At 39.2% G+C, this 60,948-nt stretch overlaps 3 protein-coding genes across 3 annotated transcripts; 1 reads left to right on the top strand and 2 right to left on the bottom strand.

The window, feature by feature from the left end:
- Positions 1–30,227: 30,227 nt before the first annotated feature.
- LOC135480096 (uncharacterized) lies at positions 30,228–36,938 on the bottom strand. Its single transcript, XM_064759850.1, has 6 exons — positions 36,821–36,938; positions 34,528–34,566; positions 33,568–33,646; positions 32,513–32,653; positions 31,138–31,294; positions 30,228–30,334 (listed from the first exon to the last, which is right to left on the bottom strand). The coding sequence occupies exons 1-6, from the start codon at positions 36,863–36,865 to the stop codon at positions 30,259–30,261; spliced, it is 537 nt and encodes a 178-aa protein (XP_064615920.1). The 5' UTR covers positions 36,866–36,938; the 3' UTR covers positions 30,228–30,258.
- Positions 36,939–44,054: 7,116 nt separating this feature from the next.
- On the top strand, positions 44,055–53,005 carry LOC135480676 (uncharacterized). The gene is made up of 6 exons (XM_064760574.1): positions 44,055–44,193; positions 45,662–45,736; positions 46,103–46,181; positions 49,336–49,494; positions 51,669–51,840; positions 52,859–53,005. The coding sequence occupies exons 1-6, from the start codon at positions 44,152–44,154 to the stop codon at positions 52,953–52,955; spliced, it is 624 nt and encodes a 207-aa protein (XP_064616644.1). The 5' UTR covers positions 44,055–44,151; the 3' UTR covers positions 52,956–53,005.
- Positions 53,006–54,424: 1,419 nt separating this feature from the next.
- On the bottom strand, positions 54,425–60,723 carry LOC135481096 (uncharacterized). Its single transcript, XM_064761031.1, has 4 exons — positions 60,652–60,723; positions 59,772–59,912; positions 56,133–56,286; positions 54,425–54,644 (listed from the first exon to the last, which is right to left on the bottom strand). Exons 2-4 carry the CDS (start codon positions 59,899–59,901, stop codon positions 54,572–54,574), a joined length of 357 nt encoding a protein of 118 aa, XP_064617101.1. The 5' UTR covers positions 59,902–59,912; positions 60,652–60,723; the 3' UTR covers positions 54,425–54,571.
- Between the last annotated feature and the right edge of the window lie 225 nt (positions 60,724–60,948).

Consider the following 60,948-nt stretch of genomic DNA (forward strand, 5'->3'; position numbering starts at 1 on the left):
ACCTGTCAGTTCGATCTTGCTGTGAAGTGTAAAACGAGGGGATAAAACGTTTTCTTTTGCGTTGTGTCCATACCTCCACTTCCAAACTCACACGCCCAAGAACTTTTGTCATTCACTGTATTGGCTGATATACTTAAATATATAGCTTAAAGGAGAAGACCGCACTTATAAGATTGAGCACCATTAGAGAGGTCTCTAAACAATTTGTTTTTGTTTTTAATTGCTTTTTTATCATTTAATGAAATTCAAGCAAATGTTCAAAGTGTGAAGTGGCATTTTATGTAGGCGATACTGACAGCGTTACATCAGTTTTTCGCTTACAGGCGAATGTTTTGGGAACCGTATTGCAGAAATTTTTTCTATAATCGATCGATGATTTCCGCAGTTTATCGTTCGTTGAAGGCGTCTTTGTCTTCTATCAATGTGGTGTGCATAATGTACATCACATGTGGGGAAATTTGTCAGCAAAATTCCCCCCCCTCCCCAGGGGAACTAAATGCCACACTATGAGTGAAACATTCTTGAGTACGGCATCAAACACCAATGAAATAAATTTAAATGAATTGATCTTTTAAATGTTAAGGTTATATTTAGGTGATCTAATTTAGACATTACCACTCGAGTTTTGAACAGATTTTATAGCATGTCTTGGCGTTGCAGCCTCATAACATCTTTTATCATATACCCACCTGATACAGAGCCCCCTGATATAGATGTACGTCGTCATTTTTTTTGTGTCGTCTGCTTCGTGATTTTTGGCGTCAAATTACATTCCGCAACGATGATAGCCGTCGATGTCAAACTATATGACTGTCTGGCAGAGGCGTACAAAGTCTACAAGGACCACAGGCCACCGAAAATGTGAACAGCCGACAATCCATTTTACCTCGGCATCAATTACAAAAGAAAAGCTTGCAGTAATGTATGGTACAAATGCCAACCAATGGGAGAGCACACCCTAAAATCAATTATGAAAACCATGGCAAAACGATCGAACTTACCTGGCCGTTTTACAAACCACAGTGCCCGCAAAACAACATGTAACCGTCTCCTTCATGCTGGCGTAGCTCCCACGGCTATTATGCAACTCACTGGCCACAAAAATGTTGCGAGTATAAATAATTACGCTGTTTTTTTTTCTCATGGTATGCAGGAAAAGATGAGCCACATCATTTCAAATGCACCAGTCACACAGCCTTCCGCTGCGAGCGCAACTCTTCCTCCCCAACCTGGTACATCCACAGAAATTGATGCAGCTGTCCCATCATCTTCTACAGTACAGAATGATCTGTTTGTTTTACAGAATTTCACACACAATGTAAACCATGCCACTAGAACATGTACAACTGCCAGTATTTTCCAGGGTGCATCCTTCTCAAATTGCACTTTCCACCTCAATTTCTGCCACGGATCAGCTGCTCACTAACTTTGTTGACAAACTCTTTCAAGAACTCACAGAGACTTCAGCAAATTTAAAGAACTTTCAGTCATCCACATGCAATTAAATCACTTCTTCACTTCTAAAATTGGTGGTTGACCTGATTTTTTTAGCTCACTTTACAGCTGCTATACTCAATTTCAGAATGTCACTTGTTAAGTTTGAGATGATGTTTACATAAACGTTACAGTTCTTGCATTCAGATAGCATCTGTGTTTTGAAAAGCCAGCTATACTTACTTGATGCTGCATAAATAATATTTCCACGCTTTTTCAAGTCTTTGTTTAATTTTATTTTATGTTTTTATTTATTTATTTATTTTTTAAACCACTGTTTGTATCTTCTGCGAGTGGTCAACTATTTTGAAATATGCTATATTTAGGACGAAATCCATGTGCGCGTAATAGTTTGTGAACGTCATGAAGGCCTGTGCACTGCCAGACACTATACGCTAAGCAAAGTAGTCAAAGTAAGCAAAGAAATATCTGGATTTTATGTCCCCAAAGTATTGTCAATAGAAGGTATATGATAAATAGATTATCAGCCCTGCGGGATCGGTCGATACGGCGACGCAAACGCAGATAACTTCAGCAGATACGACGATGCAGATCAGCACAGTGTGATGATAATCTCTATTTAAATGTACTATAAACCATTGTTCTGAAGTAATGAATGCGCCATAATGAAGAACTATTCATTCACTTGAAATGGTTTATACTGTTGGAGGAAGCCATGCAAAGCCCATACTCAGAGAAGTATGACTAAACGGGTTATCACACTTTACATTGGAAGGCTTCTTCTTTTGTGTGAGTTGTGATATGTGAAGCTAGATTTGTCTTGTGACTTCATCTGTTATCACACTTTACATTGGAACGCTTCTTCTTTTTGTGTGTGTTTTCATGTGTTTAGCTAGATTTGTCTTGTGACTTCATCTGTTGTCACACTTTACATTGGAACGCTTCTTCTTTTTGTGTGTGTTCTCATGTGTTTAGCTAGATTTGTCTTGTGACTACATCTGTTATCACACTTTACATTAAAACGCATCTTCTTTTTGTGTGTGTTTTCATGTGTTTAGCTAGATTTGTCTTGTGACTTCATCTGTTGTCACACTTTACATTGGAACGCTTCTTCTTTTTGTGTGTGTTCTCATGTGTTTAGCTAGATTTGTCTTGTGACTTCATCTGTTATCACACTTTACATTGGAACGCTTCTTCTTTTTGTGTGTGTTTTCATGTGTTTAGCTAGATTTGTCTTGTGACTACATCTGTTATCACACTTTACATTAAAACGCATCTTTTTTTGTGTGTGTTTTCATGTGTTTAGCTAGATTTGTCTTGTGACTACATCTGTTATCACACTTTACATCGAAAAGTTTCTCCTTTTTGTGTGAGTTCCGATGTGTGTGGATAGACTGGCCTTCGCACTACATCTGTTATCACACTTTACATTGGAAAGCTTTTCCTTTTGTGTGAGTTCTGTGGTGTGTAGCTAAATTTGTCTTCAGAATGTATCTTTTGTCACACTTTGTACATCTGAAGGGTTTCTCACCAGTGTGAGTTTTGATATGGAGGGTCAGATAACTCCTCTGAATACACCTATAATCACACCAGGTATATCTGAGTGCTTTCTCACAAGTGTTAGTTAAAATGGCTCTTGTTGCTTCCTCGCTTGGGGCTCAGCACTGAGAGGTTAGAACCAGGAAACGTGATTAGTTGGCCCGGTGTCAGTACGGAATTTGCTTTAATACTTTAACAATTGACAATCTGCAGTGTGAAAACTTCTTTTTGTCATGTGTCACAAAATCTAAATGTCGTTTGACCATGTGTCTGCGTTTCACACCATTGTGGTTTACTTCGAGCTGTGTCTCTATAAAATTGTATGTTGCTGTTAGTTCTAATCCACTCTATGCTGTCTTCCTCTCCGGCTGTACGTGGAAGGTCTACCAGCAACCTGAGGATAGTCTTGGGTTTCCCCCGGGCTCTGTCCGTTTCCTCCCACAATAATGCTGGCCGCCGTCGTAAAAATGAAATTTTCTTGAGTACGGAGTAAAACACCTATGAAATAAATAAATGAAAAAATCTGCCCCGGAACTTAGTTTACTTCAGATAGTGTGCCCATTGACATTGTGTACCGTTTCTACATGTAAAGGCCTAGTCTGTTTTTGGAATGGCTCACACTGTGTGTCTGTATAGTTGCCTGTCTGTCTGCTTTTCCAAACCTCCTATATTCTATTCCGCGGTGTATTTTAATACCGCTTTGAATGCTTACACGAAATCTTACGCATTGTTTGCTGTGGATGTCTACTTTGTCTTACTGAACAAGCTGAATATCACGTCATGTTTCCATGTACACGCAGTACCCCAGGAGCCTCTCACCAATGCGTTCATTGAGAGTTCAAGTCCAGCTCATGCTGGCTTCCTCTCTGGCCGTAAGTGGGATGGTCTGTCAGCAACGTGCGGATGGTCGTGGGTTTCCCTCGTGCTCTGCCTGGTTTCCTCCCACCATAATGATGGCCGCCGTCGAATAACTGAAATATTCCTGAGTACGGCGTAAAACACCAATCAAATCAAATCAAAATTTAGCCAGCTGTCTGTATTCAGCTGTCTGTAAAATCAGTTATACTCGCAGTGACACGTAACAACACAATCTCTACACATCGATATGTATATATCGATATGTGGGAAGTTCATATTCTTGCAAAGAAAATGAAGTTAGAACACTTTCTTAAATTTATAATGTTAAACTCCATAAGCTTTGTTTCGACACCAAGCAGTCCTTGCCTGGCATAATTATACAGATACCAGTGGCATGCTTGATATTGGGCAGAGTTCAATATGTTTTGACAAAGGACGACACCAGTTATCTAAAGTGCTATATTTATTTATTTGATTGGTGTTTTTACGCTGTACTCAAGAATACTTCAGCTATACGACAGCGGCCAGTATTATGGTGGGAGGGAATCGGGCAGAGCGCGGGGGGCTCATGGGTTGCGCTAGCGACCGCTAGACGCTGCGCTAGCTCGCTAACCAACTGGGCGACAGTTGCATGTTATGAAATTCTGTTATAAAACCGAAAACAATGGAGTATATTCACTGAGGCAGGAGTGTAGCTGTGTCATTATGAGTTCTAAATGCATGTTGGTGCAGCTATTGTAAAACAAATTACTGTCCTCGCCCATTGCTCTGCATGTTACTTATTTCTGAATTAGTATGACGTAACCCGAGACAATGAGATCTTGGTGTTGAAACCAGGCTTATGAAGTTAACATAATGCATTACAAAAAGTATTATAACTGCATTTTTGTTGTGTTTTTGTGTGTGGCTTGTGTAGTAACGTGTCACTGAAGAAAGGCAATTTTCGTAGAGAGTGATTTTATAGACAGCTGAATAAAAGCGACTGGCTAAAAAGAGACTACAATAGAATAAATTTTTTTCCTCCACCTCTACGAAAATGTTGGATTTGACGTCATTAAAGATTTTATTTTTATGAGGGTATTGACCTCGATTTTTTGGTATGCAATTGCCCTAAACTGAGGTCACATCAAATGGGCCAACATGACCTACATAGAGCAAGAGTGAGGTCCATATCCACTTGTGTTTTAGCCTGGATTAACCGGATACTTATCACGTCCATTGAAATAAGCATTCCATAAAGTGATCTGTTTACACGAATATCTTGGTACCACAAATGTAGCAATGTTCTTGGTGTATTCTTACATAAATTCCATAACGCCCTGTACTGTTTGTGAGTCTTTATGTTTTTAACGCTGACAAGTGTCGAATGGAACAAAGAAACAGAGACATAAAATGTCAGCTCATTGCACAAACGGGGGGTGGGGGGTGGTGTACTGGGAGTGATGAGGATCGTTCTCCATTTGTTAGAGGGATTCCCCACGGCATGCGACCAACTCGTCACACGCACGTGTGTGTGTATCACAATCAAATGGGAGTTTAACCTACTCACATAACCTCTAATGCTCTGAATGAGCTATATGTTGCCATTACGACGCGCACCTCCCGGACGTTTTACTGGTATAGGTACAACTATAAATGGCATATAATACTGTCCTGGAACACTTTAGGTTCCATTCATCTATTTCATATCCAATTAAATGCCATCTGAATCCAAATACAGTAACATACAAAACATGTATTTCTTTCTGCCCCTTGCATAGCATTTCAGCTCTGTTTTGTTGCTGGTCTTTGGTGTGCACCCTAATGTGTAGTCAACCTTATCCCAAACAGCCTTTGAATACCTAAATTGCAAGTTCGCTACCTATTTCCGGTGTCTGCCTTTATAAATGGCGCATACCGATGAAATTCACATCATTAAGTGATTTACGGTAAACGATTGCTGATCAAGGTAGCATTTAGAAGAACCATGTGCATGGCACTGGCTGTTAGAGGTTAGAGCAAGGAAACGTGACTGGTTGGTCTGGTGTCAGTGTAATTGGGTGGGGTGTAATTGGGTGGGGTGTCATGTCTGAAGTGATGACACTTCAGAGGCGGCAGCACTTTGGCAACATGGACTCGCCCTGCCTCATGAGGACACAGTATATATATACACACACCTAATGATTCCTCGTCGTCATATGACTGAAAAATTGTCAAGTACGATGTTAAACCCCAAGCATGCAAACGTTCATTCAATCTTTCACACGGAATTGGATGTAGCTTGGTGAGTAACCAATGCGGTGGATTTGAATTCAAGTTCAGTTTAAGCCGGTCAGCTCTCCGATCGCATGTACGTGTGAAGGTCTGCCTCCAGTCATTATAATGATGGCCGCCGGGTTAAACAGTATTATTTATTGTGAATGAAATTTTAATCATGACATTAACTCTGTTCGTTTATATCATTTTATTATGGCTACTGAGTTTTTCTATGGACTGCAGTAAGCATTTAAAGGCTACTTTTCCTTGTTTTGAAATCCCCAGTCTTTCTGCATACATTGCTTGTGGCTGCCGTGTTGAATGGAGCAGTTCTCACCTCAGTGATTCGACGTGTGTCCTCCGTGATTGACCCTCGCGCTGAGAGTAAGGTGGCCTACGGGTATGAGGGAAGCAGCGAAGAGAAGCCAATGTTATTGTCACATGATGAACGTTACTCACGTCAGCAGAGATTAATAGACTCTTTTCAAAAAAAATCAGCCGTGCGTGTATTTGCTTATTTATTTGATTTGTATTTTACGACATACTCAAGAATATTTCACTTATACGACGGCTGCCAGCGTTATGGTGGGAAAAACCGGGTAGAAACTGGGGGAAAACCCACGACTATCCACAGGCTGCTGGCAGACCTTCCCATGTACGGCCGGAAAGGAATTCAACATGAGCTGAAAGTGAACTCACCGCGACCACATTTACTGGCCGTGCCTATAAGATGCATTAAATTTTAGTTTATTAGACAAATGTTGAACACATCTTCCACGTCAGCATTGCCCAATTTGCATGTGCAATGTGTATAGAGATTCCTTCCTGTATGGTTACAATATACAGTATGTCACAAACTATTTCATAGGCACTAAACCTTTCTGAGGAATGTAGGTTTTGGTTTATTTATTTACTACCTATAAAATTGCATGCGATACGTTTTTAGATATGGTTAGAGGAAACCGTAATGTCCAGTATAAACCACCGATCTATGGCAAATTACTCTGGAAATGTCCCCATGTGCTACGCAGAGACATGTACACCATATTGGAGGAGTACAAATGGTTTTTAACTACTGCAACATATGAACGTCGTCCAGAGCTTATTGTCAAAAAGGCCAGTGACAGCGAGGGAATCTGAAAATTTCCTGTCCCATCAGGATTTGGACCCTCACTTCTTTTATTCCAGCGTTGTAAAAGCAAGGCATTTCCAATCATCAGGCCACAGCCCCTCTCCCCCCCCCCCCCTGTGGGTTTTGAGTACTGACACTAAGCACTTTTGGAGAACACATGGATGAAAATTTTCTGTACAAACCCATTATGTGGAAGGCACTTGCCCTTTATGAGACAGGAACCGTTTTGCTGTAATTAAGCCCTTTCGGTGTTGTGAAGTGTGATGTAGAAAGGCAAGATAGTTACCCGGGGGTTACTAGAGAAGATGTTCACATTTCCCCTACGCCAAGATCAACTGTCTTGCAGGCAGGTGACGTTGAAAAAAATTAAGGCGTCATCATTGTCTAATTTGCAAGGACATTTTTGCGATACTGGACACTGGTACATTTGGCAATACACGAAGCAAATATGACGTCAATCAGAGGAGCGGGTGCGGGGTAGGACAGACATGCATCAAACAGAGACTCTGCCCCTTTAGAATTCTGCTCTCTCGATGTTTGTGAGGCCTTGGTGAAGATAAGAGGCTAAGTCTAAGTGCGAATGCAGTAAATTACTTATCCCAATAAATTCTAGGCGTTGTGTGCTAACGATACAACGTCTAAATCATTAGGCTATTGATTAGTCTGATTATATGTGTACATGCATAATTTTTAGAAGCCTCAACGTTTTATTGATACCCTCTCTCTTGCCTGATAACCCTTGGCTTTTCCAGAAGACCTACTGCATACAAATAAACTGTTGCCTTCAGGGTGAAAATTTAACTTGAGACACAGTAATTAATTTAAGATTTAAAGTTTTTTTCCAAAGAGTCAGCCACTCATAATAAGAGTATCCATATATACGAGATTTGACAAATTTGTGCTTGACTGTAGTTTTATTCCAACACTTTCACTATTTCCGATACGTATACATGTAATTGCTCTGTAAGACAGTGCTATAGGCTAAAACATACATCCGCAGCATTCACCATTTTCTATATATTAAGTGTTTTATGGAATGTAACCAGTAGGCCAACAGTGAAATCCTGATCTGCATTTAATACACGCATGTGTTCATAACTATTTCCATTTTTTTTCACAAATATTCCTTCTTAATTAAGAAAACACATTTTCCTTGTGAAAAGTAAAACAACATAGTCTATAATTATTAAAATTCCAAAGTTTAGAGAATTTCCCTTTAGTCTAACATCGTCATGGTTGAAATATTTTTCCGAAATAATTAAGATAATATCAAAAATTATGAATTTATTCATCTACTGATCCTTCATGAATTCTTTTTCTTCTGTGATGGTAGACATTTTCCGTTTATAACTAAAATGTACTTAGTATTTCAGTAACACTTCAGCTTCATAAATACATGGGGCGCCTCTTTGGCTCAGTCGGTTAGAGCGCTAGCGCAGCGTAATGACCCAGGAGTCTCTCACCAATGCGGTCGCTGTGAGCTCAAGTCCAGCTCATGCTGGCTTCCTCTCCGGCCGTACGTGGGAAGGTCTGCCAGCATGGTCGTGGGTTTCCCCTGGGCGCCGCCCGGTTTCCTCCTACCATAATGCTGGCCGCCCTCGTATAAGTGAAATATTCTTGAGTGCGGCGTAAAACACTAATGAAATAAATAAATAAATAAATCATAAATACAAACTGAAAACATTTCAATCCTTTGTGATATTCAATAACCTCTCTGATCTGCAACATTGAAATTTCTGTGATTTTTCTACATTTTAAACTTTTTGACCTGACATAATGGTCTGCTGATCAAATGTAATAATTTTACAGTACAATCAAACAGCATAAAGTACATTTGTTAGACGGTTGTATGCAATATCTAGGTCCATCTTTTTCTTAGTTTTGTTGTATTTCTAAATTTGATGACCCGCGTGTAATCTATTATCTTTCTGATTTAAGGGTAATTGCCTGGTGTGTTTATCCAAAATGACGATAAAAATGTCTTTTTTACGGAAGAAGATGACTGATGTCTGACATTTATTTTTTGTCGGTGATGAACAAAAACATTTTATTTATTGTTGTTGTTGGCCTACCTACACCGCTTAAACTGTGACCGACTCACTCCAAGTGGTCAAACAATAAGTAAATGAATAAATCACGCGCCCTATGCTGCACTGAAATATCACTACCAAAGAATATATATATATATATATATATATATATATATATATATATATATATAATATATATATATATATATATATATATATATCGCGGCCAACACGTAAAATGAAATTGTAGAAGTAGTTTACCTTTTTGAGTAGCCCAGTGATATGGCCCACTGAGTGGCGCTCTGCTGTGAGGCCAATTGATGAGCTTCCCGTTTAAGTGTTGATTGGTTTGCTGACAGTCAGTGGTGTTACCAGTCCACATGCTCAAGTGCCCGACTCTAAATGTTAGACAAAGTCACATACAATACAGAACGCTTCCGTAACATTTCTACTGAGATTTTTTCCGAGCACATGAGCAACCAAGTTGTAGCGTCGTGCCTAGAACTTTGTTGAAGGTAGGAATATTTTCGTGGAAGGTTTTTCATATTCAGAACAGTCAAAACGATGTATGTACTCAACAATAAAGGAAGGAAACGGGCAATCCCGATTCGAGCGTAGGTTGGAATGTAAATTATTTGAAACGTTGTTCGAACTGTGCTCTGGTTGCAAGTGTAATTTGGATACATCTTGTTTTCGTAAGTAGGAACTTGATTCAAATTCAGCAAGAGTTAAATAGAGCGTTTTTGCTCGAGACGGTCACTTCTGCCAGAACTTTTTCACTTGCCAAGACTGTAATCAAGGTAGACAACTCTGTCTATGTGTCTGTTTTCTCACGTGTGTTACCTGTATCCTACCGACAGCCAAGGTAAGCCTGTAAGTGGAATAAGCGTTGAACAACAGTAAAATGGATAATTACATTTCTAGTAAGGTGATACGCTCGACAGGTCATATACGAGGTGTGAGGATTGCAAATAGAGCCTTCATGAGGGATTGGGAGCGGGCCCTGATTGCGTGGATAAAGTACTTACCTTTCCATCGATCGGTCACAAAACACGAAGGTTCAATACCATTCGCTGTCAGAGAACTTTTTTTATGTTTTTTTCTACTGTCATTGCTGTCAAGACATTGCAAGAAGTTATATATTTTTTATTTATTTGATCGGTGTTTTACGCCGTACTGAAAGAATGTTTCATTTATACGACGGCGGCCAGCATTATGGTGGGTGGAAACCAGGCAAAGCCCCGGGGGAAACCCACGGCCATTCGCAGGCTGCTGCCAGACCTTCCCACTTACGCCCGGAGAGGAAGCCAGCATGGACTTGAACTCACAGCGACCGCATTGGTGAGTGGCTCCTGGGTCATTACGCTGCGTTAGCGCGCTAACTGATTGAGCCACGGAGGCCCCACATTGCAAGAAGAGTTCGATGGAGCTCTCTTATCTGATCACCGTGGTTCAGTTGGTTATCGCGCCAGCGCAGCGTAATGACCCAGGAGTCTCTCACCAATGCGGTCGCTGTGAATTCAAGTCCAGCTCATGCTGGCTTCCTCTCCGGCTGTACGTGAGAAGGTCTGCCAGCATGGTCGTGGGTTTCCCCTGGGCGCCGCCCGGTTTCCTCCTACCATAATGCTGGCCGCCCTCGTATAAGTGAAATATTCTTGAGTGCGGCGTAAAACACTAATGAAATAAATAAATAAATAAATAAATAAATGTCTGATCACTGGCAACTCCTGAGCTATTGCCAGTATGTGACACGTAAAGTCACACGTATGTGACACGAGGAAAACGCCATTAGTCAGTGACGAGGAAAACACCAGTCACTCCATATATCTTTACCTCACACGTGGGAAAGTTGCTCAGCGACTCGCAGAAAGTCGGTGGTTTCTTTCAGTCATGAATAACGGACCGCCACCGTGTAGTTAACAAATCCCTCATTATGGTGTTTAACACAAACAATAATAGTTGAATTCATTTCACAATTTATTGGGCCTAAATGAGTTCTCATTGAGTCCTCTGTGCTCTGAATTGCACAGAGTATTATCACTAGGGGGGCCTCCGGGGCTCAGTTGGTTAGCGCGCTAGCGCAGCGTAATGACCCAGGAGTCTCTCACCAATGCGGTCGCTGTGAGTTCAAGTCCAGCTCATGCTGGCTTCCTCTCCGGCAGCCTGCTGATGGTCGTGGGTTTCCCCTGGACTCTCTCCGGTTTCCTCCTACCATAATGCTGGCCGCCGTTGAATAAGTGAAATATTCTTGAATACGGCGTAAAACACCAACCAAATAAATACATAAATAAATCTTATCACTAAGCTTGTTTTAAAACGAACGAACCGGTACATATATACAGAAAAACAATTTATCCCAATATGTATGGATATATGTGTGGCGATAAAAATGATATATTCTGATTTTGTTGAAACATTTTAAGCCATGACTAAAATTTATAATTTATAACAGGTGCTCTGGCAGTTACATAGATTTGGTAGAGGTATGTAACTCGTACTTAAAAAACCACACTTGGGTCATCCGTGGCCCAGCGGGTAGCGTGCATGTACAATACACTGAGCAACCAGCCTCTCGCCAATGCAGTAGTTGTGAGTTCATGTTGGATTCCTGGGAACGTCCTTCAGCAACTTCCGAATGGTTATGGATTTCCCCCTGGCTCTGTCCTGATTTCTCCCACCATAATACTTTATAGTACTTAAATTACACGTTTTACTTTCTTTTGTTTGTTTATGTGTTTGATAGAAGCTTGACGCATTTTCATTCCGTAGGTTGTTGCAGAGATCGCCGAACGCGTTGCCCAGAGGAGATTAAATGCCCTGTATCCGAGTGTTAACATGTACGAGGTAAGTTATCTTCATATATAATCAGCATTGTGTTATACTACTACCATTTCTGGAAATACATTTCTGTGCATTTTAGCTCCCTTTTTGCTGCCAGCCGGATCATTTTTTGTGTAGGCCTATACTGGAGTCAAATATTCAGAAGTGTAGTAAAAGTTAATACCGGTTTTAAATGCTAATACACTTTTCAACAGCTGGTCGAAGGTGCATGTTTGGTATGCAAAAATGGTGAGGATTTTGTCAAAAATGGAGAGAATTCTGATGTAATATAGCGAGATGCGTATACAAGTGATATAAGTAACAGTATACAAGTGTATATTGTATCGCCTGCGTATAATTTTCGTGTTGGTGAAGCCATGTCAGCTAAATGATCTCTGGTAAAGTGTTGGTGAAGCCGTGTCAGCTGAATGTTGTCCCACAAAGTGTGGGTAAGGCTGTGTTTCCTCGGTGATGTCTGGTAATGTGTTGATGAAGCTGTGTTAGCTGAAAGTTGTCTAATAAAGTGTTGGTAAAGCCGTGTCAGTTAAATGTTATCCAATAAAGTGATGGTGAATCCGTTTCAGCTGGATATTTTACAATAAAGTGTTGGTAAAACCGGGTCAGCTAGATGTTGTCCAATAAAGTGTTAGTGAAGCCGTGTCAGCTAGATGTTATCTAATGAAGTGTTAGTAAAGCCGTGTAAGCTGGACGTTGTGTAATAAAGTGTTGGTAAAGCCGTGTCAGCTGGATGTTGTCTAATAAAGTGTTAGTGAAGCCGTGTCAGCTAGATGTTATCTAATGAAGTGTTAGTAAAGCCGTGTAAGCTGGACGTTGTGTAATAAAGTGTTGGTAAAGCCGCGTCAGCTGGGATTGTCCAGAAAAGTGTTGGTAAAGCCGTGTCACCTGGATGTTGTCCGGTAAAGTGTTGTGTCAGCTTTACTGTTGTCCAGAAAAGTGAAAATTCTTTAGTATGACGTTGACTAATGATCAAACTAATAAATTAGTAAATCAAGTCACGAAGACGTATGTTGTGTTCTCAGATGACTGACCGTTGGATGTCAGAAGCTAACTCCATGCTGCAAAAATGAGCAAATGCCAATCAGCAGGTCTGCTACGTGAGATTTTAGGCGATTGGTGTGAATTGCGCCAAATCGGAAATCACCACTCTGACCAGTTCCCCCTCCGTGACCCAATTTCAAAGAAGGCTCCAGTGTTCGATTACATCATGGCGTAAAAAAGAAAAATGTAAACCAGAAGATTTTATATCTGGCATTTTTGGGACTTGAAGCTGAAAATGATCAGAGTAAAACATGGTGATAATTATATTACAATTTTCGGGTAATTAGCTCAAAACGCCGTGACATGTAATCCCTGGAATGTGGAACATCGTGACGTCAAAGTGGCTCTGGTTCATTCACCTGTCCATCAATGACGTCATAAAAACTGCTACATGTTTAAAATAGGAATGACGGGCACTCGCAATGGCGTCACGAAGTTTTAAAAACAAACTTAGATAACATAGGGAAATTAAAAACATTCATATTAACAACATGTATCCTCACATTCATTCTCACGATAAAATCTTTGACCGTCCTCGCCAATGAAAGAAAAGGAGTGTTGACAACAATTTTTGTCAAATTTGACAGCATTAAAGTTGACATTTAAGAGAATAATAGTGCTATTATTATACTATACATCTGATTTTATTGATTTATGAATTTTAATACCACGGTTAGTTGTTTCTTGATAAACTTTCACATTTGTGTATTATTTGTTCTACGTATTTATTACTCATCGTATGCAATTTACTGCAGAGTTTTTGTCAACAGATCTTTGACTATGTCTTTTCATTTTATACTTGCTGTTGTTTGTAGTTCTGCTGATGTGATGATTTGATAGTGTCTGTAGTTCCCTATATAAATAATGAAATGGTGATTTGTCATCGTCTCTAGTTTCTTCTAGAAATGACAAAGGGAAGATTTGCAAATGTCTTGTTTGCTCTCAAAATAAAGTGATGATTTACCGGTCACTCTAGTTTCCTCTAGAAATGACGCAACGAAGATTTACCACTGTCTGTTGTTTCCTCTACAAGTGATAAAGTGAGGATTTAGCAAAACCAAAAAACGCCCCAAAATGGTGAAGGATGAATTTTCCTTTAATTTCGGAGCGTCGATTTGTTTTACATTTGTTTCGAAACACGATACGCCTATATTTATTTTTTTAAAGTTTATTATTAAACACAATTAATGAAGTTTGATATTATTAAATATTTTTATAAGTTTTAAATTGTGTATATGTATTATCTTAAATGTGTTATTTTAATTTTTTTTTATTAATTATCAATATTTACATGTATAACTTTATCCAACAGTTCTATCCCCACGTACTGCCGCACTTAGCATAGCCATAGTATGATTGAAGTGGAGCTACTATCTATGTTAATATCTTACCACGTGGTTTAAACTGTCCGTTTTTCATTTTAACCTTTCACGTGACCCTTTTTGTGACTTCATTGTTCCTGACTTACGGCAGTTATAGGTATGGATTTGGTGAAACATAGTCCCTCCATTACTTAATCAGATTTTGAAAAGTTGTGAAATGAAAACTGGAGAAAAAGAAGGCTTAAAGTTCAGATGAAAGATTGCGAAAAGTTAATCGTAAATGTCGTCTTCAATATTTTTTCATTTTTTCTTTCAAGAGAAAAAGACGCTGGAAAATAATTTTTGTGTTGTGTGTATAACTCAGGTGTTGCGCATGTCAGATTAATATGTTTTGCACTAGATTTTGGTCTTTTCATCAAGCAAATACTTTCAACCTGAATTTTCTTCGCATTTATAGTTTTCATATACACATAAATATTATCATAATTCACATTAAATTCATATTTTTTATGTAAACAACAAATTTACATTCAAGTCATTTTTTTTAGACATGCATCACATCTTTATTCAATACGCCTGACTGAGGTAAATTGACAAGAGGCCGTATTTCACCGGTTACCTACGACCATTTGCCAGCTATCACACTCTCGTCGTTGCTTCGGTCTTAAGTTCTGTGTTGTACATCTTACCAAGATGTGATCCCAAATACCCACCATACAAAATATTTTTAAATAACCTTTTCTCTTGAAAGAAAAAATTGAAAAAAAATATTAAAGACTACTTTTTCTGTATAACTTTCCACTCTCAATCATCTCGACTTTATGTCATTTCGATATTTTCTTCTTCTTTATCCTGTGTGAAATGTATTTTTATGTGTTTGTTTATGTTTTCATAAAATGCCAACAACCTGTGGATGGTCGTGGGTTTTTCCCGGGCTCTGCCCGGTTTCCTCCCACCATAATTCTGGTCGTATAAATGAAATATTCTTGAGTACTGCGTGAAACACCAATCAAATAAATAAATAAATTCCCGTTTCAAAATGAGGACCCATAACAGTTGTGGTGTTTTAAAGTTCCTAATCCTGCCTTATAAATAATTCGTGTTTAAATTTTTCGTGAACTGTCTGGTACGAAGTATATTTAGTTGGTAAAAAAGTTTTTGTAAGTATAGTAGTACTTTTGGCAAATGTGGCACGAGTGATCTGTATCTGTGTTTGCAACTTACACCCTTTTTAAACGTGGGCTATGGGCAATATACGCATTCATGTTTTTTTGCATCAACATGAAGCTGTCACATTTGAACAGTTACAATCAAAGCGCACCTGAGATGCCTATATTAATGTTGAAACTCACGGACTACGAGTTTAAAATTGGAATAGGACATTATGTTTAGAATATCGAATATCTTCCCTGCCTCATGGCCGCAACAGCACATGTAGTAAGTGTATAAAAACGTTACACACAGTGTGCTAAACTTGCACACTGACTAAAAACCATCAAAGTAATGCCCCGATTTTCTCTAGAACAAAGCGAGAGGGCCCTGAGTATGGTATCCATGGGAGCCACCCATGCCCACATTGCAAGGACCTTCAGCTGCTCTCGTGTAACTGTGTCAAACTTCATGCAACGTTACAGACAGACAGGGCAGATATCGGACAGGCCAAGAACAGGCAGGCCTAGGGTAACTACGCCCAGAGAAGACGGGTACCTGCGTACCTTACACCTGAGGAACAGCTTCCTGACGGAGGCGTCATCGTCAATCAATGACTTAGGTCACCGGGTCCGTTGGCAGACCGTGATTAGCAACGTGTTGTTTTCACGGATGGAAGTCGCTTCTGCCTGATCCGAACCGATGGCAGACAACGGGTTTACCGTCAATGAGGCGAACGAACGGCTGCATCATGTGTCCGGGTGGCCGTTTGGTGGCGGCAGTGTGGTGATGTGGGGTAGGATTTGTGGATAGGAACGGACACCACTGGTCATTATCTACAGGAACCTAACAGCTCAACGTTACGTGGAATGAAATTCTACGTCCTGTTGTCCCGCCATTCTCTCAATAGCAACCACGTGGTGTTCTGTACCAGCATGACAATGCCAGACCAAATACAGCTTGAGTAGTGCAGAACTTCCTCGGCGTCAACGACGTCAACGTCTTGCCGTGGCCTGCACGTTCCCCAGATATGTCCCCCATAGAACTGGCGTTCGTTGTCCAAGACGAATGGCAACGAATCCCACGTCATCCCATCAGACAACTGACCTTTTCTATGCGTCGGAGAGTTTTTGCATGCATTGAAGCAAGGGGTGGCCACACGCGATATTGATTTGTTCTGATATTGACTGATTTTAAAATTAATCAACTTTTTGTACACTCTGCCCGTTGGTAACCAAGATGGAATGGCTATTTTTCTACCCCTGCTCTGTTTGTTCACTTGTAAAATCATTTGAGGGCTGCTTTGTCGGTTCTTACTCAGACTTTCAATATCTAAAGTCATTGGTCTTTTCAATATATTAAACTTCAATCATCCTGTTTTTTGCTTTGGCAAAAAAGATTGATTTGAACTCTTTGTAAAGTTTCTTTTGGCCGTCAGTTTTACACCATGCGATTGTCAGTTTCGAACGCGCCTGTACGGTCTATAAAAGGAGAGTTTCAAAGTCTCTGGAACTCTTTCAGAGGGTCAGGTTCAAACAATCCTTTCGTATCATGTGATTTGTGAAAAATGTTTGTTGGCAGTAATTTACCGATTGCCTGTCTCAACGTGTTCCAGAGACATAAATGGCACATTTAGGACCTTCTCGTATTCACAAACATTCAGCTCTTCAATTTTCTCCATTGTTCATAAATCTTCTCTAAATTACTTTTTGTGAAACTATTTCAGACACTATCTTTATAGTAAATGCAATTAAAACTTGTTACCTAACATTTTTTACACGTCATATTTTACAGTGGGACTTTTCTTACCTTTAGCGATAAAAGAGTTCGAACTCGGAACTCCCCTATTGTCTTGAGAATGTCTGACGCTTAGAATCACACATACAATGGAGATGGCATTTATAGAGTGCCCTGGGTATTGTCGCCAACCAATCTACAAGAATTTGTTCTCCACGTGTATTAAACTGTCAAGTTTCTCCACACCTTAACCAGACGGAGTATTTGTTAGAAACCTTATTTTCAGCAACTGACCAATCGACGACCACGTCTCCGAATAGACCTAAAACCTAATCACGTCATGGATTGTTTATTGCAAGGCATTCTTGTAAAAAAGTGAGTTCAAGCTTCGTTGCATTGGTATCCATCATTAGCTCTCCAAGTGTCTGTAGAAGAACAGGGACTAAAGAGTTACACCTTCCCGAACTTTCCAAACACCATCATTGTGCAAAAGTGAAATTGTCCTGAGAATGGCCTTTAACAACAGTGAAGATAAATTCAGTTTCATTACAGTCTGAAATTCATTCAGAAATTGAAACAAGGCAGTATTTTCAAAGATGTTTTGATTTCTATACAGTTCATTAAGCACACTGAAAAAGTGTTTATTCTTCCCAGAATATAACCGTCGTTGTATAATTATGACATTATCTCAAGCAATACTCAAGAATTTGTCATATATACTATGGCTGTCAAATCTATCGGTGGAAGAAAACTGACTGATAGACTGACCTTTGGCAACTTCCGAACTTGCGAGGAACACACTTGAATGCTATATTGGTGGACGACAAATTGTCTTTGGCGAATATATAAGGTGTAATCAGCAATAGGAGCGTCGGCGATCGGTTGTTGTCCTCAACAACCTCCGAACACTGAACTGGACAATTCCCTTTTGTAAGGCCAGAATACAGACATTGCCTTGTGTTTCCAACTCGGCAACGATCAGCTCTAGTCGTCGCATAAGTCTTTCACATATTGAGCACCATTCTGCGAAATGTGTGAAACGGCAATCAAATAAATACATAAATAAACTCTATTCACAAAAACAGAAGTGGCTATTATTTTTAACGCGCTGATGTATACAGAAATTCACAGATAAACCCAAAACGTGTCAGTGTGTACCAATCTGATGTGTATATTACAGATGAACTGATACCTTATACCATTTTAATGGTTACTCATTTGAATATATTTTCATATATTTATTTATTAAGAGGATTCCGTGACCAGCCTGCTGGTGAAACGCAAAGATCTTTTTTGCAGAGGTCTTTCAGCAAAGCTGTCGTTGTGAGTTCAAGTTTAGCTCAAGCTGGTCTCTTTTTCGGCTGTACATGGAAAGGCCTGCTAGCCACATCCGGCTGGTCACATGTTTCCACAGGGCTCTGTCAGGTTTCCCCTTCCATAATACCGTCTGCCGTCATATAAGTTAAAATATTCTCTAATAAGGAGGAAAACATCGAATAGATTTATTTATTTATTTGATTGTTGTTGGGAGCAAAATTCAATATTCGATATTTATACGATGGTGGTTAGTTTCATAGGCGGGGGAAACTGGAGTACCTGGTGTAACTGGTCTGACCATTATCCACGGATAAAATCTGATTCTGATGTAGTAAAACATAAACCATAACAACAACGATCTGTCTGATATCTACAGGTAAATCCATAACTTATCAGTGTGTACTCATGGGGCTTGTATTTATAGGCTACCCCAATGACTTATACCACCGTTTCAATGGCTTAATTGTTAAAGCGTCTGCCTCGAACTCGGCAAACCCGGAATCAAAACCGGGTCGGGTCATACTCAAGACTTTGAAAATGACACTTGTTGTTGCCAGGATTGCGCTGAGCACTGAGACATTAGAGCCAGGAAACAGTATTGATGGGCTCAGTGTCAGTTTGGATGTGACTGGATGGCATGTCATATATCATATCTGGAGCCGATTCAACAAAGCTGTTTCTCACTGAAGTCAAAATTCAAAAACTCTTTACGATGGTTAGTTTATGGTACTGGAAGGAAATTACATTTGGATACATTAGTCTTGAGGTAACATTGATGTGTTGGACAAAATTTCCATTTCTAAAGGCCAACAGTAAGCTTTGAGATCAGAATTCGCTTTGTGGTTTCAACCCATAATGTCTTCAGCAAAACTTGGCGAGGAGTGATAATTATTGAACAACTGTATTAACAAAAAAAAAACAAATTTACTTTTACAAAACTCACATAGAAATGCATCACTACACAAACCTATGATAACTATACAACAGTGTGAATAATATGTTGTGTGACACCTTCTGTCTCGTAGATTGTATCACTAATGTGGGTCAAATATTGTTAATTAAAAATCTTTTAACCTGGATTTAAATAAAGATGTGACACTGATTACTTTGAGGTTTGGAGGAAGCCTATTCCACTGCCTGGGGGGTGATGATCTGATGAAATGTGTGAATAGATTTGAAGTTAAAAAAGGTACATGGAGATTGAAAGAATAGGATCTGGTTGGGTAATTGTGAACGTCATATTGTCTTTTGAACAGCTGTTGAAATTTGTGAGGAAGAGAGGGTGATTGGTGAGTGGATTTATGTGCGAGTAGCAAGGATGAGTATCTGTGTATTTGTGCAAGTGGGAGGATTTTGAGGTTCTTAAATATTGGAGCCGCAGGATCCAGTCATTGTAAGAAAGTGATGAGGCGGATGATGCAAATCTGCATTAGTGCAGAAACTTGTATCATCAGCAAATACTGCAAAATCCAGAATAACTGATGATGCTGTGATGCCAATAATGTACAATAAAAATAATATGGGACCGAGAATGGAGCCCTGGGGAACACCACAATTTACGTTACGATATTTTGACATATTTCCCTCAAAGTGAACTGACTGGGATCGCCCGATGGATAGCTCTCGAACCACTGAGCGCTGTGAGCTGGACACTAATAGTATTCGAGGTTTTGTAGAAGGATTTTGTGGTTGACAGTGTCAAAAGCTTTTGACAAGTCAAGGAAAGACACGATAGAATGTTGTTTGGCGTCTCTGGCAACTACGAGGTAGTTGTACAGAGTGCACGCCGAGTGAGTAGTATAGTGCCCAGTTCTAAAACCAAATTGTTTGGGCGAAATGATGTCATTGGCTGTCAGAAAATCATTTATCATGTTTACAAGTTTTTCCATTATTTTCTCAGACTAGGTAATACTGAGATAGGACGGTAGGTTGTGATATCATTGGCGTCACCACATTGAAAGATGGGGGTAATTTTTGCACATTTCAACGAAGACGGCATACAACCTGACATAAGGGACAAATTAACTATATGTGCCAGGGGAGTTAAAATATCTTTTTGCGATCACACATGCAAATGTCATTTAGCCTGGAGCTGATGACTTTAGACTGTGTACAGTGCTTTCAACCAGACCAGGCGAGACAGGAGAAAATTGAAAGGTTTCTTCTACAGGCTCACCAAGAACATCTGAGTAATGTTTAGGAATCGGGTGTATCTTAGCATCAAGACCGGAAATAATAGTCGAAAAAAGTCAATAAATCCATTTATAGGAAATGACACTTTTATCTGAAACAGATAACCCATCAATATTAAAACATTTAGGCATGTTCTTGCATTTACCACGTTCCATTAGATCATTCAATACTTTCCAAGTTCCTTTCATATTGTAATTTTGGCCGTTTAGTTTTTTTCGAAGTAATCCTCTTTCGAAAAACGGATCAAGTTGTTCAGTTTGTTCCTGTACGTCTTATATTTGACGCGAGTCGGTATATCAGTAGATTTCAAATACTTGCGATAAAGTTTGTTATTCTCGAATACAGACCGTAAAATACCTCGTGTGACCCAAAGTTAGTATGTTTCGATGGGCTGTCTATGGTCACAACAGGAAAGCATGTGCCGTATTTTATGGATAATTTCCCAGTAAAACAGGGTAAAGCCTCATTAACACTATCCGATGATAGAACGTCATGCCAGTCTATATTTTGAACATTTTCTTTAAAGAGATTGACTTGTTCTGGAGTCTTGTTTCGAAAAGAGTAAGTTGATGTTTCTTTCGAAAAAGCATTTGTCGAGAAAATATTGGATATAGGGAAATGGTCGGATAAAACTGTTAAAAATATACCGGAGAAATTGCGTTGAGCATGCAAGTTTGCAAAGATGTTATCTATAAAGGGTAGCAGACCAAGAACATACTCGAGTAGGTTTGGTAATGGAAGGAAAAAGGTAATGACACTTCACCAGTTCAAAAAATCTGTTGATGGTAAATGGCTATCACACTTGAAAAAGTCTCTATTGAAGTCACCCAAGATAATACATTTTTTGTTTGCGGGTATATTACGAAGGGTTATTGCTTAGTTTTTCATTAAAAAGACAAGCGTTTTTGCTTGAAGGGCGATAAATAATTCCAACAACATAAACATTTGACGGAGCAGCGATCTCCACAAATAAAGACTCATATCCACAATCTTCATCGAAAAACGAAAGATCATCGCGTATCTTGCAAGACTCAAATGAACTATTAAAATAAAGTGCAACACCTCCTCCCTTCCGTTTATCACGGGAGGCAGAATATAAAGTGTAGCCTGGCACTGAATATAAGCATTCGGTTAACGGGCTGAGCCAACTTTCCGAAAATCCAAGGACTGATTAAGATTGAGAGTATGGATAAAGCATGTAATTTCGTCAAAATTTTTTGCTAAGCTACAGGCATTTAAATGAAAGGTTGAAAACTGATTTTGATTATCATATTCGAGGGTTTCTAGGTGTTGAGTGAAACTTTTAGGGCTATAGTAGTTGGACAGGTGAGAGTCTAAATTACCCCAATAGGAAATTCCATGTTCGTTGTCATCAGTATGTGCTTTAGATGCATCATAGTCATTCAGTTTAGTTGGATTGAAGCACATCTGGTTAATAATGTCAAGATTATGTGTTGGGACGGTGGACGAGGCAGTTGATGATGAAGTAGGTGTTATGAAGGGAACATCATGGAATGGCAGGTGGGAGAATGAATTGTGAGGTGGAACATGCATAAAAGAGTCTGTGTCATTATCAATTTTAATTGAGTAATATGCCAATGATTCTGTACAATTTTTTCACGTAAAAAAGCCGGGATGAGTGTTAATTGTATGTGTAAGGTACATACAGAGAAATAATACATTTAAAACAATAATTAATGAACAAAGAAAGTGAAAAAACCGATTTGCAAAAGAGCCACTATATATACACAAAAAACATAAATTAACCATACAGTTGTGTAGGATTTTCTACAAGTCACACGACAAGGTAAATGAACGTAATTAACATGAGGTGTCAACATAGAGTCGAAGACACATAGTCCTTGCAGTGTGGGATACAATGATAAGATACTGTGGGTTGAAAAGCGTGCACACACTGTGGCTACGACACGGGGGTCACGAACAGTGTCATGGCACATTTAATACATGTACAAGCATAACAGATATAAGTACATGTGCACGTACGTGACAACGTACACGTAAAACAACCGAACATAAAGCCTACTGATTGATTAGAATTCACAAATATAGCTGTAAAAAGTATAATTGTACTGATCGTCCAATGCCCATTTACGGCTCCAGTAGCTCAGAGCTACAAAGTTGTCACTCGGATATTGAGGCTCAGTTCTATGCCAGTATGGACTTGAGATTAGTAGGTTTTTCCCACTCAACCACTTCATTGTGTCAGTAACCCAGTGAGCACCAATCCAGAACGGTCCTGTAGAAACAGAAAAAGACGGCAAACGTTTTCAGTCTAAGAGGGAAAAAAAAAACAAAAAGAAGAAAAGAGGGATAGGCCAAAATGCATGTATAAAAGGAATGATTTTCAAAATGAATTTATTCTGAGGAATTTATTTGCTGTGCTATGCTGTTCACTCTTTCAACCAGATAGACGGATACGTTAACAATACAAAAGTGCTGCCGGAGTACGATGGGGAGTACGTAGGTGCACTAAACATCAGAGCTGATGTGGCTAGATGGTGTAGTATTTGACATTTGTGATCGTTCAGCCCTGATTATTTTAATTGACAGCGGTGATTGACCAACTGATCACTACAACTATAGCTAGTAAATTTATTCGTTTGATCCAGCGAAGGCAAAAACGGGGAAAACAAAACTTTATCCAAGAAAAAATTTGCGTCATGGCGTCGATGACTACCTTCATTGACGAATCCTTGGGTAAAGCCGTAGTATTTCTCATCCGTGTCGAGAATGAGTAGAAAACCCCCTTTCGCGACGCAGGAGGCATTCGCGTCATTCCACCTGAGTACCTCTGAGTATGTTGCATAACAAATATCTATCTCATCTAGGTACGTCTTGTCGCTTGTACACGGGCGGCGTCCTGAGGGAACAATGATAGCGGAATTTATCGATAATTTTATTGGTTGATTGATTGACTGATTGATTGATTTATATGGAATTGATTGTCGTGAGCCATGATGCAAAGAGGCTACACTATAAAAGACTATAACAGAGTTAAGGAGAGCAGCGACAACGTAATAGTTGACAAATGGTCATGTATTACCTGTGACATCCGGCCTCTTGTCTCGTAAAACTAATTTTCAAATGTTTAAACAGTAATATCATGGCTCACGCAGAATTAGGTAAAAACACTGCAGTGATGTTTGTTATATTAGGCGTTATTATACAGAGGGCTCCAGAAGTCGTGCACCATCCAGGTTGAGGTTGAATGCTTGAGCTGCAGAGCGGTGTGTTGCTCCATCTCTTCCAAACATAAACACCAATTCAACTCTTTCTTGTACTGTTAGTTTATTAGCCATAATTAACTCTGAAGAGAGAAAAATTAAAATCAGTATTAAATCTTAAAGACAGAATAAAAATGAAAATCAGGATGGTGCACGACTTCAGTGACACCCTGTATAAGACGTTACTGTACCAGAAAACTCAATATGTTGGGTTGTCATGGCATTTAATATACAGCCACTGTAAAGCAATGTATAGGAACCAGGTCTCCGGAAGGCTTAGTCAATCTTGTTAAGTCGGTATAATAGTTTGATTAAATGATTCAATCCTTCGAAACACACACGTGTGTCATTAACAAAAAAAAATGGACGTTCCAAGTCAATGAGTACAATGTCAATGACCAACACGACGCCCAACACAAAGGAACAAAGAATTAAAAAGCATATAAGGTATGAAATTGGGACGGGACATTATACATGCTGGCTTCCTCTCCAGTCGTAAGTGGGAAGGTCTGCTAGTAGCCTGCGGATGGTCGTGGGTTCCCCCCGGGCTCTGCTCGGTTTCCTCCCACCTTTATGCTAGACGCCGTCGTATAAGTGAAATATTCTTGAGAATGGCATAAAACGTCAAATAAATAAATAAATAACTCGATGATAAAATATCCCTTTGCAACTGTTCATGGATCTGTTCATGAATATAATGCCACTAGGCCCGGCGTTAGCGGAATTAGACACACTCATGAAGCAGTGTGACCCAAGATTCTGGGCGCTCTGTCACATTTACTTAGAAGAGAATTATACTCATTGTAAACCTTAAAGAAACTTAGAGTGAAGGCGTTTGATGGAAAACCTTGGGATACTAGTTTTTGCAGTAATAACTTGTGACGTAGATTGAAATCGTCACGCTTCACTCAGGATCTAACAAGCGCTACACTGTTAGAATTCCTAGTAAACTCTCGGCGATTACTGTATCTGTTTTACATATGTTGTGTAAATGTTTACCTTTTACAGTGTACATTCCAAGTTCACAAGATGCACTAATGGAATATTACTTGAATAGCAATCTGTTACACTGCTACTGTAACAATCGGTCACCATTCACATGTTCAGGTTGGGTGTATCCCACTCTCCACCAAAATGGATGAACGTTTACATCTGGTCATGTAAGACGCTCGTGTTTTTTAAATTATGTATATAAAATTACCTACCTACTTTCTTAGATTTTTATATTTTAGATTTAAATGTATTATACAGGTTTGAATTCTGGGGTGTGCTGTCTGTTCATTATATGAACGGGGTCATGAACCTAGTTCACACCCAACCAGGGGAGTGAAGCATGGTCTGGTGGTTAAAGGTGCTTTTCTGTTGCAATAAGAAATGCGAGTAAAAATCCAGGATGGTCTCAGTGCATTTGTATATTTGTATGGTGACAATATAAGAGATCGACGACGCTCTTGCAGCTGTATGCACGGTCTAACGATCGTTGAAAACCACTTGAATTCCACCAATATGTTCATCACATCTGAAGAGGTTTGTCAGTAATTTGCCCAAGAACATTGCTTGACCCGGGGCACAATGGTTTCCTCCACTTGTAAAACAGACGGCCTTTTCATAATTGAAAAATTATTGATTAATGAATATTTTGAAAAGTAAATCCAACGCAACTTGATATTTAATGTCGAAATGATTATTTATTAGATTGGTGTTTTTACATCTCACTAAACAATATCCCAGTTATATGACAGCAGCCATATGATGGTGTGAAGAAACCGGGCAGAGCCCACCAGAGAGGCTTCTAAGGAAACCGTACAGAGCCTGGGAAAACCCCCGACCAGTCTGTTGGCAGACTTTACGGTGAAGCAGTTGGATTTGTCACATTTGTTGTTTTCTCTAAAGAATTTTTCAGAGCATCATCAGAACATGAACAAACCATCTGAACAAAGAAGACCCGAAGATGAATAAATCATCTGGTCATGAACAAAAAAGACCTGAACATGAAAAAATTAGAGAAAACGAACAAAACAGATCTGAACATGAATAAATCATCTGAACATGAACAAAGAAGACGTGAACACGAATAAATCATCTGAACATCCTACATCATGAACAAATTATCTGAAAATTAGAAAAGGGTGCCAGACGTGACCACGAATAAATCATCTGAACATCCTACATCATGAACAAGTCATCTGAAAATTAGAAAAGGGTGCCAGACCTGACCACGAATAAATCATCTGAACATGAACAAAAAAGGACCTGACCACAAACAAGTCATGTGAACATAAACAGAAAAGATCTGACCACAAGCCAATCATGTGAACATGAAAAAAAGAATACTTGATTAAGAGCAAATCATCTAAACATGAGCAGATAGACATAAACATGAATAAATCATCTGAACACGAAAACACCCTATATCACAAATAAATCATCCGAACAGGAAACACCCTATATCGCCAATAAATCATGCGAACAGGAAAACACCCTATATCACAAATAAATCATCCGAACAGGAAAACACCCTATATCACGAATAAATCTTCTGAACAGGAAACACCCTATATCACGAATAAATCTTCTGAACACGAATACACCCTATATCACGAATAAATCTTCCCAACAGGAAACACCCTATATCACGAATAAATCTTCTAAAAAAATAACAAAAAGAAGCCGAGGTCGTTAACACACCAGCGCGGCGCAAAGTCCCAGGAGCCTCTCACAAACGCGGTAGCTGTGAGTTCAAGTCCATCTGATGATGGCTTCCTCTCCTGCAGTACATTGGAAGCTCTTCCAGCAGCCTGCTGTTGGTCGTGGATTAGAAAAAGTGAACAGTAAGAATGAAAGTATTGCCATAGCATTTCGAGTAACCGGAAGTTATTTTTCCGAGGAAGCAATCAATGCCCAAAACTGATTATTACAACAAACATACTTACTAACAAGTGCAGGTGATCCTCCAGTGCTCGTGTAATAAGATCCTTCAGTCATCTTGTAATAAGATCCTCCAATGCTGTTAAAGAAACTAAGATCATAACCCGTTGAATGAAATGACAGACAACTGGTGTCTGAAATACAATTCACGGCATCTTTTATCAAACACGATGAGGACTCTCCACAACTTCCGCCCTTTATTGTTTTATCAGGCAGCCTGATGCCTCTCTTGCTGAAATCACGCCAGAAACGGTAACTCCGTTCATTTTGGGTTTTTTTGATGCAGATAGAGTAAAACCATTCAGCATTAGAGGCACGAGCCAGAGAAACATACTAGTTCCGGAAATGAGACGTTTGTAAGTCCAGTTCCTTCCGTCTTTTTTTCTTGTTGTTTTCTTTGGCCTGTAAAACAAGAAATGTTCCTTGTTTTGTTTTCACATGGACAGTAGACATAAATGTGGTCTATATGCTGCGCAAAGGTTACAACCGCCTGTCATGTTGGCAAAGAAGGATGTCACTACTCATACAAAATTTATAATCTCGTTTCCTTTCGAATTCTAATCGCAGAAGCCAAACACGCCGTTAGAATTGCCTGCTGTTACTGTTACACCCACAGAACATGTTTATAATATACAGGTCGCTGTTATGTTTTGCACATATGGAAATTCTTTTCAAATCTCTTTACTGATGTTTTCATTGGCAGGCATTTTGTGTCATCACGTTAAAATCGATGTGTATAGAAAATTGGCTTTCAGCCATAGAAATATCAACAGAGATACAAACACTCTACCAAGATTGTTGTTCGGGTGGCAAATATTATCAGGCAATGTATGAAATCAAAAGTCGGCGTGTTTTCTCTAAGATCCCTGGAGTATTTATAAATGTGCATTCAATACTTTCTAACAACATTATAACACCTTTAGATGGATAAGCTCAAATTTTAAATCAAGGTTCGTGTCTCCAGCAACTTCGATCGCAAGACAAAAGCATGTGTGTCAAAATGGTAGAACTAGTATCTCTTGAACCTGCGGTATGACATGATTTGGCGATAGAAAATAAATAAAAGTAAATACTATATACTGTACATTTCTGTTTGAAGACCGTTCTGGCATACATTAACTTAAGTCAGAAACTCCGCTACAACTGAAATGTTTAGCTCTTAGGGTTTGGTATGGTAAAACGGGGAACGGTAGCCTTGACAGTCCTCTCTACTCTCACCCTCAAGATCGTCAACGAAGAGAAAAATAAATACAGATTTCATGGCACATGTCTCTACCTACCGATGAAATACGGAATAGTTGATTCACACCATCGCGTGCAGTCTGATGTAAACATGTATGTACACATCACGTGACAGCTTTAGATCAACGGTTTTAGTGTCTACAAGTAAATAACTATGGAAATCAATATGGTTATCTGAAATAACAAAGGTTTGAAAACTGACCGACCCTCGCTGACGGACCAAGGGGAAACGACTCTACAATGCTTGTATATCTAATTTATTATAGCACTGGGCATGCAGTTATTAACTTTAAACTTTGTCATGTTCTGTTTGCACATGTAGCACCACTACTGGATGTCTCAAAATCACGATAAAGAACAACAACAGCAACAAAGAAGTTTTTAAGGTTTCAAATTATGAAACCCTGATTTTTAACCAGGCTGCAGTCGTTCAAATGTGTTTGAATTTGTATTATCGCTTTGTCTGGACAATGGTCACTTCTAAACACATGAGAAAAATATGGCCCTTAATGAGTTACAAGATTTACTTCGCATTTAATCGGTAGAGGGCCGATTCTTGATGTGCTCATAACGTCAAGGTGTGCATGCGCTGATCTGAAATTATATGTTGCGTGACATCTATAGGGTGTGCGAAGCATCCTTGTTATTTGACTACTTCGCAAATAATGGAAAGTATCACATGGAAATTATAAACTTAAACTTAACATACGTGTACGTATTATAAATGTACTCAGTGTAAATACGTTACATTTTACATTTTCTCGTTGGGAATACGTCATATTATACATGCACTCAGCGTAAACGTGTCACATTATACATGTACTCAGTGTGAACACGTCACATTATACATGTACTCAGTGTGAACACGTCACATTATACATGTACTCAGTGTGAACACGTCACATTATCCATGTATTCAGTGTAAACACGTCACATTATACACACTTGTACTCAGTGGGAACACCTCACACTATACATAAATGTATACTCGATGTGAACACGTTACATTATACATGTACTCAGTGTAAACACGTCACATTGCACCTGGCTAAAATGAGCTGATGTAGTAACAATAACAACTAATAACAACTAGATATGAAACCGAAGGGCATTTTTTTTTCGGGGAAGTTATTTGCCGTGCTGTCGCTATCGTATTATATCTATTGCAGCGTTATGGTGGGAGGAACTATCTGCAAGTTGTTGGAGGACCTTATTTACCCATTGGAACCCATGGTTTGGTTTCGCTTACACCAGCAAATCTGAAATATTTATACCACAGAGTAAGGCACTTCATCGCTATGTATTTCACCCGCCTATTCCTTGAATAATGTTAAACCACAGTTTTACTTACACCAGCTTTACCTGCTTAACACCTGTGGTGTATAACTCCGGAGTTATATACCTCGCTTTTTTCGCTTTCATGCAGTTTGGTGCTGGTGAAGCGGGATTCGATCTTGCCACTTCACAGCACCCAGGGCCTGAGGTATTTTAACATGTAAAGGCCTCAAAATTGAATGAAGGAACAACAAGACAAGAGCTTGATTCGCACTCGCCATTTCACTGGTTCTAGGGGCCTGGGCTTGAGATTTTTTAAAAGAAGTAAAGGCCTCAGACGGAAATAAAGGAACAAGACAATGTCCTTAGCGAGAGTACTATAAGGCGATAAAGCCAATGTAATACGACATGCATGCTTAAGAACTGTGGCACGACATATCATTGCCAGATTTTTTTTCTTTTGATTATTTGATTGGTGTTTTGATTAGTGTGTTACGCCGTAGTCAAGAATATTTCACTTATACGACGGCGGCCAGCATTGTGGTCGGAGAGAAACCGGGCAGAGCCCACGGCCGTCTGCAGCACTGCCAGATATGATTAGTGTATTTTGCCCCATAGAAACAGTTGTACAAAAGTCGGAAAAAACTTGAGCTTGACTATGCTTTTTATTACCATCGAAAGCATCTCTGATGGCGAAGTACAATTACAACTGCCCAGGTTGGTTACGCTCCAGGTAAATTAGAGACGCCGTACTGAATGTAGTATGTTCCGTCTATTATCTTCCAAAGGATAATATCTCTGAAAGAATAAAAGCACGCTTCAATGAGTTTACTGTAAGGCGACGTGTACTTGGTTCTTTATATTCATCATTTGGTATATTTATTTGGTTATATATATATATATATATATATATATATATATATATATATATATATATATATATATATATATATATATATATATATATATATATATATATAGGTAAAAGAACCAGGTAAAAGGTACGCAATGTCAAGAATACTACCCAAGGTCATCACTTTACAGAAAAGAAGGCATCTCTGATTCGTAGACCAGCACAAGGGTAGTAAATGGAACGTTTACAGGCAAGAGATACAGGCACCAAGTCATAAATGCGACGTCAAGAGATAAATAATCTCATCACAGACACCTACAGCAGGTAATATAAACGACGTCAAAGGGTCATTTATTTCAACAGAGACAAGAACGCCAGGTCATAAAAGCCTGAGGTCAACAACCTGAATAGCGACAGTTAAACCAGGTCATGAATGGAGACCCAATGTTCATTTTTCTCAGAGATCTGGTCTCTTTGCATTGCCTTGATGTAGTGATGACAACCTATCATTTTCAGTATTTCTCAACGGTGACACATTTTTACCAATATATACTTATGGCATGGTGGTACGGGGCGTATAAATTGCTACTATTTAAGCATTTAAGTAAACAGTTAGAACAAAAGCCTATCTGAAATAAAATGACAAGATCCCGGTTTTTACCGGTTTTGTGTGACCATTTACCAACCATCACACTGTCGTCACTGATCTGGTTTTACTCTCTATGCTGTTAATCTTTTACATACTCACTTTCCAGACAGTGGATTTCCACTAGGAAGCCTTTCCCACTCGAAGGTGTCAACTGTGAAGACCAATTCGTCTGTGACATAGATCACATCTTGTATGGTCCATTTGGCACTTCCCCAGTTATTATCGGTAATCAGTCCCTCGATAAAGTTGGCATAGCCTTATAAAAAAAATCATTAAAACGTACAAATCCCAAAATTTGAAAATAGCTAACCACCATAACCACTTGGAGTGAGTGAGTGAGTGAGTGAGTGCTTGGGGTTCAACGTCGTACTCAACAATTTTTCAGTCATATGACGACGAAGGAATCCTTAGGGTGCATGCACGTTTAATGTGCCTCCTTGTTGCAGGACGGATTTCTACCGCTCTTTTATTTAGTGCTGCTTCACTGAGACGACTTACCGAAGGCAAGTAAGCTGCCCCGCCCGAGCCATTATACTGATACGGGTCAACCAGTCGTTGCACTATCCCCTTCATGCTGAACGCCAAGCGAGGAAGTTAAAACTTCCTCTTTTAAAGTCTTAGGTGTGACTCGATCAAGGAGTGATCCTGGATCTACCGGTCCTGAAGCGGACGCTCTACCAATTGTGCTATCCTGGCCGGTAATAACCACTTGGACAAGCCCTGACACTTTTAGGAGAGCATCTGCACTTTGTGTGTCTGTGAGTGGTTTGTCCGTGTTGAGCTTGTAGCGTGCTACTAATCTGTCAATGGTTTGCTTGTTTTGAGCTTGTGGCATGCTACTTATTCGTGATTTGTCTAGGTTGAGCTTGTGATGTGCCACAATCCTATTCAGTGACGTGTCTGTGTTGAGCTTGTAACGAGCGACTAATTTGCCAGTGGTGTATATGTGTTGAGCTTGTAATGTGCCACAAGCCTGTTCAGTGGTGTGTCTGTAATGAGCTTGTTGCGTGTTGGTTTGTCAGTGGTGTATTAGTGTAGAGTTTGTAGTGTGTCACTAGTTTGTTCAGTGTTGTATTTGTGTTGCGCTATTGGCGTGCCACTCGCCTGTTTGGCGATGTGTTTGTGTTGAGCTTTTAGCGTGTCACTATTCTATCGCAGATTGTCTGTGCTGAGTTTGAAGCGTGTCACCAGCCTGTTCAGTGGTTTGTCTCTGTTGAGTTTGTATCGAATCACTAGTCTGTTCAGTTTGTGTTGAGCTTGAGACGTGCCACGTGTCTGTGTTGATCTTCTGTCACAAGTCTGTCGGTGCCGAACTTTGGCGTGCCTATCAGTCTCTTATGAGTTGCTGGAAGGCCACTACTCTCTTCAGTGCTTCACATCTGTTTGGCTTTATGAAATGTTTGGCCTGCAACTTTTACACATTAGTTAATGATTACTAACATCGAAATAATCTAACAAATGTAAGTTCACATACCGTCATTACCCCTTCGAATGTCTACACCAGCCGGCACAAAGACGCTGTCTCCCGTATAGAAATTCTCCAGGGCCTGATAGTCTCGGTTATTCCATGCTCTTTCATATTCGTCTAGACGTCCTCTTAGAATGTCCCGGATACCTGTGTGTGACACAAAGGTATAAAGCCTGAAAGACATTACTTACGCTCTTCGGCTTTTGGCATTGAATTATTTGAATGTTGCCAATCGCTATACCTTACAGTTATTTCCCTTATGCGATGGCGACCGGTATTTGTGGGTGGAGGACATCAGATTAGCTGGTGAAAACTACTGATGAACTTCACGCCTGTGACGTACAGATGTACACGCAATATTAGTGGGCTTTGACGTGGTATTCAACCATTACTGCTACCAATGATCCAACAAACAGTCAAAGCATGGGAACTCGCTGTGCACGCCTGGGTTTGAACCCACACCTCGTGCGTCTTAGGTATGGAAAGTCAAGAGGTTGTAATCGGCAGATCTATACGCTTTTGGTAGGGTGATCGTTGTGATGAATATTTTCTAATTCGCCTAAGGTTACTGCTCAGGACCATGCGAGGAGTACCTCATCAATGCTGTCGTTGTGAGTTCAATTACCCATGGATATATTACAATACTGAAATAACAATTTAAAGTGATATTTAAGGCGTCACCTGGAGTCTGTTAAGAATATTAGAAAATCTGTATAGTGTTTTGATATGTAGCATTGCAAATGTCCGGTGAACCGTGGTAAAGAAAGTGTCCATCGCTTACAGAACGTCTACAAAAAATATTTCAGTTTTTGTGGTGTTGTTGATGGTCAACTGAATGAGGGTCAGGACTTTCCAAAATCCAAGGGAAAAAAACATGGCTTTTTGAGAAGATTATAGACTGTTCAGATTAACGCGATCTTTTCGGTCAAACACAAGGTACAAATGGCGTAAGCCTAAACAATATAATAAAAAGGTAACACAATCATCGTCATCTGTTTAATCTTATAACTTTCAGTTTCTGATATAAAAAAACTGTGCAATTTATCTAATCAGATACTTACTTGGGAGGCATCTGGGAAACTTGGCTGTTTCAAGAACCGTTTCTTTTCGGCACTCGAATCCCGTCGGACAACCTTGTGTCTGAAAATTTGGTGTAGATAAGGCATTACTCCAGGGAGATAAAACTGGCAATGTTCTGCTTGAAAAAAGAGGCAATTTATGGCACGTCTTAGAATCATAACGACAGTAATAGACTCAAGGATGAGTTACACAAAAGGTCCAAATCGTCTCTTTCTGTGACGTTGTAGTGCGTGTGTGCGTCATATACTGCATGTTTTAGGAGCACATATACGAGTCGCCGATAAATGTGACACAATAAAGGTAAGAATTAATGAGTTCACAGCATTGGGCCGCCGTGATACAGGCGGGAAGGAGTTTTACGAGTTCCCCATTAAAAGCGTTGTGATCAGAATTCGTGTAGATATCAGCAGTGCATGTCCAAGTGGTTATTCTCGTTACTTATTTTCACTGCAGCATTCAACACTCTGGAAATGTATGTATACTAACGCTTTTACGTCACACTGAACAATTTTTCATCTGACGAAGAAGAGTCATTTGGTGAGTATATATACACAGACATTACACTCAACCCAGTCCCATTATAATCACACCGAGACAACCAGTTCTTTTTCCTTGTTCGAACTTCTCAGTGCTGAGCGCCAAACAATTCGATATGGTCTGAACTGGGTTTGATCTCAGATCTCACGACATGGAAGAGGCTCTAACCACTCGGGCAACGAAGCGATCTACGAAGTTTAATATATAATAATGAAATCGCAATATCAAACCTAGCTTTCGATAACATAGTAGCTGTCAGCGGGTTTGCCAGGAGCCTAAACATTATTGGTGTACTCTAGGAACTACAATTTCCTCCACCATTTGAATTTTTTCTTCGTCGTATTAATGAAAAAATTGTGGATTAACTCTTTGTACACCAAGTAAATAAATACATGTATACATACTTCACAAGTTGGCTTCTTAGCACAAGTAACAGCACTGCTCTGCAAAACAAAAAAGGATTATAGCAGAATTATACGCATAAAAAAGAACAATTAATCGTCCTAAAAGTGTATTTTCACAAATCGATGCTTGCCATTTCACAAATGCATCAAACAACAAGAAGTGCACAGTCCAAATATCAACAATAACAACAACAAAAATGTCGTCCTTCAGTGGATTTGCTATGTGCAGCTAAAAAGCGCATGAAATGACTCTCGACCCTACATTATTTAAATATTTGATCAGTGTTTTACGCTTTGCCCCAGAATATTTCACATGTACGACTGCTGACACCTGTTATGTGAACAACTGCCGTTAGCTTCTAAATTTAGCTTGCCACTGTTTACATATGCTGAGTTCAGGGCCTGCTGTCTGTCTCTGTCTTAGAATGTTCCAGAATACGCTCAGTTCGGGGCCTGTTTGTTTACAACAAGTGATCAAAAATTTGCTTATTCTAGAAAATTCCACCAGTCTCTATAAGACCTATGAAAGTAGGTCAAAGGAGGAGAAAGGAGAATTATTGAGAGTTTTGGATGCTTTCGCTGTGTGTTACTTTAGTAGGCCTTTTATGCTGAATTTAGATGTCTTTATAGACTCTGACTTTGTTATATCCTATCTCCACCGAGAACTTGTTTCAGTTTGAACTTGCATGTTTAAATTTTGCTCTTGTGTACACAGTGCTTATTAGTACACGGTCCCTGTCTGTGGAATTTTGTGTATATTTCGTCATACACTCAGTTATACTGTGGATTTTCCCTCTTGTGAATATTGCCTCTGTGCATTTGTGCCTTTGTGGTTTTCAGCATTGTGGAATATATGCATCCGTTTGGACTTGACACTGTTGTACATGTAAGTACTTTAGTATTTGTATAGATATTGCTATCCTTCTTGTTAAACTTAAGTACTTTAGTATTTGTATAAGTCTTGTTATCTGTTCTTGTTAAACCTAATAAACTGTTGTAAAATAAAATCTGCTGGTTTTGGTTACATTTTTGTGCGACTTAACTGTCGTGTATTTCGAACAAGCCATCTCTTTATAATACAGACAGTTTGGGTCGTAACACACTATAGAGAGTGAGAAAAGTCTCAGGTGAGGGGGCTTGGAAGTTCCAACTGTTATAAAAGGGCACCAAAGGATGTGACTTTATCTATTTGCGGCGAAGGGTGAAAGCAGATCTAAACACCCACGGCTTCCCCCAAAGTACTTTTTACGATAAAAATACATTTTTATCAAGAATTCTTTTGAGACACATCACGTGTAAGAGAAACCAGAGACACGATGTCGCGTTACTTACACACTCTTCAGTCTATTTGGCACTAAAGCAGGGTTGGTGTGACGTCACACCGGAAACAAGCAGGTTATAGAAATAACTTGCGTCTGATTGACGAAAGTGATAATGATTGATTGAAACGTTTAACATTGCAGCGCTTTCGATGTTGTTTACGTTCGAGTTTTTTGCTTCCTTTAAACTGCGATGTCATGGTTTTATACTTCAAGGCAACTATCATACGGTACACTTTTAAACTTTGGTCGGGGTATTCTATTGGTGCGTATAAACGATTGGTATAATGTTGTTAAGTCTTCTAAAGGCATGATCAAGAAGAAATGGAATAAAACTGTCAGATAAATTTATCTCTGTACAGACATGGGTTCTGCTGGTTAAATAAACTTCCCACAAACGTGATTCCTTTCTGTTGTTCCCATATGATTCTTTACTAAATGTGTCGACAACTGCGATTGACAATAAAATACCATTAACATCACAGCCGTTTTTTTTTTTACCCAATTCTGCCTAAGACGTGGCGATGGAGGGGTGTCGGTGGAAAGTATTTAATCATTTACTTGAACGGTTAGGTATACTGGTAACCCTAACTGATCTAAACTTAAAAGCGACAAAGAGTATATCTATTTATTTGATTTTGCGCCGTGCTCAAGAATGTTTCACTTATAGGACGGCAGCCACATGATGGTGGAAACCCAAGAAACACACAGCCACCCGCAGATTGATGACACACCTCCCCACTTATGACTGGTAAGGAGGCCAGCATGAGTTGGGTTTGAACTCACAGCGACTGCATGGATGAGAGGCTTCTGGGTCATTGCGCCGGGCCGGTACGTTAATCTCCTTGGCCACGGAGGCCCCATTTTGTAATACAAAAATAAAACTTTACTAGATAGTTTTGGTCCGAATTACGTAAGAAAGTAAAAGTTTCAGGTACTTACGTCTTTGACGACACAACATCAAGCATACTCACCGAAACCAAAAAAGCGATTGTCAACAAGAATCTGTTGGACGTCATTGCGTGGAAAATATTTGATTTTTACAAAAGAAATTTTTTTTTTTTGTAGAAAGACAACCGTTTCAACCCTTGTACAACGACGGTTGGACGAGCAAATTCACTGTTTTAGATTTATAAGATGGTCACAACAGGGGGCGTGTCGCATGGGGGAGTGGCCAGTCTCCCGTTCCTATTATCAGCGCTTGGTCGAGATCATAACTTTTTCTTAACTTCTTACTTACCGGTGTTAGCACGTTGGAATAAGACGTCAGCACGCTTATAGATCGCAAAAAAGTTAAAAAATATGCAGTAAAAATGTCACTTGAGGATGATATTGCAAATACACTGCAGTGAGTATGATTAAAGTCAACACTTACTAAATTAAAAATCCATTATATATCCAGTACATTCGTACTACGATCAAAAGTTCACCGCCGTATATCCCAGCAAATCTCTCAGTGATCTCTATAGGTCAACTTAGTTTCTACTAAACATGTATATGGCGGAGGTATGTGACAAGTGAGACTTGAAATTCAGACATCAAACCAGCTGTTACCACTTTACACGCTTTCAAAGTGGTCTTACGCGGTTTCATGGATTTTGTTATTGTACAGAGTGTGGGACCACATCAGCTATGTAGGTCAAGTATGTGTGAAGATTAAAACCTTTTTATCACTATGCTGGTCGATGTTTGTCGTGTCACGATGTCAGTAAGGTGGTGCAAGCGTGTTGAATTCAAACGGAAACCCGCCACCCGTGGTCAGTTGAAGTTACTGTGAATACACACTCTCCCCAAAAGGAAGCGGACCACTTCGGTGGCACAATGGTCAGAACGTCCACCTCGAAGTCAGGAAACCCCGGATTCAAACGCGGGTCGGGTCATACCAAAGACTTAAAAAATGGTAAATGTTGCTGCTTCGCTTGGCGCTCAAAGGTGAAAGTAAGGAAACTAGGCTGGTTGGCCCGGTGTCAATTGTGACATGTGTCTTAGGCATGATACTTCAGTCACGGCAGCACGTTGACGGCATGGACTCGCCTTGCCTCAAGAAGACACAGTATATGTAAACACACCTAATGACTCCTCGTCGTCATATGACTGAAAAATTGTTCAGTACCGCACGACATTAAACGCCAAGCATTCATTCATTCATTGCAAAAGGAAGCGCAAAGATGGCACAGGGTGGTATAATTAGATGCTGAGATCAATGTGATACTGCTTACATTGCTTGTAGTTTCCTTGAGATTCTTACATTCTCTAGGTGGAAAAAAGATGATGATCTTAGGAGAGTTTCGAATTGGAACTCTTTTGGTATTAAAGGTTAAAATAGTCCTACTGCATCATGTGACTTGTGAGAAATGCTAGAAAAAGTATTTTTGACAGGAATTTACAAATCACCTGTCTCGGTGTGTTCCAGGCATGAATGACATCTCTTTCTTTCAGGATCTTCTCGTGTTCATAAACTTTAAGTTCCTCAGATGTCTCCATCGTTCATCTATTCTAAATGAGTTTTTGTGAAACTTTTTTTTCAGATCCCCGTGTCCAAATAGTTGCCAAATTTGTTTGACAGGTCACATGAAACAGTAGAACTTTTCTTACCTTTGGCGATAAAAGAGTTCGAATATAAAAATTCCCCTGTTATCCTCCTATGAACAAAAGCAGATTTATCACGTAAAAATTCACCTGTGTCTTTTTATCTTGGCACCATATAGTTTGAGATCCAAGAGGCCTGTTTTTACAGATCGTCGTAGAATGCTGGTAACAGATGTGAATGTAAAGCTGTCATTATTTTACAATAATGTGGAGAGGAAATTGTCGACAATTCAAGCACAACACTTATATTGAACATTTCAAACTGGCATCTTTACTGAAAATGTTCGGAATGTTTTGTACTTTAGAATTTTGAGAAATCAGAATAACAGCTGTATCCGAGTCAACAAGGCGAAACTCGGCAATAACTTTGTCGGAAATGGATGAAGCGGTCCAAAAGTTGAAAACATGTATCTAGTTTTAGTTCAACAAGAAAAAGTGTTTTTAAATAAAAAAAATCTTTTAAGCAAACTGTTGATGTTCAAAAAAGGACGAAAAAGAGATAATTTTGTCGAAAATCGACTTAACAATGAATACCATGTACAAAGTTTTAATTCAATACTGCTAACGCTTTTAGGAATAAAAAAACTGACTGAACATGATAAATCCACAAAACGCCGCAAAAGTCGAACATGATATGTAATTCATCGTGACACATCTAGCAAGTTTCAATTCCTTACGATTGACAGTTTTGAAAAAGTAAATAAAAAGGCTGGAAAATCGTCTAGATTCCAAACAGGAGAAAAACAATCCTCGTCTGTATTAAACTCGGTATGATGAAAAATGAAACAGCGTTATGTTGCAATTCATTACCATTAATAAAATAAAAAGAAAGACCGCTCTTGTCTTACTCCAAGTAGGTTGGAGTAAGACAAATCATCCGTAGTCTACTTTTCGAACATCTTTTTGTCATATTGGCCCCATGAGCTCAGTTGGTAGAGCGTCCACTGGCAGTAGATCCAAGACCATTAAAAGAGGAAGTTTTAACTTCGTCGATCGTCTTTCAGCATTGAGGGCATAGTGCAACAACTGGTTAACCCGTATCAGTATAATGGCCTCCGGTATGTCGTCTCAGTGAAGCAACACTAGGTAAAAGAGTGGTTGAAATCCGTCCTACAAGAAGGAGGCTCATTATATACACTCTAAGTACTCCTTCGTCGTCACATGACTGAAAAATTGACACCTTTTTCTTTTTCTCAACGATACATATATTGTTTTATACTGTTTTATATATTGTTTATAAATAGTAAATTTATTTATTTGTCTGATTGGTGTTTACTGCAGTCAGTTTCATGAATGGAGAAAAGCGGTGTAGCCAGGGGGCAAACCACTGTCTTTTGACACGTTCCTCACCAACCTTCCCACGTGTAACGTACAGATCTTTCCACTGAATTAATGAATGATGTCCCAACGTGGACACGGTGACCATTGAACGTTTGTTGTCAGCAAGTCTCCATTAACCACCCTAATTTGTACATACGTGGCCGTGTGGCCATATATATGACATAAATCCCCAAGCATACATACTTATGTATAACGAATAGAGGAGAAAATCAGAACTGAAAGAAAGAAGTGACGTGACGAAGTTGTCAAGAACAGTCACTAACAGCTGTGGTAAGTTTCACCTAATGAGGTGAACAGTTTCTTCCACTGGAACTGACTTACCGCCATGCCGTATACCATCGGCCGATCCCACATAGCCATTTCTGACTTAAGTCAGTTAGAAAGTATGTTTTCTGAGTTATGCCACAATGTATTTTGCTATTGTATTAGATTATTCTGTTTAATATAGCACCTACATTCTAGTAATTCATCATAAAGATTCTACGAAACAAATAGGATATAACAGTATTACGTTATTACAACAGGATACAATGTAGCATCACTCACATCACTGGCTTTCTGTTAAAATTAACAGGTTAATCTTTTTGGTTTATGTATATTGGGTTGCCTAATTTCACCTAGATGTTACCAATCTGCAATTCAAATAATTTCATAAGCGATGCAAGATCCCAAAAATATTAACCTAAGTAGTGTTTTAAGATGAAATATGCCCTGTGAACTCTGACATTTATGAAATGATGACCTGTCTTAAAAAACCAAAACATTCAGCTTTCTAAGGCGTCGGTGATTGTACTGTATAGAGAATTTGCTCGTGGATACATGTTTATACTGTACTGAACATTTCTAATTTTTATTAAAAATATTAATATTTTGTTATCGCAACTGATATTCTAACATGGTACATAATTTGAATACTGATTTAGAACATGCCTTGCGTCTTTCCCACATCACTGAAAACTGTTTACTCCTTCTCTTTGTATGCCTGTTTCCTATTTTAGTACTTTATGTACTTTCTTACCTCTTTGGTGGTTTCTGTTACACGTCATTTTTGGGAACTGGCTTTGCGATCATTGACCTGGAAGGTCCTTATTGCTTGACGGCTGGTATACGAATGTCTGTTTCTACGCATAGATTTGAACTGATTGGTATCCACATGCATTGTGCATGAGAGTGTATTTTGGATAGCTGAAAAATGCTTTTCCTTAAATATTTTAAAATTAACTTTCTGTGGAGCTTGTGCAGACAACGTGAACAGGAGGTTGGTTGTATATTTTCTGGATCCAGATATTAAAGGGGCCTTATATGATGCTTTGTATACTTTAGGTATCCAGTATATTTTGGCCAAATCTTCATTATCTGACCTATGCGAAATACCTCTTTACCTTAGAAACATTTGGTGATCGTTTAGAATGTTATCAAATGTGTCCCCAGCCGCAGAGTATGTAGAATATGTGGCTGAAGGAGCACCTGTGTTCAAGTCTTCTACTAGTACATTGTAACACTATTTTTGGCTGATAATAATTATATTATTATATTAAATTATAATATATATATATTTATTATATTTCGGGACGATAAAATATTTCTGACGGACATCTGCATGGCCGTCTTTGCGCAGTTGTTCGAAAGGAGAAGGAGTGCGGAAGGAGTTTTCGTCTTATTAGCTGGCGGATTGTCGCTTTTCACGTGGTTAAACCTAGCAAACAACAGATATTGAGTTATTGAGATACAGAACATGAGGTAACTTAATCTCGTTGTGATGTTGTACTCACGTATTTTTAAACCGCGTCCAGTACTATCTTCTGCTCTCCATCTACATGAATCTTTCTCGGCTATCTTATACTTAGGTCCTTTCATCAATGTCGTTTTAAATTCATTATTTTTCTCAATATCCAGGTTACCATGTTTACACAATTCACAGTCACTATTATATATACCAGACAAGTATTAAATAATTAACTCTTATAATAACCCTACGATGGCTTTAGAATAATTCAAAATTTGACCCACCACAAGAATGGTAAGAATTGCAGACTGAGTTTGAGTCCCTCTTGGGCGGTTTTAATTAGCTGAACATTAAAATGAATGAATAAATAAACAAATAAATAAACAAATAAATAAATAAATAAATAAATAAATAAATAAATAAATAAATAAATAAATCTCGATATTTCGCTACAGACTGAAGACGAGATCTTGGCCACTGAGAGCTTTTAATGATGATTTCTGTATTTCCCTGTTATTCCAGAGTAAATACTTTACGGATAGTGAATAAAACTGTAACTATAAGCAATCTATGTACACTGTCTTGTGGATTAATTGAACTAGCAAGGTAAGGAAGTGTTTTTTGGGATCATAAATGCTCGATTCCTTAAACTATCTCTCACCATGGCTCCGGGATTTCCGTTATTATGAGTTCAAAATGTGTGTGACAGTATTAGCTACATGGTAACTTAGTGATAGGATACGCAAAAATATGGTGTCAGTAATCCTCATATGTACCACATACCATACCATATATTTGCGTATCCTATCACTGAACTAGACCTATCAATTCAGTGGGAGGGGGGGGGGGGGGGCAACGTGGCTCAGTTGATTAGCGCGCTAGCGCAGCGTAATGACCCAGGAGCCTCTCACCAATGCGGTTGTTGTGAGTTCCTCTCCGGCCGTATGTGGGAAGGTCTGTCAACATCCTGCGGATGGTCGTGGGATTCCCCCGGGCTGTACCCGGTTTCTTCCCACCATAATGCTGGCCCCCATCGTATAAGTGAAATATTCTTGAGTACGGCGTAAAACACCAATCAAATAAATAATTAAGTAAATCAATTCAACACAGAAGACCGAGGTATAGATGAGTCGCCAAATGACAACCCAACAAAGTTAGATAATCTGTTCAGCAGATACATTTGACGTCGTCCAGCGCATATCTGAGGTGCAACATTGGCAAAATAATTAAAGACGTATAGCCTGAAGAGTAAAAGAGAAGCAGCCACGACAGTTTGATATTTGACAAATGGTCACACGTAACCGGTGAAATACAGCCTCTTACCACAGTTAGAGTTTTATTCTAGCTGTTCATGTAAATGCTTAAATATTGGCAAAATGCATGCCCCCTTTCATCATGTCTTAAGTAGAATTAGGTAAAAAAAAAACAAATGTAGTGACGTTAATTGCAATTTATGAAACTTTATAGGTCTAGAAATAGCCATCAAAGCCTTTTACGTTCTCATGCAACATGTAAGAAAACAGTGATACTAACCCCAGCATCCAAAAGTTCTCCTTGTCTAGCCTTCTTTTACTGAGCTCTGAAGACTAGCCTTTGTTAGATGAACCAATTATTTGAATGCTAAAATTATCCCATTCATGGCCAGGATGAAATAAATGTTTCCCTATTAGTAATTTTTTTGATGTACCTATTTGCAGGCGATGGCCGTTTGGTCTGAGTACAGCTGCACACTATCTGCTTAACCCGATTATTACTTTCCCAAGTGAGACTTCCATGGCATTTAAACAACATTTTAAAACTAATAATCTTACTCTTTTCATCTGTGAACGATAAAAATGTTCGCCAAAAAGTATAGTCACATGCTCTCTGCCAAATCTGGATTAATGATTCTTCCAAAAGATATTTTCATGGTACTAAAAAGAATATTAAAATTGCCAAAATCCACCTTTCATCTTCGTGCAATCCAATATTTTACCATTTCGTGATCCTCTCTTGATATTTTATTGCGCATGTAGCGACTTCAATACAGATACATGTACGGCCGTGTTGAGTGACATTTTGACAAAAAATCAATAAGGATTATTAAAGTTTTGCTTGTTGATTTTGCATTACCTGCTCAGTGGTTTGTAGAGTTTCAAGCCATTCTTCTCTAGTGTTACAGATTTGTTAACCTGAATTTACAGTCAATGACTAAAAGTTCAAAAGACCAACCGTCCTGATTTCAATGCAACAGATTGCGTAGTAAAAAACACATTTTATTGCGCTGATGTTCGCATATATCATTTTTTCTGGCCTGAATTGTTGTAGTCGTAAAGTATAGTTTATTTACAGTTTCATATCTATGTAAATACATCAGATATATCAAAATACTTGTCGCAAACACTTAAGAATAGATTTTCCCAGCAATGTGATGAGATGATGTTATCTGAAAAGAATTAGAGACCATCTGTTACCATAAGATCAGCTTTACATGGAAATGTTTGATTTGGTTGCAGATCGACACGGGACGATATCTTGTTTAACCGTGACTACAAAAAGACCTCTTTCAAAGCGACCTGGTAAGCTTGGTATATAATGCATGTATAATGCAGCCGAGTGTGGAGTGAATTGATTCTCTTGAAACACAGCTTAACTCACTCCGTGTTAACAATGTCGTACAGAAGACCGCTGATCATCCTCCTACTGATTGCTGTAAGTATTGGCACAAGTGGAGACATTTGCATTGGTTGTTTAGATAGCATTTGAACGGGAAAATATATAACAAAACAGTTATTGAGGACCTCCATGGTCGAGGTGGTTAGCGTGCCACCGTAGCCCAATGGCCCATGGGCATCTCACCAGTGCGGTCGTTGTGCGTTCTGCTCATGCTGGCTTACTCTCTGGTCGTACTTGGTAAGGTCTATCAGAAACTTGCAAATGATCGTGGGTTTCCCTGCATTCTGCCCGATTTCCCCCAACCATAATTCTGACCGTTGTCGTATAAGTGAAATACTGGCGTAAAACACCAATCAAATAAATACATAAAAAGTAGATAATATCTCATCTGTAGCAAAACTTCTGTCCCTCTATTACTTTAGTTGGAATTTCTTATTTTTCATAAATTTGTATTAAGAGATATATACAGCTCTTAATATGCAGCATAGGATGTGAAAAGTGCAAAAATGTCTTCATAGCTTTCTAGGGGGCAGGGAAATTGCTTTAACCTGCATTTTTTTTTACTACGTGTGGGGGAAAATGAGGGAGGGGTGGTATGCCGGCGTTCCCAGTCAATTCATTGGTGATTCCATTGCCAAAAATTTTCGACCATTCATGGAAAAGTTGCATAAAAGGAAGGGTAATTAAATGATATAAAATACACTGGGTGACTCAAAATAAAAAATCAAATTCATTTTAGGAATAACTGTCATCATTTAACATCTAATCATAATTTTTGTTTAATTCACTTTCACAACCCTATTTTTCTTGACATGTATTTGCTGATTTCCCTCCCGATTTTGCAGTTGCGGGGGAAGTTTTGTCTACAATTTGCGAATGTCCGGGTTGTGGTGATCAAAAACAAAAATTCCCATTTAGATCGCAATGGTGTATTTGGTGTTGATTTGAGTGAAAGTTAACGTCGTACTCAATTATACCATGCAATATCACGGCTGTTGAGCCTACATTTGTAGAAGGACAAAACCACCGACCATCATCAGGCAAGTAACAAACTTCTGTACGTAATACTGCGGCTCAGCGACACTGGTGAAAACTGATCACTCGATAAAACTGAACTTTGACACGAAATGAATAGAATACGATTCAGTTTACGTTACTGAATCGTAAAGTACAAATTTGTCCACAAGTAGTGGCATACCTGCACTGATTTTACTTTCTCTTCACCAAACACCAGCTTCTTTAAAGTGATTGATTTCCACACCAGTGAGATAGATTTGTAATTTATGTAAATATATCTACATATAGTTTGACAGGGAGATTATTTTAGTTTCTTTTGGAGTTTGCCAGCAGCCTGTGGATGGTTGTGGGTTTCCCCCGGGGCTCTGCTGGATTTTGTCCCACCATAATGCTGGCCGCCGTCGTCTAAGTGAAATATTCTCGAGTACGACGTAAAACTCGGTGATCAAACACATAAATAAATAAAATTAGCTTGTTTTGGTTTCAGTGTTTCTGGCAGCTGTCCAAGTCGCAACCTTTCGGCGGACCTTCAGCATTCCAGTTAGGCGAAGGCAAATGCGATGTAAGTGAGTTAATTAATGACCACAGTGACGGTGAGGAAGTGTACATCCGTATGGGCGTACGTGTGCTTGCGTGCGGTATGCATGTATGTAGAAACCTACACATCCAAACAGAAATTTGTATACTAGCCGTCAGCGAAGACAGACGTCCCGGGTCAATAATCGCAAGGCCAGTCCTCAAAACGACGTTTAAACACAAACTACCAAAAAACCAAGAAAGTAAATAAAGTACAAAAATAGGACGGAATCAAGTCAAATCCTCGATAAGCTAAACACAGACTGTCGGCCTTGTCTGTGTTTTGCACGTTTTGTTTTCACTTTTTATATATTGTGATTCTAATAGTGTATTTTCGTCGTTCTCATTCAAGAAAGGACAAGTGTGTCCAGCAGGGTTTGAGTGTCGAACGGAGGTGGTCACAACGATCTCAAAGTTCCCAGAATGCAGTGGTGAGTCCTATACTCCATACTCCTTATAGCGCATGTGCCGCGCTTCACTGCCACCACTAAACAAGCTGGAAGTCGGAGCCTGTGCTACGCAGACAGGCTTGTATGCCGTATCACTGGTATCCTCGCGCAGTAGTATTTAATGGATATTTATCAATAAAATTGATTTGGGTGCTGGTTAGGATCATATTCCTACACACTTCGGATAAAGAGAATCCATGTGTGTAAAGTATTACTGGAAAGAAAGGTTGAGACAGACGTTTTTAGGTTTTCTGACAGTACTGCCTCATCAACGTGATCACGGCGTCGTTCAAAATCTCTGCACAAAATTGGATAATGGTGGCAGTGATGTTAAGCGAAAGTAGAGACCGGCACATGTGCTGTGTGGGGTATGTTTTTCATCATGGATAACGTACATGAATTTCACTTTCAAAATACAATGTCGAATGTCCATGAAAAACACTTTACATTTCGGGCATAACAATATAAATCCAAATGAATCCCTTTATCAGATGTATAATTCCTGATATCCCACAGCATGTAATATCCGTACAGTTTATGTTAACCCACATAACTATATGTTGTAGCCGCCCTCGTATGAGTGAAATGTTCTTGAGTACGGCGTAAAATAAGTTAGTGTATATTGTATCCTGCAAATTACCGGCACATGTAGATATTATATCCTGCAAATTACATGCAGATATTGCATCCTGTAAATTACATGTGGATATTGTATCCTGCAAATTACATGTAGATATTGTTTCCTGCAAATTAGTACATGAAGATATTGTATCATGCGGTTCGCTTCCGTTTTGCCTGTCTTCGTTCTGTGTGTTCTGTGTTGGTCTGTAATTTGTGGTCAGCGGCGCGTGGCGGTTTCTCAGCCTTCGTTCTTCGGTAGAAGTTTTGTTGTCATTCCTATGTATCGGTTCTACCTCGGTCTTCGTTCTTCGGTAACAATTTTGCAGTAATCGGTAAGTGGCGGTTCTAACTCGGCCTTCGTTCTTCGGTAGCAGTTTTGCAGTAATCGGTACTTAGCGGTTCTCAGTCTTCGTTCTTCGGTAAAAGTTTTGCGGTCATCTGTACATAGCAGTTCCAGCTCGGACTTCGTTCTTCGGTAGCATTTTTGCAGTCATCGGTACTTAGCCGTTCTCAGTCTTCGTTCTTCTGTAACAGTTTTGCAATCATCGTTACGTAGCGCTTCCTGATCTTCGTCCTTCGGTAAATGTATTTATTGTAAAAATGGACCTTTCCGGTCCAGCGAAAATGGCGAGTTAGGTTGCTGTAAACTGACGACTGCAAATTAAGCCATGCGAACTGGGCTATATACTCACTCGAACATCATACGACAATTCTCTATTTTAGATAGGCATCAGTAATAATCATTTTGACAACGTTTCATAGTTCTTTCTAGACGGGACAACACATTTACTATACATAGAAAGCATACAGTCACATTGATAGTGAGCACTCTGAATGATGTCTTGGGCTAAACCCAGGGCTGGTCTTCTTATGTACACAGCCCAGTTCTAGAGCAATCGCTGACCCGGTTAGCATGATGCCGGCGGAGTCTATTTGCATACTATTTGAAATAAACACAATGTAACATACGTTCTTACAACGACTACAAAAGAATGTCGGAGTCTTACTCAGAAGTGTTCTTCCCCCTTAGTTCATGATGGTCAGGAATTAGAGCCCGGTGATCGGCCTTCGTTAACTCATCTGTCAAAACGTTCACAGTTTCGGTTCTGCATCGGTCTACAGAACAATCTCCGAACAGGAAAGCTAAAAATTTTAAGGTCCATTTAACACAATTCTCTTTGTAGGCCCACACGTGTGAATTATATGGCACGCTCTTCAAATACCTTTTGTACCCCTGTGAATTTCACGTAGGTAGTCGGTCCCCGTAAATTACATACGGCACCTATGTCATTTACACATTGTACTTCTGTGAATTACACATTGTGCCTTTGTGAATAACACATTGTGCTTCTTTGAATTACACATTGTGCCTCTGTGAATTACACGTCACCTATGTGAATCACGCATTGTGCCTTTGTGAATTACACATTGTGCCTCTGTGAAATTACACATGGCACCTATGTGAATCACGCATTGTACCTCTGTGAACTACATATTGTACTTTTGTGAATTACACATTGTGCCTCTGTGAATTACACATTGCGTATCTGTAAATTACACATTGCGTATCTGTGAACTGCATATGGTACCTCTGCGAAGTACATATCGTATATGTACCTGTGAAATACATATGGCACCTATGTGAATCAAATGTGATGCCTACGTGAATCACCTATGAAACCCCTGCGAATCACTAATGAAACCCCTGTGAAACACCCGTTTGAATTACACAGGATCCCCTTGTGACTTACATGCGGTACCCTTGTGAATTACATATATGGAATAAAATTGGCGAGAGACGAATTCGAGCATTGGACTTTTCGATCAAAGACCGATCGCCTTCGGAACGTAGAATGCATACGCTTAATTCAGTTACGTACATGTCGTGCAGGATAGCTGTAGTCTATTCCATTAACCTGGTTATATTCAGCAATCTGCATACTAGCTAGTCAGCCATACTAGCTTTCGTGTCCTTGTACATAGAGTATACATTCTGGAAAGAAGAATCGGTATTGTGAACTATCAAACCATCCATAATTTTCTTTACGATAGTCTATAAATATGATCGACGGTTTTCGTGTTTCTTTGTTTGATCTTTTGTAAGGCCTATCGCTGGTCTGCGAGTTGAACAAGGCAGTTGTTTCTCATCTTTATTCTCCGCTAGTGATACTCTTACAACGCCATTCATACAGCATCCAACTTGTTTTGGAATAATTATGACGTCTCCCAAGGCAATGCTTTCCTTATGGCGAAACTAGGCTTATGGAGTTTAACATTATGAATTAAAAAAAAACATATTCGTATTGTATTTTTCTGGCAATAATGTAGACGTACGGAATATCATTGTGTAAAGCTTGTTGTGTTACGTGTCACTAACGAAAAACAATTTTGTTAGTGAGTATGGCTGACTTTACAGACAGCTGAACGTAGGCGACTGGCTAAAAGAAACAGACTATAGTTCTTGATTTGCAATACTTAGAGGTTTGGGCAAACAATGGCTATCTTTCATTTATAGATCTCCGCTCCGAGGTGATGGACAGAACTGTGGAATTGAAGGCTGCTACACTTCGTAGTACAATAGAGAATACAACCCTAAGCGACTTCTACACGGACGACACTTGGTTCTTGTTCCAGTTGTCTAGATTAACCAGGGGCCCCCCAAGTGGAAGAACGGGTACGTTGATATTTCGTCGGTCATGCTTTTTTGTTTGCCCTGAAAGTATGAATCTCTCATTCTGTTTGTCCAAGCTTTAAGGCACCCAGATAATAACGTTCTCCACTTACAAACTGGGACACCGTTTTCCAGTCGCAAACTGGGACAATAACGTTTTTCAGTCGCAAATTGGGACAACACCGTTTTCCAGTCGCAAATTCCAGACAACAACAGTTATTTATTCTAATTGTTCCTAAATTAATAGAAACTTAGACTTCCCCCGGCACCACGGCTTAAGAATAATTAGTTATTTTGCTAATAATTAGACGCTGGTCTTGAATTCCTCAAAATGTTTTATTTATTTATTTATTTTTATTTATTTGATTGGTGTTTTACGCCGTACTCAAGAATATATCACTTATACGACGGCGGCAAGCATTATGGTGGGAGGAAACCGGGCAGAGCCCGAGGGAAACCCACGACCATCCGCAGGTTGCTGGCAGACCTTCCCACGTACGGTCGGAGAGGAAGCCAGCATGAGCTGGGCTTGAACTCACAGCGACCGCATTGGTGAGAGGCTTTTGGGTCATTACGCTGCACTAGCGCGCTAACCAACTGAGCCACGGAGGCCCCAAATGTTTTATTTAACAAACAGTCACAATGTAAACCAGTGCAAAGGGAGCATGTCTGGAGGAAATGTGGTCCACTGGCAGAATCCTGCTTTATGCAGGAATACAATATAAAAGGGTTACAGAGTAACACCACAGCAGTGACAGCAGGATAATACTTGGCGGACGCTCAAGCATAGCGGGTGAAATATGACTTCATATTCTTTTTCTCATATTCTCCTGATTGTTTCATCTTTTTTTTGGATGTTTCCCACATAGAGTCTAACTCACGGATAATTTTCTCTTATTCTCCCGCAATTAGTGTTTCTTAAATTCAATGTTACCATTTTTCCACTGAGAGTTTAGCAAACGGGTAAGTTTCTCATAATCTGCTGGCCACTTCTCATATTCAGCATTTCATTTCGCTACACATAGATAAATTACTCCTATTCTCCCGATTGTTCCCCCTTTTTACTGTTCCTCACAGAAAATCACAGAAACTCACGGATAATTTTCTCATATTCTTCCGCAAGTATAGTGTTACTTAAGTTTAATGTTTTGATTTCCCCTCACAGAAAGTCACAGAAACTCACGGATAATTTTCTCATATTCTCCCGCAAGTATAGTGTTTCTTAAGTTTACTGTTCCGATTTCCCTCGCAGAAATTCTAACAGACAGATAATTTTCTCATATTCTCCCGCAAGTATAGTGTTTCTTAAGTTTAATGTTCCGATTCCCCTCACAGAAAGTCACAGAAACTCATAGAAACTCACAGATAATTTTCTCATATTCTTCCGCAAGTATAGTGTTTCTTAAGTTTAATGTTCCGATTTCCCCTCACAGAAACTCACAGAAACTCACAGATAATTTTCTCATATTCTTCCGCAAGTATAGTGTTTCTTAAGTTTAATGTTTCGATTTCCCCCCACAGAAAGTCTAACTCTGTTTTCTCATATTCTCCCGCAAGTATAGTGTTGCTTAAGTTTAATGTTCCGATTTCCGCTCACAGAAAGTCTAACAGACAGATAATTTTCTCATATTCTCCCGCAAGTATAGTGTTTCTTAAGTTTAATGTTCCGATCCCCCCCCCCCCCCAACAGAAAGTCTAATAGACGGATAATTCATTCATATTCTCCAGATTGTTTCTTTTTTAGATATTCCCACAGAGAGTCTAACTCACGGAAAACTTTACCATATTCTCTTGATTGTTTCCTTTTTTATTGTTTCCCACGGAGAGTCCAACTTACGAAAAATTTTCTCACATTCTCCTGATTGTTTCTTGTTTTTAGATATTCCCCTCAGAGAGTCTAACTCACGTGTAATTGTCTCATTCTCTCCTAATTGTTTTGTTTTTAATATTTCCACAGGGAGTCCAACTAACGAAAAATTTTCTCACATTCTCCTGATTGTTTCTTTTTTAATGTTTCCCACAGAGAGTCTAACTCACGGATAATTTTCTCACACTCTCCCGCAGTTAGTGTTTCTCGTATCTAATGTTCCGACTTTCCACCGAGAGTTTAACACAGGCGTAATTTTCTTATATTCTGCTGGCAATTTCTTATATTCAGTATTTTAATTTCCTCACAGAAAGCTCAGCGAAGAGCTTTATTAGCATCTTTACCTCATGGATTATGGGTGAAGTCTCTGGTTCACCGTCTACACTGAATGTGGAAGAAATCTTCATTTTGAGCGATGATCTAGTCCTGGCATTCAACCTGATCGAGGCTACCAGTCATGGCACTGGGTTCGGCGCTGTGTAGTAAGTATAGACTTTTATCATATTAGTACAGCTGTAAACTGACAATGAAATATCTATTTCTTTAATTTTATTTTTTTCTGTAATCGTTGTTTAACGCAATATTCATTAAGTTGTCACTTACTCAATGGCGGTCGGTCTTATTGGTAGAGAAATTCGGAGTATTTGGCGTAAACCACCGACCTTTGGCAAGATACATGTGTCCCAAATTTGACGTACACGTACATGTGCTATGTACCATGTTGCTGGAAGACACGCGATCACACGAGCGCTACCGATCCGTTAATGTCAGCAAAACCCGACAAGCAGAAAGAAGGGTGTTGGAGGCCGGGGAAGGGGGGGGGGGCGCTGGGCGCCTCAAGTAGCCTGAAGTGTCCATTTTTCGAGCCAAATAAAACATAGGCCTTTTAACAAAATTTTCAAACTTGTACAGGTTTGAATTACAACTTTAAAGTTTAAGCGGGTCATAGTCACGTGGTAAAAAGGATTACATTTCAAATGAAGCGGTTTATTCCCAGTCTCGGACTTGGCATTTTCATCATTTCCCCTCCCTCTACTGTTTTTCCGCGACTTGATGGTAGCAGTGCCCAGCGTGCGCTCCTGGGTAGGTCTGGGAGATACATTCATTATATGACAATTCATTTCATCTTGCCACTTAACCTTGTGACTCAGGTATGTGTCACACTGGACTTTCCACATGCCCAACTCCCCACCCTACCCCAAATTAAATCACATGGGGCTGGAGCGACCTCGACCATCACGAAGAACATGTTACCAATCTGATAACTGGATCAGCCAGGTTCCTCCGGCTAAATATATATATTTAGATTATATTTTAAATATATATTTTTAGATATATTTTAAATATATATATATATATATATATATATATATATATATATATATATATATATATATATATATATATATATATATATATATATATATATATATATATAACCCCAAACAGATGCTCACATAAAGCCTCAGATATAATTATCCATGTTCTCATTTTTTACAGTGAGTTGGTTCTGTGGAGAAGAGAAGAAGGTGTTTTGAAGACTGCTGTCCAAACTTTGAATTTCGTGCCGCGGCCCAGGCCTCCACCAGAGAAGTAGCAACCTCAATGACTGTTTGCTGTGAATAAAGCTCACTGATTCAGACGAGACATGTCTTGTCAAGCTTGTTTGTCAAACCTTGTATGTTGACGATAAGTTAGAGTACAAGTAAACTGTCATGTAAAACTAAATACATTATAAAACAAACACCGGCACCTAAGACCTTAAAAGAGGAAGTTGTAACTTCCCCGCTTGGCGTGCAGTATGACGGGGATAGTGCAACGACTGGTTGACCCATATCAGTATAATGGCTCGGGCGGGACGCCTTAATTGTTTTCGGTCAGGCGTCTCAGTGAAGCAGCACTAGGTAAAAGAGAGGTGGAGATCCGTCCTGCGACAAGGAGGCACATGCACTTTAAGGAGTGAAAAATTGTTAAGTACGACGTTAATCCCAAACACTCACTCACTCACTCAATCAAGAAATAGCCTTATGCAATCCAACCGACGTCCTGTCATGTCTTATTCGACCCCAATGTGACTCCAAGTTTACAGCGTCAGTCTGTGGCACGGGAAAACGGTTCAAACCCAAGTGAAGAGAGAACCCAAGTTAAGAAAGTATCCAAGTGAAAAGAGGGTTCAAATGACGAGAGAACCCAAGTGAAAAGAAGAATTATGATTACCCCGACGAAACGAGCGGCCAACATATCTTAGATCTAATCCAAATAGTAATCGACTAAACTCCAAAAGAGATACACACCACAGGGCATACCGTGAAAACCAATCAGCGAGAAGTCCCTAATCCAACTAGAGGCCTGTCAGTTTAATTGTTGTCTTACTCTTTACTGGCAAGACGAGTTATATCATACAGCTGCCACTTGCAGAGAAAGCAAACGTATTTATTTACATATTTATTTGATTGGTGATTTTCGCCGTACTCAAGGTGGAAAGAAACCGTATAGAGTCTGGGGGAAACCCATGACCATCCGACTTTAGGTTGCTATCAGATCTTACTTACGACCGACTTAGGACCAAAGAAGAAGCTAGCATGAGCTGGAACTGAACTCACAGTGGCCACATTGGTGAGCGGTTCCTTGGTCAATGTTCTGCACTTGAAATCTAACCACTAGGGCACTGATTTGTATTTATTTATTTTGATTGATGTTTTATGCCGTAGTCAAGAATATTTCACTTATACAACGGCGGCAAGCATTATGGTGGGAGGAAACCGGGCAGAGTCTGGGGGAAACATACGACCATCCGCAGGTTGCGGCCAGACCTTCCGGCGTACGGCCGGAGAGGAAGCCAGCATGACCTGGACTTCAACTCACAGCGACCGCATTGGTGAGAGGCTCTTGGGTCATTACGCTGAGCTAGCTCACTAACCAACTGAGCCACGGAGGCCCTCACTAATCCACGGAGGCCGCCTAATGAAGAAAAAAAAAATAATAAAAAGAAAAGAAGAAGTTGAGACGTCTCATGACTTATTCGCCAGTTAGGCGAATATCAATAAAACGTACAGTTCCGACAGTTCATGAAAGCTGAAATTGCTTACGTTTTATTGACGACAAATGCATTTGCAACGGAGATGTGTTGTAACAACATTTCGGGAAAGTTGTGGGGTTATGCTTTATTTATAACAATTGCTTCTGCGACGGAGATGTATATCCTGCTTGCCTCTATGCAGGTAGGTTGGAAATCCCGTACTGAATGTAGTATATTCCGTCTATTTTCCTCCACAACAGGAAATCCCTGTCAAAAAAAAAAAAGAACAAAAACAATTGCACAACTCATTAGTGGTCTTGCTGTATGGCACCTACGCACTTAACGCATGGAATCGTGTCTAAAATGGTATAAATGGAAAACAAAAAACGGATGCAATGGATGTGTAAGCGTCAAAGTTGTTAGCAAAGTAATATGGTAATGAATAGAAATGAATGGGACGACCAAGCGCCAATGACTTCGTACTAAAACAGGTCATGAATTGGACGTGTTTGGGCCAATAATCTCAACAGAGGTACGCTTATTTGAAAAACAGATCACGACCTGGATGTGTTTGGGACAATTATCGGAACAAAAATACGCCTATTTAAAAACCAGGTCATGAAATGGACGTGTTTGGGTCAATCATCTCAACAGCCTATTTGAAAACCATGAAATTAGTTGGATGTGATTGCGGTCAGTGATGAGGGCAACAAAGTCATCTACAAAAAGTAAGTGAGAAAATAATATACATAAGTACAATGTAGTTTGTGATTCAATTTTCAATGACCTTTAGCCTCAACTCACTTAAATTTTGTGATTTAGTTCGTTTTAATTGTTTAAAACCTTTGAACAAATTTGATAATGTTTTAATGTCACACACAAGACAAGGTGTTCTTGGCATCCAGTGGAGCTTTTCTAAAAACGTCATTTCTAAAAGGGAAACAGACGTTTACCAGAAAAATAATCATTATGAGAAACAATACAAATGCATACATTCATTTATTAGATTTTTGTTTAACACAACTTTAAAAGAAGCACTTTAATGCCTTTAATGCAGTAGATAATGCCTACTGGACACGTCGTTTATGAACACACATATCTGTGTTTCATGCTGCTGTCAGTATATTAGTATAGACGTACATCACAGAGAGTAAGACCAGAGCAGCGACGACACTGTAATAGCTGGCAAATGGTCACACGTAGCCTGGTGAAATACGGCATCTTGTCAATCTATCCCAGTTAGGGTTTTATTTTAACTGTTTATGTAAATGCTTAAGCAATAGCCAATTACACACCCCCTAGCACCATGTTTTAAGCAGAATTAGGTAAAAAAGCAGTGATGTAAATTGCAATTGATTAGACGTCACTGGTCTACAATTACTCAAAATGCTGTGTTGTCATCAGATTTAAAATAGAGTAACATCTAAGACCTTTTCAATACCCTTCTTCAATTATTCACTTATTTATTTGATGGGTGTTTTACGCCGTACTCAAGAATATTTCACTTATACGACGGCGGCCAGTATTAAGGTAGAAGGAAACTGGGCAGAACCCTTGGGAAACTGACGATCATCCGCAGGTTGCTGACAGACCTCCCCACGTACGGCCGGAGAGGAAGCTAGCATGAGCTGGATTTGAAATCACTGTGACCGTGAAAGGCTCCTGGGTCAATGCGCCGAGCTATCGTGCTAATCCTCTCGGCCAGGAAGCCCCCTCCAACGCCCCACCCCTTCTTCAAGCAAGAGCGATACTTACTTCAGAGTTGCAGCAGGCTGGCCTTCACGTTCTATCTCAACTGTGTCAATTGTAAAGACTAGTTCGTCTGTGACATAGATCACATCCTGTATGGTCCATTTGGCAGCTCCCAGACCTCTTCCAGTGATGAACTCCTCCAGAAAAGCAGCAATCGCTTCAGGAAACACAGAGCATGAGATTAGGAAGTGAGAAACGAAAATTAAACATTTGAAAAAGTCCATTTTTTTCACATAATCTGTATGCGTAAAGTGTAAAGATCTCTAGAAGCAGCCTAGTGCTGGGCTACTAGTCTGTGAGTGGTTTGTCTGTGTTAAGCTTGTAGTGAAGCGGTCCAGCTGCTGAACACAACAATTATCCCGCTATAATATCTCCTTGGTAATAAAGAACACAACAATTATCCCCCTATAATATCCCTTTGGTAATAAAGAACACAACAGTTATCCCGGTATAATATCCATTTGGTAATAAAAAACACAACAATTATCCCGCTATAATATCTCCATGGTAATAAAGATCACAGCAATTATCCCCCTATAATATCCCTTTGGTAATAAAGAACACAACAATTATCCCGGTATAATATCCATTTGGTAATAAAGAACACAATAATTATCCCGCTATAATATCTCCATGGTAATGAAGATCACCTCAATTATCCCCCTATAATATCCCCTTGGTAATAAAGAACACAACAATTATCCCCCTATAATATCCCCTTGGTAATGAAGAACACAACAGTTATCCCGGTATAATATCCATTTGGTAATAAAGAACACAACAATTATCCCGCTATAACATCCCTTTGGTAATAAAGAACACAACAATTACCCCCCTATAATATTCCCTTGGTAATGAAGAACACAACAATTATCCCGCTATAATATCTCCTTGGTAATAAAGAACACAACAACTATCCCCCTATAATATTCCCTTGGTAATGAAGAACACAACAATTATCCCGTTATAACATCCCTTTGGTAATAAAGAACACAACAATTTCCCCGCTATAATATCCCCTGGGTAATGAAGAACACAACAATTATCCCGCTATAACATCCCTTGGTAATAAAGTAACTCTCTAAAACCTGTTCAAAACGGAAATTTGTTTGATTTTAAAAAAAAAATGGACGAGGTTGCAGGCAAGGACATCAGGCATCTCCGTATCTTTTTTATCTTATGTGCTGAGGTCCTTGGAAATATGACTAAGCAAAATGCAAACATTACGGGTATTACACTGGGAGAAGAACATAAAATTAGTCAGTATGCTGATGCTACTCAACTAATCCTTGATGGCTCTGAAAACTTTTTAAGACAAGCCCTCCAAAGCCTTGATTAATCTTACAAATTATAAGGATTGGAATGAAATGAAAGAAAGGCATCTAGGATTGGGTCGTTTACAGGTTCTGAAATAAGGCTGTGTAGTGATGTAAATTTAGACTGGATAACTGATTTAATCTCCTGGGAATACATTTTTCAACGGTTAATATAGTTTGTATATATGTAAACTAAATTACTTCCCTAAACTCGACGATTTAAAAAAAAAAGAACTCAGTAAGTGAAAATTGAGGAATTTAACCATACTAGGGATGGTTACAATTATTACATCAGCTGCTTTGTCCCAAATTACATACCTTTCCCTGGCTCTACCAACTCCACCAGATGAATACATAAAGGAGCTGAATGCGGTTTTACTTAAATTTATTTGGAACAAGGGAAGTGATCGGATTCAAAGAAAGTTATTAACGCAAACATATGATGAGGGTGGGTAAAAATGTTACAAATTTTATCCATAGTTTAAAAATATCATGGATGAAAAGAATTTTTTTACAGGAAATGAAAAGTGGAGAACTCTCTTGTTTCGACGCATTCCAAATGCTCATATGTTATACACTCTAGAAAAATAAATATTTAAAAATATTATCCACGTAATAAAAATCCTTTCTGGAAAGATGTTTTTAGAGCTTGGTACCTATGTCAAGACAAAATGAGCTCTTTACCACTAAGTAACTACCTGGATGAGCCTTTATGGTACAACTGTCATTTTAAAAACTCTACCTTTTCTGTTAATGAGTTGTATAAGAAACGGGATCACATATATCAGATATATAGTAGATACTGGTGGAAAACTAATGTCTTTTCAAGACTTTAAAACTAACTACGCTGTACAAGTTACAGCTTTTTTTTTTATTTCATTCTACTTGTAAAAAGAATTCCACCCTCACGGAAGAAAACCCTAAGTAAATAGCTACAGAGTTGAACTCGCCACATTTAGGTAAATCTCTGGAGGTTTTGATAAAACGGGGAAAAAGGATGTGACAGATTCTATGATATATCAAATGTACAACATGGGCTACTAAAGAAAACTCAGAAAAGATGGGAAGAAGTTGTAGAATTGAAGTATAATATAACATGGTCACAAATTTATATGTGGCCATTTGTTTGTACAACAGAACCCAAACTTAATTTAGAAATTTGAAGCACAAAATTCTTCACAGAACTTAAGTCACAAAATCTTTTCTGTTTAAGATCAATATTTCTGACAATGACAATTGTTTATATTGCAAAATGGAAAGTGAAACAATAGATCATCTCTCATTGTATGGCAAAGTTGTTCAAGGTTTTTGGCCGGAACCAAAATACTGGTCTATGAATGCTGTCAACTACAAAGGTGCATTCCTTGATCACCACATTATTTCTGAATATAAGCGTCATGTCCGACATTCATATACCATTCGTGGTCCGTAAAAGGCGTTCCAAGTCGATAATCGTAAGATCCATTATCAAAACAACGTTTAACACTAGCTCCCAAAGACAAAAGAATGTAAGAAATTATACAAATAAGAAATAAAGCCGGTAACGTACAAGAGAGAAGCGGTCATCAGTTTTCAATGATGCCGGGGAAGCAGGGGATATTCCACGCATGAATTCCATATCAAAGTTTAAATTCGTAGTCCGTAAATGAGTTCCAGGTCAAATAACAGGTGGAATACTCTTTCGTTATTAACTAAGCAGCTTAGTTGCAACAATGAACCAGAGTTTTAGAATATTTCACACTTAATGGACATTTGTAAACGATATAATTTAAAGGGTTCACGCTGTATAGCTTGTGTTTGGATTGTAAGGATAATTACTTATTTTAATGGGTTTATATTTCAGATACATTTCACGTTTCACAAATTAATTTCCGTTGTTTTGGGGCTATAGGTAAAAAATCGCTACCAAATGTATAATTTCCCCGAATATCTGTAAGATATAAATTTGAAAATGTATGTACTCCTGTATCATTCTATGTGTTGTGCAAATAAAAAATGTATTTAAAAAATATTAATTGTTAAAAAAATTAACTTATTTATTTGGCTTTTGCCTAACTCCATGCTCAAGAAATATTTACTACCGCTAATGCGATGGCACTTAATTTTAGGGGTAGACAAAACCGGAGAGAAAAACTGCCTACCTTTGGCAAGTTACTGACGGACTTTCTTACATGTGACGTACAGATATGTTCTCCGCATTGGTGGATGAGATGTGGTTTTCATCGAACGTTAGACCGCCCAGGCGACCCCAGGAACACTTGATATTATTTATTAAGGCCACAAAAAGCGAGTCAAGATCATCCGATAGCAGGGAGTTGATACGTACCTGCACTACCTCTTTGAATATCTGCACGAGGTGGTACAAAGACACTGTCTCCCCTGTAGAAATCTCCCAAAGCCTCGAAATTATTTGCATTCCAGGCGGCTTCATATTCGTCTAGACGTTCTCTTAGCATGTTCTGGATGTCTGGCGAACAACAACGGCAGAATTAGCGAGATTCTCGTGACCCGAAATAAAACGGCGTTTAATACGATCATCATAATGCAAAGTATGGCTAGATGCTGTAGTGGCTGAGATGTGTGATAGGGAAGTATATTAGAAAAGTGCGTCCACCGCACTTACCATTTATAGCTAGGTGTATGTGTTTCTCAATAGTTTGAATATTGATTAAACACTGATTTAATAAGAAGTTGGTTTCTGGGGATAGTTAAGGTAATGTACACTAACAGAAGAGACAGGATGCAAAAAGACTGAAACAATGATTAAGGCCTACCGTTACATCGACAATATTTCAGCCATATTGTGGCGTTTTACGTGACACGGAGAACAGAACAGTAGGATATGAATGAAGTCGCCTTTAACTTATTGTAGACAGGAGGTTTGTCGGTGCTCTTATGAAAGGTAAACAGGAATGTACAAAAGTGCTGTTCGTAGCTACAGTCGTCCTAGGCCTTATTTATTTATTTATTTGATTGGTGTTTTACACCGTCTCAAAAATGTTTCACTTATACGACGGCGGTCAGCATTATGGTGGGAGGAGACTGGGCATAGCTCGGGGAAAACCCACGACCATCTGCACGTTGCTGGGAAACCCGTCCTAGGCCTTCATGTTTTCCTTTTTTTCTACATTTGCTGGATGCAAAACCAGTGGAAATGTTGCACGAGGAGAAGATATGTGTGACTTGTGAAATTGTCAACTACTAACCCGGGAGACATCTAGGGAACTTGGCCGATTTAAGAAACTGTTCTCTTCGGCACTCGGATCCTGTGGGGCAACCACCAGTCTGAAATTTTAGTTGAAATTTAAGATAATTAGATATAAAACATTGAAATATTTTTCACTTAAAGTGCTCTCATTCGAATATGGATAAAAACCCCTTGCGAAGTACATGTACGTTTACTACGATGTTTTAGCTCAGAGTTTATTTTTTGCTGAATTTGTTGCTGAGGTTTCAGCTCAGAGTTTATTTGTTGCTGAATGAGTTGTTGACCAGTGAATTCG

This window comes from Liolophura sinensis, chromosome 13 (assembly GCF_032854445.1).
Source record: "Liolophura sinensis isolate JHLJ2023 chromosome 13, CUHK_Ljap_v2, whole genome shotgun sequence".
Lineage (NCBI taxonomy): Eukaryota > Metazoa > Mollusca > Polyplacophora > Chitonida > Chitonidae > Liolophura > Liolophura sinensis.

Coding starts and splice junctions, on each gene's coding strand:
- LOC135480096 (XM_064759850.1), bottom strand. CDS start 36,865: ATGACGTCCAACAGATTCTTGTTGACAATCGCTTTTTTGGTTTCG. Junction 33,647..34,527: donor CTAAGAAGCCAACTTGTGAA/GTATGTATACAT, acceptor CCAAATTTTCAG/ACACAAGGTTGTCCGACGGG. Junction 32,654..33,567: donor GTTTCCCAGATGCCTCCCAA/GTAAGTATCTGA, acceptor TGTCACACACAG/GTATCCGGGACATTCTAAGA.
- LOC135480676 (XM_064760574.1), top strand. CDS start 44,152: ATGTCGTACAGAAGACCGCTGATCATCCTCCTACTGATTGCT. Junction 46,182..49,335: donor AAAGTTCCCAGAATGCAGTG/GTGAGTCCTATA, acceptor TTTCATTTATAG/ATCTCCGCTCCGAGGTGATG. Junction 51,841..52,858: donor ACTGGGTTCGGCGCTGTGTA/GTAAGTATAGAC, acceptor CATTTTTTACAG/TGAGTTGGTTCTGTGGAGAA.
- LOC135481096 (XM_064761031.1), bottom strand. CDS start 59,901: ATGCTAAGAGAACGTCTAGACGAATATGAAGCCGCCTGGAATGCAAAT. Junction 56,287..59,771: donor TATTCAAAGAGGTAGTGCAG/GTACGTATCAAC, acceptor TGTTTCCTGAAG/CGATTGCTGCTTTTCTGGAG. Junction 54,645..56,132: donor CAGCCTGCTGCAACTCTGAA/GTAAGTATCGCT, acceptor TTTTTTTGACAG/GGATTTCCTGTTGTGGAGGA.